The sequence below is a fragment of the Pelmatolapia mariae genome, linkage group LG3_W (assembly GCF_036321145.2).
Source record: "Pelmatolapia mariae isolate MD_Pm_ZW linkage group LG3_W, Pm_UMD_F_2, whole genome shotgun sequence".
In the NCBI taxonomy this organism is placed as follows: domain Eukaryota; kingdom Metazoa; phylum Chordata; class Actinopteri; order Cichliformes; family Cichlidae; genus Pelmatolapia; species Pelmatolapia mariae.
This window is the reverse complement of record NC_086229.1, coordinates 52480621-52545346: the sequence shown is the minus strand read 5'-3', so window position 1 is coordinate 52545346 and position 64726 is coordinate 52480621. Positions and strand designations below refer to the sequence as shown.

General features: G+C 41.2%; 3 protein-coding genes across 4 annotated transcripts; 1 reads left to right on the top strand and 2 right to left on the bottom strand.

Moving 5' to 3' along the window:
* Positions 1 to 30441: 30441 nt before the first annotated feature.
* On the top strand, positions 30442 to 34034 carry LOC134623673 (reelin domain-containing protein 1-like). The gene is made up of 5 exons (XM_063468707.1): positions 30442 to 30649; positions 30819 to 30862; positions 30956 to 31134; positions 31217 to 31328; positions 33444 to 34034. The coding sequence occupies exons 1-5, from the start codon at positions 30442 to 30444 to the stop codon at positions 34032 to 34034; spliced, it is 1134 nt and encodes a 377-aa protein (XP_063324777.1).
* A 4020-nt stretch (positions 34035 to 38054) lies between these two features.
* slc10a7 (solute carrier family 10 member 7) lies at positions 38055 to 52163 on the bottom strand. 2 transcript variants are annotated; one of them, XM_063469648.1, is made up of 12 exons: positions 51912 to 52163; positions 49894 to 49976; positions 49663 to 49799; positions 48682 to 48757; positions 48562 to 48600; positions 48399 to 48434; positions 47570 to 47653; positions 47326 to 47491; positions 43505 to 43556; positions 42931 to 43004; positions 42393 to 42538; positions 38055 to 40950 (listed from the first exon to the last, which is right to left on the bottom strand). In XM_063469648.1, the coding sequence occupies exons 1-12, from the start codon at positions 52009 to 52011 to the stop codon at positions 40918 to 40920; spliced, it is 1026 nt and encodes a 341-aa protein (XP_063325718.1). In that variant the 5' UTR covers positions 52012 to 52163; the 3' UTR covers positions 38055 to 40917. The 2 variants fall into 2 exon arrangements, with proteins under 2 accessions (XP_063325718.1, XP_063325717.1); XM_063469647.1 differs by lacking the exon at positions 38055 to 40950 and having other exon boundaries at positions 42189 to 42538.
* Positions 52164 to 53657: 1494 nt separating this feature from the next.
* ttc29 (tetratricopeptide repeat domain 29) lies at positions 53658 to 61075 on the bottom strand. Its single transcript, XM_063468695.1, has 11 exons — positions 60993 to 61075; positions 60372 to 60431; positions 59121 to 59284; positions 58767 to 58943; positions 57183 to 57410; positions 55954 to 56063; positions 54795 to 54886; positions 54381 to 54504; positions 54022 to 54248; positions 53924 to 53990; positions 53658 to 53825 (listed from the first exon to the last, which is right to left on the bottom strand). The coding sequence occupies exons 1-11, from the start codon at positions 61073 to 61075 to the stop codon at positions 53658 to 53660; spliced, it is 1500 nt and encodes a 499-aa protein (XP_063324765.1).
* Positions 61076 to 64726: the final 3651 nt, after the last annotated feature.

The following is a 64726-nucleotide window of genomic DNA, read 5'->3' as shown; positions in this document are numbered from 1 at the left end:
TAGATCATATATTGTCTCTTACAGTGGTGGTTTTGTGCACATGATTTTGGATGTTTTGATTGACTTTATCTCCTTTTGACAGTGTTTTGCAGAATTCTGTTTTACCTACCTCTTCATGATTGTGTATGTCTTTGTTTGTTATCATTTCGATGAGTTTTTTGGTGTGATTTTATTCTTTATTTTACATTTTTTGCTCTTATGGGTTTCTTTCTATGACGGTTAGTGTACATTTAGGTGACCATTTGAAACAAAGTGGCACATATTTCAGCACAGCTCTCTGTCACTGCATTATTTTCAAGTATTCTGTGTCCAGCTCCAGGTTTTCAGATGCAGGACTGGATGGCTGTTGTCTACACCTGATCACTCCCACACCCAACACGCCTTTTTATGTTGTAAGATCTGAAGATTCATGTGCTGAGGTAGGTGGGGGGGAGTTCTTTTTTTTTTCTTCCCTTCTCCTCTCTCCGTTCATGTATTGTGTACTTCATTGTTTTTCTTATCGTCCTACCTCCTCTCACCTGTCTCGTGATGTTTGTGCAATGTATGTATGGTTGGAAGGGGTCCAATTTCGCTGCATGTAACAGGTACTTGTAACACTGCATTTGCAAATAAATGCTCATCATCATTCACTCTTTTGTTCTTTATTTGTTTCTATTTTAAGTCAAATTATTTGCCTTTTTAAACATACAAGTGACACCTGTACCTGTCTCTGAATGTAAAATTTAAAGATCACAGATTGTATTTCCTGTATTTTGTGGACTTTGTTACGGCCTCTGGCCTCAGGTGGCCCCGCCTTCCTCTATGGAAATCACAGTGTTCCAGGACTCACGGGGGATTGGCTGGCCCCGGACCTATGCCCGCCTCAACTACATGCAGATCAGAGTGTGCCAGACCACTCACACCATTGGCTGCTGCAGGAGCCTTGAACATGACGGACCAACTGACTGGCTGATTGTCTGCACCTGGGAGGATAAAAGGCTGATGATCCTTCACTCTATGGGGAACTGCTGCTCTGAAGTGAACATGCAGTGTCCTCCTTGTCTGCTTTGCATGTGAAGCTCGTGTGTTAAAAACCTGTTTGCTGTGTTGAACCTGGTATACAGCTGACCCTAGTTTTACTAGAGTCTTGTTTGATTTGAACTGTGTTTGTAACCTCTGATTGCTGGCTCACCTTAGTTAACCCTTAGCTTTTATTTTGTGTCCCGCCAGCCTACCTTAGTTAATCCTTAGTTTTATTCTTGCCTGTTCTTTTATTGTGTATTAATTGTTTGCCCAGCGGTCTGTTGAACAGCCCTGTCGGTTTTCTGTTTAAAGTTTGTTATTAAACCCCTTCTTTACTCAGTTTGTTGTTCGGGGCTTGTGTATGTTACTCCTCCCCTGACGCCTAGCAGAGGGGGTCGTAACATAAGTGGGGGCTCGTCCGGGATCCCCCCATAGGGGGTCCTTGTTCCTAGGAGGGGGAAGAAAAAAAAAAAGAAAGGGGGATGTTTGTTTTAGAGTAGCTTTATCACTTTAGGCGCTATGTCGGCTGCGTTTTGTTTACAGCACTTTATAGATGCCCCATCTATTGAGATTATTGATAGTTGTCGCAAGATTGATTTGCTGCAAATTGTGGATCACTTTCAGCTGCAGGTTTCAAAAACCCTTCGTAAGCGTGATTTGAAAGCTTTAGTGGTGGACAAGTTGGTGGAAGCTGGTGTGATTCAAGCGCCTGTTTTGCCTGTGGTCTCTGGTGTGCCAAGCCAAGCTGCCGTAGTTGAAGAGGGCCAAAATGGTTCTTGTGGGGATGGTGAGGGGGATGAGCGGGGAAAAACGCCGCGCACGCTTCCTCGCTATGATCCACTCTCTTCTGGGAGTTCAGAAGGCAGAGAAGGAGCTCGGCTGAAGGTGCGGCTGGCACGTCTCCAATTGGAGGCTGAGGAGAAGGCCCAGAACAGGCGGGCTCAGTTAGAGCTTGAAATAAGAAGGCTGGAGATAGAGGCAGACAAAGCCATTAAGCTGCGAAAGCTTGAGCTGGAGTCTCAGGCTCAAGCCTCACCTGTCTCTGCTGATAATTCCGGTCCCACCTCCTCGTCCACTTCTGCTTTTAAAATCGATAAGTGCATTTCTTTAGTGCCCACTTTTAGAGAAACTGAGGTTGATACATACTTTGCAGCATTTGAACGTATCGCTGGGGCGTTGCAGTGGCCTAGTGATATTTGGGCTCTTCTGTTACAGTGCAAACTGTCCGGCAAAGCCCAAGAGGTGGTGGCTGCGCTTTCTTTAAAGGACAGTTTAGATTACTCGTGTGTCAAAACAGCTGTTTTGCAAGCGTATGAGTTAGTCCCCGAAGCCTATAGGCAGAGGTTTCGCCAGCAAAAGAAATTGCCAGCCCAAACTTATGTGGAGTTTGCTAGAGAAAAGGGGATTCTCTTTGATAAGTGGTGTGTTGCTTCAAAAGCCAGTGACTATGACGCTTTGCGCGAATTAGTTTTGTTAGAGGATTTTAAGAAATGCATTCCTGAGCGTATTGTGCTATATTTAAATGAACAGAAAGTGACTTCTCTCGCATCTGCTGCTGTTCTTGCTGATGAGTTCGTGCTCACTCATAAAGCCTCGTTTACGGGCAGTGAGAAGCCACGGGTTAGCACTGTGCAACAGCCCCACACGGCTAAAGTGTCTGGTTCCAGGGAAAACCGTGAATGTTTTTACTGTCATAAAACTGGCCATGTGATTGCTGACTGTTTAGCCTTAAAACGCAAATCGTCAAATGCTCAGCAACCAAAAGGGGTGGGTTTTGTAAAAGCTGAGGCCCGTAATGAGGTCCATGGTTGTGGTGGTAAGGTGCCGGACCCCTGTTTCGAACCATTCATTTTTAATGGCTCAATATCGCTAACAGACAATCCATGTGAGTTAAAACCTGTGCGTATTTTAAGGGACACTGGAGGTTCTCAAACTGTCATCCTCTCAAGTGTTTTACCTTTTTCTGCTGACAGTGAATGTGGTTTTAATTCTGTTCTACGGGGGATAGAAATGGGTTACGCTCCCAGACCTGTTCACAGAGTTTTTATCAAATCAAAACTTGCTACAGGATTTTTTCCTGTTGCTGTTTGCCCGGCCTTGCCAATAGAGGGTGTGGCCATGTTGTTGGGCAATGATATTGCGGGAGGGTTAGTGCTCCCTCGTCTGGAGGTTTTAGATAACCCCCTGAATCAGAAAACCTCTGATGTTTCCATGCACCCTGGGCTGTATCCAGCCTGTGCGATTACTCGAGCACAAGCTCGTAAAGATACGGATGTTGACCTCTCTGATTCGGTGTTGATGTCTTCATTTTCTGAGGAGAATGATGTACCAACTAACAGAAACAATGTTTTGTCACCCCCGGACTCAGTGAAACCTGAGGAGCCTGATCCATTTCCAAAGGTCTCTTCGTTGCCCTTGACTAGAGACCAGCTGTCAGCAGCTCAATTAGCTGATGAAACACTGCAGAGTTGTTTCAAACATACGGTAAGTGCTGAGCAAGTCAATAAAGAGCAACAAGCCTATTTTGTAGAACATGGTGTTCTAATGCGTCAGTGGTCTCCAGAAGGTGCAGAATGGAGTAAAGTCAAGCAGATTGTCGTGCCCTCTGTGTACCGGCGGAAAATCCTGGCTCTTGCCCATGAAAGCCAGTGGTCAGGACACTTGGGCATCACAAAAACATACCAGCTACTATTAAAACATTTCTTTTGGCCTGGTATGAAGCGTGATGTTTCTAAATTTTGCCGCAGTTGCCATGTATGCCAGATTGCAGGTAAACCTAACCAGGTCATACCCCCAGCTCCGTTGTGTCCCATTCCTGTAGTGGATCAGCCATTTGACCATGTCATAGTAGACTGTGTGGGTCCACTACCTAGAACAAAATCAGGAAAGCAATACCTTCTCACGATCATGTGTGCAGCTACCCGTTTCCCCGAGGCTGTCCCGTTACATAAGGTTACAGCAAAATCAGTTGTTAAGGCGCTGACAACATTCTTTTCAGTGTTTGGCCTGCCAAAGGTCATACAGACTGACCAGGGCTCAAACTTTCAGTCTAGGTTATTCAAACAAGTGGCTAGCACTCTAGGTGTCAAGCATGTCGTGTCCTCTGCTTATCATCCTGAATCGCAAGGTGCGTTAGAGCGGTGGCATCAGACCTTAAAGGCGATGCTACGCAAATACTGCCTGAAGTCTGAAAAGAGCTGGGATGAGGGTGTTCCATTTGTGTTATTTGCTGCCCGTGACGCTGTTCAGGAGTCACTTGGTTTTAGTCCTTCCGAGCTGGTATTTGGCCATAGGCCACGCGGACCCCTCAAAGCTCTGAAGGAGGCGTTTTTGAGCCCACATGGGGTTTCCAAAGTAAATGTAAGCAGGTATGTAAAACACTTCCGTGAGCGTTTGAACCAAGCCAACGCTCTGGCTAAACAGCACCTTGCCGTTTCACACGGAAAGATGAAACGCCATTATGATAAGGCTTCTGTTAAAAGAACCTTTCAGGTGGGTGACCAGGTTCTTGTGCTCTTGCCTGTTCCAGGCTCAGCCTTGTCTGCTAGGTATAGCGGCCCCTTTAAAGTCTGTGAAAAAAGAGGGGAGACTGACTATGTAATTTGCACTCCCGACCGCAGACGCAAAACACGCGTCTGCCACATAAACATGTTGAAATTATACCATCCTCGGTCAACACCAGAGCCTGTTGGGCTCTGTGCTCCTGTTGTAGCCTCAAGCCACCTTGAGGAAGGTGGAGTGGATGAGGTTGATGGGTTAAAGCTAAGTTATCCCACCTGTTCTAGACCCCGTCTGTCTAACTCAGAAATGCTGAAAGCGTTGCCAAGTCTGCTCGAGCATCTGTCTTTAGAGCAGCAAGAAGACATAACAGTCTTGATTAATGAATACACCTGTTTGTTCGGGGATGTGCCAACTCGCACTACAGTGCTAGAGCATGATATTGATGTCCAGGGAGCTAAACCTATTAAGCAGCATCCTTATCGAGCCAGCCCCCATAAGCGCTTGCTCATGCAACAGGAGGCTGACTATCTGCTGCAACATGGCTTAGCGAAGCCCAGTCAAAGCCCCTGGAGCTCGCCCTGTATAGTGGAATCTAAGCCAGATGGCTCACCCCGTTTTATTACAGACTTCCGGAAGGTGAACTCTGTGACTGTGGCTGACTCACATCCTCTCCCAAGAGTTGAGGATTGTGTGGACAGTATTGGGACTGCTCAGTATGTCACTAAATTAGATCTTCTTAAAGGTTACTGGCAGGTCCCTTTAACTGAACGTGCCTCTAACATCTCTGCCTTTGTTACGCCTGATGATTTTCTACAATACACCGTCATGGCATTCGGCATGTGTAACGCTCCTGCCACCTTCCAGAGGCTGGTAAATAAAGTCCTCCGTGGCCTGTCCAACTGCAGTGCCTACCTAGATGATCTAGTGATTTACACTGAAACGTGGCAAGATCATTTGGAGACTTTATGCCAGGTATTTCACCGTTTGGCTCAAGCTACGTTAACTCTCAACTTAGCTAAGTGTGAGTTTGCCAAAGCTACAGTGACGTACTTAGGCAGGGAGGTGGGACGTGGACAGGTCCGGCCCATTGATGCCAAAGTGGCAGTGATTACCGAGTTTCCCACACCTACCACCAGGCGTGAGTTGCGTAGGTTTTTAGGGATGGTGGGCTACTACAGAAGCTTTTGTAAAAATTTCTCCTCTGTAGTCAAGCCATTGACTGACCTACTCAGCCCAAAGGTTGAGTTTATATGGTCATGTGAGTGTCAAGATGCTTTTGAGAGTGCCAAAGCCCTCCTCTGCCACACTCCTGTGTTAGCTGCACCTGATTTGACGCGACCGTTCAAACTTGAGGTTGATGCCAGTGCTGTCGGGGCTGGGGCAGTGCTGTTGCAAGAAGACTTGCAGGGTTTGGACCACCCCGTTTGTTACTTTTCCCGCAAGTTCAATAAAAATCAGTTAAACTACTCCACCATTGAAAAGGAGACCCTGGCTTTGTTGTTGGCTCTTCAGCACTTTCACGTATACCTGGGGTCCAGCATGTTACCTCTTGTTGTGTACACTGACCACAACCCACTCGTGTTCCTTGCTCGCATGTTCAATCATAACCAGCGCCTTATGCGCTGGGCTCTGTTGTTGCAGGAATACAACTTAAGCATTCACCACAAAAAGGGGTCTGAAAATGTTTTAGCTGATGGTCTGTCCCGGTTGTAAACATGTATTGCTGTGTTTGTTCTTTGTTTTTGTTCACACTCTGTAATGTCTGCTTCTGCCCAACATAGTTGGTATTTTAAGGGGAGGGGTGTTACGGCCTCTGGCCTCAGGTGGCCCCGCCTTCCTCTATGGAAATCACAGTGTTCCAGGACTCACGGGGGATTGGCTGGCCCCGGACCTATGCCCGCCTCAACTACATGCAGATCAGAGTGTGCCAGACCACTCACACCATTGGCTGCTGCAGGAGCCTTGAACATGACGGACCAACTGACTGGCTGATTGTCTGCACCTGGGAGGATAAAAGGCTGATGATCCTTCACTCTATGGGGAACTGCTGCTCTGAAGTGAACATGCAGTGTCCTCCTTGTCTGCTTTGCATGTGAAGCTCGTGTGTTAAAAACCTGTTTGCTGTGTTGAACCTGGTATACAGCTGACCCTAGTTTTACTAGAGTCTTGTTTGATTTGAACTGTGTTTGTAACCTCTGATTGCTGGCTCACCTTAGTTAACCCTTAGCTTTTATTTTGTGTCCCGCCAGCCTACCTTAGTTAATCCTTAGTTTTATTCTTGCCTGTTCTTTTATTGTGTATTAATTGTTTGCCCAGCGGTCTGTTGAACAGCCCTGTCGGTTTTCTGTTTAAAGTTTGTTATTAAACCCCTTCTTTACTCAGTTTGTTGTTCGGGGCTTGTGTATGTTACTCCTCCCCTGACGCCTAGCAGAGGGGGTCGTAACAACTTTAATGGCACTGGGGTTGAGTGGAAGGTCAATTTAAAGGTACTTCAGGTAATTACACAAAAAGTAGAGCCCTACCCTGCTTCAACTCCTGTTGGTGCCTCTTCACAGTATATTAATAGTTAATTTAACACATTTGAAAAGGTTTTAAACAGAGAATTTTAATGTAAATACTTTTAGAAACCTGAATACTTGCCTACCTGGCTTTCATGGAGCATATGTAGAACTTGAGCTCGTCACATGGGGCGCTGTGCAGTTTTCCACCTGAACCTGGAGCAACACAAAAAACTTTTTGATTTTTTCACTTTAACTTTCTCAAAAAATCCAAAAAATGAATTTGAACCTAAATGGATGGTTGAGTAACATAAATAAATAAGTTCTATAGGTGAATCAATCACTGATGCTTACTGCATATGAAAAAACAGGGAAAAAACCTATAAAAGATGCATCTCTAATAGCACAATTGTTACGAACTTGTATTTTCATGTGTTTGTTCTGGGCAGGTAATATCTGTTTATGTTAATTCAGCTGTGCCAGGGCTCGGCTCCGATTGGTGCGTGGATACACCGGCCCGACGCGACTGGTTCCAGCTGGAGGACCCGCCCATTAAAAGGAGGCTGGAGCGCTACGGCTTGAGAGGGCCTCGCGTCTCTCCTCATTACCCAGCAGCGTAACTGTGGCAGCCGTTGGCTGCAGTGTGGCTTGAAAGTGTTGGAAGTGGAGTGGGTAGGGGTGAGCTGCCGTTTCTTTTGATCACCCGTTTTTTCTCCTGTTTTGAATTAGTTAAGGAGGTTAGACTCTGTCTTTATTTTTGACTTTGTTTTGGTAAGGTCAGGGGTGCGGGATTTGTGTAGATTTGTTCTGTTTATTATTTTGGCCTTGGCTCACCCTGAAGTGTTGACACTCCCGTTTTGTTGTTCCTCTTTTATTTATCACTTTGTAAATAAATCACTATAACGAACGGATTTGTTTCCTGTGGCTGCTTGGGTCTTGGGGGGGAAGCGAGTGCCTCGCTCATGTTATGGCCTGGCCCTAGACGGGTCGTAACACAATAATCAGGGGCTACAGACTGGGGCTGAAAATGACGATTTTCATGTAACTTTCTTTTATTTAAAGAAAGTTACATTTCTTAACAGAAATGTAACTTTCTTAACAGTGTTACTCAAATATTGCATGAAAATACTCCACAGTTTAGTCTTTAGTCCAGATTAAACTGGTCAGTGTTAGGTTAGATGAATTTGAATTTAAGATGATGATGGTTAGATTCACTTAATTCCACCTTTAGGCCAACTCAACAACTCTAGTATAAAGACAATATACAGTATGTTGTCAGTGTAGAGGATGGACATCACCCAAGATAGCTCGTAAATTTCCCCTTGTGGGACTAATAAAGGTATATCAAATCAAATCTAAACACCTTCTCACATTTCTTGAATTCAGTGCAAATCGCAAGCGCAGTGAACATCAAAGCAGCAGTAGCTCAGATCAGCTGATCACAGCACACATGCTAAGAAAATCTACTGGAGTCCACTAGTATCGGTACTTGTCTGTGCTTTTACCACCTCTGCTGTGGGGTGACTTAACATACCAGTCAGTTAAAGAGTTAGTTAAATTGGTTAGGCTGCAGCACAGTGAGGAAGGTTACTGCACTGTGGTGCACAGTGCAAGGGCGGATCTAGAAAAATTTTCTTAGGGTGGCATGAGGGTGGCAAAGAAATCAAATGGGGTGGCAAAATCAAAGCATTTTTTTCCCACCAAACACATACGCAGGTGGTTATATATGGTTAAAATGATTCAAATGCAGTAAGTATACATGTTTTTCAAATAAATGTAGTCTATAACTTAATTATTGTCTGTAGTACACTTTAGTTACATAAAACGTGAGTTTTGATGTTGTGTACTGTATAACCTGAATAATAAATAAATATGTAGCCCAATAAGTATAAAATCCAGAAAGCTACACAACATGGGGTGGTTCATTTACAAACACAAGTCTAACTTAAGTTTCACTGTTTTTTGTTAGAAAACAATCACATTGTTACATGTTTAAATTACACAAAATGTCAGAAATCTGCACTGTCATGAACAAAAAATTTAAACCTAATTTTTCATGATTTGTTGGATTCACCCACTGAGGTCTGAAATACAACCGGCCATTTTTGACTCCTTTTGAGTTTATGTTTGTATTTCCCCCTCAAATTATTTCATTTTATTTTTCCCCTTGCCTTGTTTGGTATCATTCTTTTCAGCTCAACTGAATTTAGTTGTTTTTTCACTGACATACTGCATTAGTATTACTGATCTGAAATCACACAAAGAACTTAAAATCCTAGTAGCATTTTTTACTGTAAAAAAAACCAAAACACAGACATGCTGAGTAAATATTTATAACTTAAAATGCAAATATAAATTGTACATTTTGTAAACATATACAACTATTTATCTAAAAATGCAGCCAATACACCCGCCGTTTTTTTTTCATTTTCTACAACCATTTAAAAATATTACTAAAACTAAAATGAGAGAACAATCAGGTTTCGCAATAAGATGCCCCACAATTGATGTGTGCCAGTAAAAAAAAGTTTGTCCACTAAAAGACAGAGGAGAGCAGCACAGGGATAAACCTGCAGGCCTGACAACAGGAAGTGTATCACTCCGCTGGTTTTCTACTTAGTGACATGTTTACACTGCAATGTGCCTTTGTGACATTCATTAGTGCCCTCACTGACACACAAAACAAAACGACTACACAACAGAACAACTACACAAGAGAACACAACACACTAAGTACACACTCCACACTAAACGTCACAAATCTCCCACATCTAAAAACTCTCTCTCTCTCTCACTCGCTCGCTCTGTCTCGCTGTCACTCCCAAAACTTTAACCTCTTCCTAAACACCCAAATCCCACGTGTTGACTTTTTTTTTAAATTGGTCGACATGGTACATTTTTCCGCCGATAGGAAAGAGGTGGCTTTTTTTCCCCGTTCTTTACTGTTTTCGTGCTGTCCTTAGAAAACGCTTAAAACACACACACACAAAAACGTGACGACAGTATTTAGAAAAAAGCGTGGCTTATATATATTATCATAACTCTGGATTTACTGGCCTGTAATTAAAATTTAAAAACTTTGAAGTCCGAACTTTCAGTGTGGGCTGAAATAGAGACTCAGCGTGACTGCAGCTTGTTGCTATGTCAGCTTAAATTAGTCATGTGATTTGGGGTGCAGCGTGTCCGTGGACCACAGAGGGTTAATTGACTATGTGCACGTTAGCATATGCTACTTCCGGTGCGGAAACTCCTGTGGGGAGCTTTGTTTCCGGTGTCCTATTTGCGCCTTGTTTACGGTCCAAAACTAGTTAAGCAAATGAATAAATCAAGCGGCGATTTACATTTCTATAGATGTCTTGGGCATTTGCCCACTATATCTGTAAATGATGTTCATCGACTTGTCGATATTTTTCCCCCGCGCCTCAGAGCAAAAGAGAAAAGGGATTCAAATGTTTATATTTCTCAGCTGTCCCTCGTTTATCGTGGGTGTTATGTTCTAAAAATAACCAGCGATAGGTGAAATCAAGTAGCCAGTTTTATTTTTTGACGCATGGACATCGTGGACATACAGTACTGCACTTCAGAGTCACACTGCTAGCGATCGATGCAGCGATTGTGTACTGTACAGGAGAAACGTCATGGAGGAGATCGTCTGCAGCGATCAGGACGCAGGACACAATGTGATGTAAAAAAAAAAGCATGCAAACTTGCACTAAAAAATCTGCGAAACAGCGAGGTGAAAGGTGAACTGCGTTATAGCGAGGGACCACTGTAATTCTGAAGGTAAGTCACAACATACCCTTCGTAAATACTAATGTATAGAAACCCTCACCAGCAATCATTCATTTTTTGTGTGGCTTTTTTTCAAGGTTTGTTAACATGCTGTGTAGGTGTGTACTTGACTAGCTGATATCGACATAACGGGGAAACATCTGGTTTGACTATTCTTCACCTGTAGTTTGAATGCTGAACATTTGCCTGTTTAAATCATAAGACCAGTCACTATACAGAGATGTGCTTCTGAATGTGGACGATGTGTCTTCTGATTCTGTAATGCAGTTCTGCTTGTGTTGAGTGATGTAAACAACTGATCGATCTAAACTCTTTAAACGTCAAAGTTGATCATTAGATTTTTTATGACACAACAGTGATGAGTGTTCCCACCTTCTGCTCTTTGTAACTTAACGCGATCTTTCCGTTTTCAAGTTTTGGACATGATTTTGGAGTATATCTTCGCAGTAGCGATTGACCGCAAAGTAAAGCTACCGGAAATGTACAACCCCACATCCGGTCTCAAACCACAAACGCAGGGTCAATAACACTCACCTTCCTTCCATTTCCAGAGTGTAACAACCGACCACCTGTGTAAAATCTGTAATTCCCATGGTGTTGTTCAAAATGTGCTCTGGCACAATCATAAACATGCTTGCTACTGAAAACAAGAAAAAAGCCGGTCCTGCTATGGGCTGAACCATTTGTTAATGGTGGAGGGGGGGGGAACACTATGCAATATATTCAGTTTTAGCATTTATATTCACTGTTGATTGTAACTGCGCTAAAACTGTTAATGCTATCTTATTTTAATAAACAACACTGTCATATGCAAAACTGGGGTGGCACTTGGGGTGGCAAGGGATCATTTTAGGGTGGCGCTTGCCACCCCATGCCACCCTTCTAGATCCGCCCCTGGCACAGTGGCCATGGTGCTCATGGTCAGTGTAATAGGATAATAGCCATTAATTTCAATTTAGGCTTAACAGACTGAATTCCCCCTCCGTGCAGGTTTGGAAATCAGCCATGTTATCTCGTGTAACATCGGCTTATTTGTTGTCTAAATGCACAAAGATTAGCAGCACAGGAACAAACAAAGAAACAGAAATCTTCTGGAGCTCACAACAGAACAGTTTGATCAGTTTGCTCTCTTCCTTCCTTCCTTCTGGTAAAAAAAAGGAAGCGTTTGTCGTTTTTATCCCCCCCTGCCTGCAACACACAACAACAGTTCATCTCTGTACTAAATCTGTGCTGTGTTTAACTACCATTAGGTGTCATTTCCATACAAGCCCCAGCTGCTCCTGCTGTTTTTGCCCCACTGATCCAGCTGCTGATCCTGAAGGGCGTGTCATCAGTCCAGAACCAGGAGTCGTTCTTTAAAAAGAAAACAGAGAGGCAAATGGAGGAGATGTTCACAATAAATGACCCAAACAGCACACAGGAAAAATGACCATCCCTAACCTGTTGCTTCTGGTAACCGCCCAGCCACACAGCAGTGCTTGTGTTTGCTACCTGGGCAACAAACTGCAGATCCTCTGGCGTGTGGATGGATACAAGGTCACCTCCAGACTGAGAGCACAGAAACTGAAAGACACACACATACGTTACAATTTGTTTAGAATTTAAATTTTAAACAAATTTCTTTAAAAAAGGTAAATAAACATATGCAGAAGTCATGTCTGATGAATGATGTTGTTCTTTAAATTTACTTATTTACATTGGCATCACTCCAGGAGCTCCACACCGGGAAGAACAACAAACATCTCCGCCCGAACAGGAACCACCGAGGATGGCACGGAAGCAAAGAACCTGTCCCTGCTGACATTTTAGGGAAATATAGACCTATTAAAACACACGTGTGCGATATTCCTGCATTTTAATGTGAGTGCAAGTCATTTTTTTCACCTGAGGAGGACACTGAGGTGGGCAATGTAATCAGGAGGACAATTGGGAGCAGACGAAGCAGCACGCACACCATCATGGACCTGTATCACAAATACACACAAATTTAGCACAATTTTTATGTTGACTCTGTTAGCAAAGAAAACAAGGGGGGACAGGAAAGATGAATACAGACAGACAAAGATAAAAGAGACAAATGTTTAGTTTTAATCAGAATTAAAATCAGAATGCTATGTGTTACTGTGTGGTTACAGTCACTCCAAGACAATAAGGAAAGTAACGGACAGAACTAAATTAATAATATAATATATTATAAAGTTACACACACACACACACACACACACATATATATATATATATATATATAAGAAATGCCTCTAATTTTACTCTAAATTTTAAAACTGTCATTTTCACTGTAGAGGATGTTCGAATACTGTATGCACGCACTTTAACCAAAAGTGGACACCAGAGGTGAGTGAAGGAAACCATCAGTCTGAAGAAGAGTCCTTTCAGTCTTGGTAAGCCTGTGGGAATTCTGAGGCAGCCGACAGTTACCAAAAGACCAAGCGAAATGCATCTCGGGCAGTGGCTGAAGCAAAGAACTCGGGTGTGGGAGGAGCTCTGAGATGTGTTAGAAAAAGACTTTCAGACACAAGCAGACTTCTTCCAAAGGATGGCTGGCTTCGCTCTTAGAGATAAAGCGAGGAGTTCAGCCGTTCAGCCATCTGGAAGGGGGCTCAGAGAAGAGCTTCTACTCCTCCACATAGAAAGGAGCCAGTAAAGGTGGTTCAGGCATGTGGCAGGAATGCGTCGCTGGCACCTCCTGGGTGAGGTGTGAGGCCCTGGGGCAGACCAGGACATGCTGGACAGATTAAGGCTACGTCCACACTAGCCCGGATAGATTTGAAAACAGCGTTTTGTGTCCACACCAGCGTTTTCAGTTGTTTTCACAGAGTTGTGCGTCCACATTGAAACGGCCGAGAACGCTTACATTCCAGTCCTGCGCATGCGTGAAACGCAAGACGATTCGACCTGCCTCATTGCTGTCTGCCGTTTATTTACTTTCCGGCTCTTTGAAACGTCGCGGCAAAATGTTGAGGAAAAGCACCGAGTTTTTCAAATGGACTAACGATGAGGTGGAGTTGTTGCTGCGAGTAACACGAAAGTAAAAAGTTGTAAAAGCGAGTGAGAATTAAAGAATTTGAAGAAAAGCTATCTGAAGCCTTTAATAGGGCTGTCAAAATTGAGAGCAAACAAAACAACTGCTGTATAATGCCCTCCGATATCTTAGTTTAATTGGTCATATGACTGCATCACATGACTAAAATGTGTCATAATTTTAGAAAGTCTCTGTTTTCGCTGTCCACACGACGCGAAAGCGCCGTCGTCAAATGTATGCGTTTTCGAGAGTGTTTTGAAAATGCTGCGTTTTCCTTCGGGGAAAATGCCGTCTCAGTGTGGACTGAAGGCCAAAACAGAGAGAAAACGATGCGTTTTCAAATGAAAACGCATTAGTGTGGACGTAGCCTGTATATCTTGACTGGTTTGGGAACTCATTGGTGTTCCCCCAGACAAGCTGGAGGAGGGAGGCTTTTTTTTTTACTGCAATGCATTTTTATTTTTATGTTTTGCCAGACTAACTAATACTAAAATTGATGATATTACCTTCATGGTTTTATTTTATTTTTCCAAATTCACTTCATTTAGTTTGAATTTTTTGGCGTTTTTATTTTTTGTTTTAGTTAACTAATTGCATCGTGGGGAGGAGATGATCATTAAAAAAGTGGTGAATCAGCCCACAGCCACACTGGTGGAGCTTTTTAATGATCTGAAGGCAGTTTGGACCACAGTCACTAACAACACCATTGGTAACACACTACACTGTAATGTATTAAAACACTGCTGCTAAAGAAGGCACATGTTCAGGCCCGCCTCGAGTTTGTCAGCGAACGTCTAAATGATTCAGAGAAGGCTTGGGAGAAAGTGCCGAGGTCAGACCAAACTAAAATCAAGCTCTGTGGCTTCAACTCAACTCTCCATTTTTGATTATGATTCAAATAACACCATCCTCACAGTAAAGCATGGAGGTGGAAACATGCTTGCATAAATCATCTATTTGGTGTTTTTCAGTTTTTTATGCTTGAAAGATTCACAGAAAGTGTTGAGTGTCTTAACAAACAAATAAAACAAATGCTGTGAAAATGGTCCTTTAGATGGAAGGAAGCAAAGCTAAACACAAAGCACACAATGGAGGGCGAGTGATAAACAGAGCGGAGGCAGACTTGACAGGATTGGGAACTAAATCGAGAAAGTAACTCAGAACTACAAACATAAATACATAAAACAGGAAGCAATGAGAAATAATAATAAACTGAACAATGTAGAACCAATCCAACCCACACTCCGTGACACATGATGAGTGTACCTAACTACACTTTTTAAGCAAGCCAGAAAAACTGGAACTCCCTGACAACATCTGTGCCGCCACCGAGAAGGTGTAAATTCACAGAAGGGCTCTTGCCACATCTGAAGGGAATTACTAAACCACCATAAAGGTAAAAAAGAAAACAGTAAATGCTGAAGTACAATGTAATCACAAAAAGGTGAGTCAGGGTGTACGTGTCTGTACTGTAGGTTAATGAGAAAAAAAAAGGTAAGCAAGTTTATGAAAGTGCTCAAAAAGAGGAGTCTTAAAAGACAGGATAAGTATCACAGGGTGAGACGACTTAAACCTCCAAATCAAACAACTCGACTAACAAACTGTCTCTGGACTAATTGAGCTTTGAGTACATTTTAAGGTGTGGCTTGGCAGGCTAAATACAGAACCAGGTGACGCCAACTGGCAGCAGCCTAACCTTTGAAGCTGTCGTGTCGTTTTCCTACATCATAGTGCATGAAGTACTTTATACTCCTCTTTGTCGTCTGCATTTAAAATGTACAATTAAGTTTTAAATTCCAACACATGTTGTCCAAACAGTGTTGAGTTTCAGCTTCAGGTCACAGAAATAATTGATGCTGTTTCAATAATGTTTCATGTAATGAAATTAAAAACACGAGTTCAGCCACTACTGTAGGTCACTTATCTAAAATAAGAAATATTATATAAAGTATTTAAAACTATACATTTTCAGAAGTTCACTGAAGGAGTTCCAGCAGTAAATAGGAACGCATAAGATCAACTCGAGGTTCAGAATCTTCCCCAAGAATATTTTAGCATGCAGACTGGAGCAGCCAGGGATCGAGTGCTTGTCCTGCTACTGATTAACCACTGATTAAATGTAGAGTGATGTATAAACACACAGGCTATCTGACATGACCAGTTGGGGATGACCGGATTTTACGTGTGAATATAATGTATTCACTTATAAAATGTATAAATGTGAAAGTTGCATAATTAACACACGTTAATAGAAGAGGTATTACAGTTGTAGTCAGACATTTGCATACATTTGTCATGGAAATGAATGTCATGGTAATTTGGTGTTTTCTTTGAACTTTATTTTTCAGGGTCATATGCTTGTACAGCCAGTGTTGGGGAGTAACGGAATACATGTACCGCCGTTACGTATTTCGAATACAAAATATGAGTAACTGTATTCCGTTACAGTTACCGTTTAAAAAGGTGGTATTCAGAATACAGTTACTTTGGTGAAATAAATGGATTACACGGCGGTACTTTCCTGTTTCATATTCTCGCGGGTCAGGACTGTTTGGGTTTGTTTGACAGCTACGCTCTGTTGTTCCACGCGGCAGCGTTACGGTTGCCATGGTTACAGGGTGACGCGCTCCCTCGCTGCATGTTTCCTGGGTGAGAGAGCGCTTTTTTGTTGTTGTTGTGCTAAGCTAAAAGGCAGAATGCTACAGGCATAGCCCTAAAGAATGTTGCCTCATGGGCAGTGTAGTCCGTGCTGCAGCGAGAATGGACTACCATACACGTTATGTGTCTGTGAGCGAGGGAGGGAGAGAAAGGAAAAGTCCGAGCTGTCACGGAGCAAAAACGGGAGCTGGAAGCATGTAAATATAATAATAACCACTGCAGCCAAGAAGAGTACCTGACGAGCCCATTTGTAAGTAAGCTATTAAGACTCGACTGTACACTGTGTTCGTGTTTTCCTCCGGAAAAAATAAGTTCCGTTGGAGCAGCCTTTCAACGCCTCTCTCTGTCTCTGGCAAGCAAAGTTGACCCAGACAACAAAGTAAAGCTATTTTTCGGCTACCAGCCCGACACGAACCCACCGTATTAGCCAGAGGTCCCTTTACTACGTTTCGGACCTTCAGTAACAGTAATAAATCACAGCAATAGTACATTCACGTAGTTGTAAACAGCATGATAATATATTAAGTAATCCAAAGTATTCAGAATACGTTACTCTCATTGAGTAACGTAACGGAATACGTTACAGAATACATTTTGGGGCATGTATTCAGTATTCTGTAGTGGAATACATTTTAAAAGTAACCTTCCCAACACTGTGTACAGCATACATCTTTAATGACTTTTAAACCAAAAGAAATTCATTTTCAGAGTTCTCTTTCCGGTCCCTGATGAATGATGACCAACAATATCACCATATGTAAACATAGATGGGTTTTTGATGATCTGGACCAGTTTCTTTCTTTGTAACCTGAGAGCAAAACTCTTAAATCTCTCACCCACTTAGACTACATTGTCCCTCTGTTCAGCACTTTGGTTGACACTTGATATCTTTTAAACGTGCTGTACAAATAAAGCTGACTTGACTTGATTGTTGTGTCTTTAGCCAATGTGGGCAGCATGTTTATCAGCAAATGAGAAAAACCACAGACTCAAAACCTTTCTGTTCAACAACTGTGGACAAGTTTAAACAAAGTATTTAAAACTATTTAAGCATTAAAAACTTAACCTTAAGAAGATCCAACAATAAAATACTTTGTATGTAAGCTACAAACCGCAGATATATCAGTCTCAGAGGAGGACATATCTGAGCTGCATGATATAACTTTGCAGGGGTGTAAAGTGGGGTCATGCTAACAGTGTGTTAAAATTTGACTTACATCCACCAAGGTCCTTAAGGCTAACTTAATAATTTATTGGCAAAAAGTTGACATAAAGCCTTAGAATTTAGAAACTATGACTCTTCCAGGTGTGGTGTCCAAAGAGGTAGCAAACGTACAGACACTCTTCATTTAAGTATGAATACAGATATTGTGTTTAAAAAAACAACCTAGTGAAGGCTGATGAATTGGAGCAACTTATTTACTTGAGCAAAAGTAAAAATGTACAGACTGTGAAATCGACTCAAAGTATGAAAGTGAAAAGTAGCTCAATGAAGGAAAATCTACCATTGATTTTTATGCAAAGGTAACTGGGCCTTTTTATTAGGATATGTTTAAGAAGAACAAAGTAAATAAAATTAACATATAGAATATACAATAGTATTCTTTTAAAAATAATGCCCAATTTTAAACTGCATCTTTAGACGAGCTATTAGTTGAAAACTCAGCATGTCAAACTATATCAGTAACAGATGAACAGTATCTGAAAATTATGTCCCTACGAGATGAGAAAAAAAATATAGCGAAGAGCTGACAAAGATGCATATGGAGCTTCAGTTGATTGCTTATGACAGTGAATCTACTGTTCACCAAAGCCTCATCAGAAGGGTTGGCTGGGTTGGGCTGAGGTATGCCAAATTACACCAGTACCGGACTGAGAATCAGTGAGGGTCGTTCTGATGGAGTGATTAAGCCAAATTTGCAGATTTTGGTTTAAATCAGGAGAGAACAGTGAGTGTCTACAACCGTCTGTAAAGAGTGGCTGGAGTCTCTCTAATGGTTTGGGTTTTTATTTCAGCCTTGGGGATTATAAATTAACTCGGCAGACCCGAGAACATGAATGTGCTCTGCAGCATACTTTATTCGTTATCAGTTTTCACATGCACGGTTACTGTTCAAACACACAGCTGCAGCTCTCCCGCTGCCAGCTCAACATACCAACAACAACCTCTTGGGACCCAGTACAATACTTAAGCCGGCGGGGCATGATTGCGGATGTCATCCAGGTGCATCTGCCTAACCGGCACGGCACCGCAGACCACGCCCCGCCACAGGGATCTGCTCAATATTTATGAACTATGAACAAAGAAGAGTACCATCAAACACACTGCCAGTGCATTCAAAGCATGCCTGGATAGAAAAACCCACATGAAACAATAAACCATCAGTCATGGATTGGCCTCCCCAGAGCCGGGACATCAACGTTATTGAAGCATTGTGGTATCATCTTAACAGAGAACAGAACGAAAGGGCAGAAACATCCAAAGAAGAGCTCTGAATGTCCTTCAAGTCTGGAGAAATATTCCTGAAGACGTCTCAAAGAAACTACAAGAAAGCTGCCTAACTGATTTCTTTCTCGTGTTATGGTGTAAAGACTCATGTGCTTTTTGTGCTGAGGAGTTTTTGTCTTCTGTTCTCATACTGATCCCCTGTCAGGAGCTCAGTCTGAGTAGAGTTCTCTTTTTTCTCCTCCACTGCACTATTGTGTTGAACATTTCACTGGTTTTCTTTAATGCTACCTGTTCTGACCTGTCTCCCCAATTTGTTTAATTGGAAGTTGGAAGTTGGAAGGGGTCCAGTTTCGCTGCAGGCAACTGCAAGTGACAAATAAAGCATCTTTATCATTATCATCATGTTTGCACGTGAGCCAATAACTATTCAATGTGAGGTACTTTTAACAGCTCCCTTATTTTCCTAGTGGCCGCCACCACAGATGGCTGATCGATTGCACAGTTTTCACACCGGAGGTCCTTCCTGACACAGTCCTTCCTTTTCCAGGTTTGGGACCTGCATCAGGAGTAAAAGTTTGTGATTCCCTGAACTGTAAACATACATATATATGCAAAAATAAAAACCTGGCAGTGAACCATCGCCAGGTGAATGAGTTAACCACTACACCACTACTGAAAAACGTTTAATATAGTTAGAAACACAACAGAATAATAATTATAATGCGGACATTTTCTTTAAGGTGCAACTGTACTATACTGTAGTCAAATTGATATAAATAGATGTTCACTCTTTGTGGACATGAATGTCATGGTAACTTGGTGCTTTAAATGAAGTCTGTGAACTTTTCTTTTTCCAGGGTGAAATGATGCACAACAGACTTTAAATCTGAAAGAAATTATTTTGAACTCTGTTCAGTTCATTTGTATTTATATTGCACCAAATCACAATAACAGTCCATCCAGACCCAACCATGATAGCAATCCTAACTGAGCTTGCTTTGTAAAGTTTTTAAAGGTGTATGCTGTCCAGCTGCTCCACACTGGAATAAAGAACATTTCAAAGAAATCATTAAAAGACTGAGTACGGAAGGTGATAGCAAAACAAATAACCATTTATAGATGGGTCGCTGGTGACCTGGTCAGTGTAAAAATCTTAAAACTTTTTTTTTTATAGCCCGAAAACAAAACTTTTGATTTCTCTCATTGTCGTGTCTTTAACTGACTAAGGCTGTGTGTGATTTTCCAGTGAGCCAGAAAAACTGCAGCTCCATGATTAAATCTAATGTATACATTCACAGAGAACAAACAAATGCTATACAAATGGGCTCTCGCCTGTTTTAGGGCTTTTATTGATTTTGATCCTCTTTTATGGGACAAGCTGCCTGATGACCTGAGCTCACAACTGTGGACGTATTCAAAGCAGACTAAAAACCTTTCTGTTCACCCAGGTTTACGCTTAGGTGCTGTTGATGTGTTTTGTTTTTGCTGTTATCACTGTTTTCACTTAAGGCATTTTAAGCCAGCAGGATTACATAGGACACATTGTCCTTATGTCTGTGTCAGGGGTTGCAGTGCGGATGAGGGAAGGAGGACCCAAACGCTGGACTCACAGGTAGGTGAAGGTTGGTGTTTATTGTAGACGGAGTGAACAAACAGAACAGAAGTAGGAAATGGCTGGCTGGCTGGACGACTGACTGAATGAATGAAAGACTGACTGACAACTGACCGACTGACCTGATGGAACTGAACATAGGACAACCTAACAGCGACGAGAACAACATCACATGAACATCAATGACACGACAACGAACGGATGGAACTGAGGACTTAAATACGTGCTTGGTGATGAATGATTAGAAACCGGTGAGTACACAGCTGAACTTAGTCTGACTAATGATACATGGAAATAACTGGAACACAATACGCAGGCGGTATGCTGGCACAGAAAACAGGAAGTTAGAAAACTGAATGTGGGAAATAAACAGAACATGACAAAACTGAAAACGCTGGGTCAACGACCCAGGAAACCTGACAGTCTGATTTTGTAAAGCAGAATTTACATGCTATACAAATAAACTCACTATTCTTTTGAAGACATTCTGTTGAAGTGCTTTCTGAACAATGGTAAACAACAACCTGAGTAAGCGTGTACCTGCCTGCTGCATTTGCACACTGTACTGTAAAGTTTTGAGAAAAAAGAGAAAAAAATCAAATCCAGCTAGTTTGAGAACCAGATGATAGATACTGACAGGAACGCCGCTGTGAGCGCTAAACTGGTTACGTTTGTAAAGTTTGTAACATACATAGTAAACTCATCTTGGTAGTCTGAGTTAAAAATTTATAATAAACTTTTAATAAAGTAAATCCAACCCATTTTGTCCGTTCAGTGTTGAGTTTCAGCTTCAGATCACAGAAATAATTTGAACAGTTTCATTTAAAAATTGAAATGTGAACATTCCTGTAATTAAATGAAATAGATAAGGGTTCAGTGACGACTGTGAACAAGTTTATATTAAAATGATTTAAGCCACAAACGTTGGATATATCACTCACAGAGGGTGTTTCCATTTGTCGAAGCAGGAAAATATTCTTTCTATATTGCGTTTTTATAGTTAAATAAATGTGCTTATTATCCTCGACCAACAGCAATAACTGCTGAAATAGTCTAAGGAGCTTGGAAAGAAAAGCGTCTGGACTTCTTAAAGTTGCTTGAAGACGTTTCACCTCTCATCCGAGAAGCTTCTTCAGTTCTAAGGTCAAATGGCCGAGAGTCCCAGATTTAAACCCAGTGGGAGTATCCCCCCAAAGAGGGACAAAGGACCCCCTGGTGATCCTCTAATCACATGAGCCAAGGTGTGAAAGCGGGTGTGGGACCTAATCAGCCAGGGTTTCGGGTGAGCTCATTGTTAAACCTGGCCCCACCCTATCATGTGAATTCCTGAGGTCAGATGGCCCAGAATGTGAGTGGGCGTTAAGGCGTCTGGGAAGGGATCTCAAAACTGGATTATAGATGGCAGACAATTGGTGTCGTAAACCACCGCCTCTGTTCAAAGATGGTCGCTCACAGTGGACATAGATGGCCTCTTTCACTCCTCTTTCAAACCATCTGTCCTCTCTGTCCAAAATGTGAACATTGGCATCCTCGAAAGAGTGACCTTTATCCTTAAGATGCAGATGGACTGCTGAGTCTTGTCCTGTGGAGGTGGCTCTTCTATGTTGTGCCATGCGCTTGTGAAGTGGCTGTTTGGTCTCTCCAATGTAGAGGTCTGGGCATTCCTCGCTGCACTGTACAGCATACACCACGTTGATTAGGTCCCACACCCGCTTTCACACCTTGGCTCATGTGATTAGAGGATCACCAGGGGGTCCTTTGTCCCTCTTTGGGGGGATACTCCCACTGGGTTTAAATCTGGGACTCTCGGCCATTTGACCTTAGAACTGAAGAAGCTTCTCGGATGAGAGGTGAAACGTCTTCAAGCAACTTTAAGAAGTCCAGACGCTTTTCTTTCCAAGCTCCTTAGACTACGATGACCTGGATGACTGAGAACCTTCACAGACAAACTGCTGAAATATGCTTTCTGTCAATAACAGCCTGATGGTGTGACATAAATTGGTATAAAATACAAAGCTTTAAGTTTATACATAAATAAGACCTTATTGCTCACCTACCTGAGCACAGATACGTTTTCCAATAACAAAGCACCACGCTCTCTTACAGGTGTCACCTTACTGACAGCACAACTTCCTGATTCTTCCAGCTTTGAGCCCTCAATCCTAAAACGTTAATCTTGTTGGACAGTGAATCTGCAGCTGCCATTTTTACATTTGAGCAATTATGGGTGTGGTTACTTCCTGACAACTGAGATCACACAGCTCACTGAGATATCATCAGCTCAACATATATTTGGTTAATGACACCACTTTCTTACACCACCACAATACATTTTAAATCAAACAATCAACATGTTGAGTTGAAGACTTTCACCTTTATGGATCATTAACTGTTCAGGAATTACAGACATATTTGTACAAAGTCCCCCAATTTCAGAGGCATAAAATTATCTGGTCGGTCATCTGACGAGCAGTTTCATGCAAATTATATACGTGGTTCCATTTGTTGGAGCGACCTCTTACAGAAAAAGGAGCAACTGAAAGGAGCTTTCTTTCTATTTTTACTGTACTCTGTGAGACTCACACTTCTCTTTTTATAGTCATTATAAAGTCTCCTTCACATCTATCCTTTAAACTTTTCATCAAAATCAAGGCAAAGTTCGATTCAGTTCAGGTCAGATTTTTATATTGCACCAAATCACAACAATTAATCGACCCAAGGCACTTTATAAAGAACCATCAATCATAACAATCCTAACTGAGCTTGCTTTGTAAAGTTTTTAAAGGTGCATGCTGTCCAGCTGCTCCACCCTGGAATAAAGAACATTTCAAAGAAATCATTTAAAGACTGAGTACGGATGGATGATAGAAAAAACCCCCAACCATATATAGATGGGTCTTTATACTTTATATTTCTCTCATTGTCGTGTCTTTAACTGACTAAGGCTGTGTGTTTTTCCAACGAGCCAGAAAAACTGCAGCTCCATGATTAAATCTAATGTATACATTCACAGAGAACAAACAAACGCTATACAAATGGGCTGTCGCCTGTTTTAGCACTTTTATTGACTTTGATTCTCTTTTATGGGACAAGCTGCCTGATGACCTGAGCTCACAACTGTGGACGTATTCAAAGCAGACTAAAAACTTTTCTGTTCACCCAGGTTTACGCTTAGGTGCTGTTGATGTGTTTTTGCTGTTTTTACTGCCTTAAAGCACTGTCTGCTTTGTTAAACACATTGAGTTTACAAGCAATGAAATAAGCAATTTAAATAAAATTTATTTTTCTCTTGAAGTGCTAATTACATGAACCATGCTCATTTCTACAATCGTAAACGACAACCTGAGTAAGTTTTGAGAAAAAAAGGAAGAGATAAAAAAGGTGATACATACTCACAGTAATGCCGCTGTGACCACTAAACTGGTATCTGTTTTTCCACTAGATCATAATACATAGTGTACTTTACATGGTGTACTTCTTTTGGCAGTCTGTGTTAAATTTATAATTAACTTTGTAAATCCAACACACTTTGTCCAATTAGGGTTGAGTTTCAGCTTTAGATCACTGAAATAATTTAAGTTGTTTCATTTTTAAACAAAATCTCAACATTCTTGTAATTAAATTAAATATACAAGAGTTCAACAATTAGTATGAAAAACTATTTAACTATTTAAAATGTCGCCTTAAGGAGCACCAACAGTAAAATACTCATATGTCAGGGAAGGCCAGTGGCATATGTATCGATCACAGAGGATTCTTCTCTTTCGTAAACAGGAAAATATTCTTTTTGGATGATTTTTACAGGACAACCGCAATAGCTGCTGATATATGGGTGAAATACATTTATATCTATACATAAAGAAGACCTCATTACTTACCTACCTGAGCTCAGATAGATTTTCCTATTGCAAACCCGCACGCTCTCCTTTACATACCACCTTACTGACAACGCCCTGATCCTTTTAAGCCCTTTTGTAAAAAAATACAAAAAGCGAACATTTGAGTGACACTCACGACACAGAGAATGTTGTAGCTGTTGAAATATTCCTGTTGTTGAATGTGGATCTGCTGTTGGAAGTTTTACCAGCGAGTAACTAGAGCTCTCTTTCTAGTCCCTGTCAGTACTCTTGCTGCAGCATTTTGAATTAACTGAAGGCTTTTCAGCGAGTTTTTAGGACATCCTGATAATAATGAATTACAGTAGTCCAGCCTGGAAGTAATAAATGCATGAACTAGTTTTTCAGCGTCACTCTGAGACAGGATATTTCTAATTTTAGAGATGTTGTACAAATGGAAGAAAGCAGTCTTACATATTTGTTTAATATGTGCATTGAAGGACATGTCCTGGTCAAAAATGACTCCAAGGTTCCTCACAGCATTACTGGAGGCCAAGGTAATGCCATCCAGAGTAAGAATCTGGTTAGATACCATATTTCTAAGATTTTCAGGGTCGAGTTCTGAATTAAGAAGCAGAAAGTTAGCGACCACTCAGGTCTTTATGTCTTTAAGATATTCCTGCAGTTTAACTAATTGGTGTGTGTTATCTGTCAGATGGGGTTAGATGAGTAATTTGTTTGATAATTTTATTAAATTCATGAAGTTTTATTCAGTTAACTAATTTATAAAGCAACAAACTATTTCTCCAGGCTAAATGATGACATACTAAATTTCTGATATGCCATGTTCTCTCCAGCTTATGAGTTATCTGCTGTAATGTAATTTTCTGTTCATAAAGTCTGCAGCACGGTGTGGTCAAGCTTTTTAATTACTGCAGGCAGAAATTGAAACAGACATCAAACTTCACAGTTATAAAGTGAGGAGAGCACTCCCCTTGGGATGTCTCAGCTCCTCTTTTATACCCTCAAGCACAGCTCACTGTATCCTCTCAGTTACAATATGTGCTTTCCCAGCAACAGCCCGCGGCCTCCCTGGGAATTTTCATACAGTCAGCAGATAACATAGTTAAGCAGGCTACACCAGTTCATACTGACCCATACATCCTTCACCTAAGAAATAAAAAGGCTATGCAAAATTCTAACCACCTAAATCTTAGTGTGAAAAAAAAAATAGAATTTCGCCATCACACTGCTTTAGGCTACGTGTTTGAGAATTATACCACGGAGTCAGGTACTTCTGGTTTGAGGCCTTAGTTTTCACAGGAGCTACAGTATCCAGAGTCGTATGTAGTGAGGAGGTAAAATTATTAACAAGATGATCGACCTCTGTTGGAGTAGCGTTCAGGTAGCTGCTCTGCTCTATGTTGGTACAGGGCATTGAAGATGATAACAGTGGGTGGATTATATTCTTAAACTTAGTAACAGCGCTTTCAGAAAGACATCTACTGTGATAAAGTCTACTCTCCACTGCTGTGTAATCAATTATTGTAAATGTAAATGTTATCAGGAAATGATCAGACAGCAGAGGGTTTTCAGGAAACACTGTTAAATGTTCAGTTTCTATGCCATATGTTAAAACAAGATCTAGAGTGTAATTAAAGTGGTGATGTGGCTCTGCTGCAGGGGATGGGAAGAGCAGCGGGTTCAGGTTGTGGTGCCAGGGAAGGCTGGTTTTCACAGCATCATCTAATCATGCCTTCCCATTTCAGTATCAGCCAGGCTGGAGAGGAGAGAGAGAGCTGCTGGAGCAGAGAGCCATGTGCAGAGCGTGGAACATTATGCTCTGCAAAGTGCTGAAGTGCAGAGTTAACCATGAAAAGCAAAACAGAACACTGTGAATAAAACAAAAGGAAAAAGCGAGAATCTGAGTCGTGTTGGGTCCTTTGGGTCTACAGGTGATTAGAAAGAAGAGGTAGAAGGTATGTTTTGTGACTATTTGACTGCAGGCCTTATTTGCAGACTGCACGAGACACGGAGGTGGGAAGAATCAGCCTCAGGTGAAACAAAACAACAAAACAAAATGTGCAATCACAATGTGAATTTTTGAAAAAGGCTCCCTTCAAAGTAAAATATGAAATTTTAAAAACCAAAATAACAGAGACCCAGTCAAGACAATGACACATTTCAGAAGCATCCAGAAACTTTTCTCCTCACCGTGGAGCGAGTTTTCAAAATAAAAGACCTCATGCAGGCTGAATGTGTCACGGCCCAGTGGATCAGCAGGGGCAGGACTCAATGCGGGTTCAAGCCCTCGGCCCACGCACCTGTGAAGAGTAAACACCTAAGCCTCATTTGCACTGTCAGCATTTAACCTGAGGGATGGCAGGTGTTCATTGCAGGATCGTTGTGTGACTCGCGTCAGTGTAGCTTGGCTCTCAAAGTATTTAGCACTTGTTCCTTCTGTGCCTTTGTTAGCGTGTATGTTCTGCATATAGATTCCCTGAACCCGTCCCTGTGTTCCCTGAGAGGATTCCTTGTTGTGAGTGATTGGAGAGTGGCTGGCAGCGAGCAGTGAGTGATCGAAGAAGAGCGAGTGTTTTCCCCTTGTCTTCCTCACCTTGGATCCACTGGAGCCCATACTCCTGTCACCATTGTATATAGCAGTATTTCCTGCACTGTCTGTACATACACCTGGTGAAACATGTAAAAAATTCCACTGTTATCATCACAAGCTGTGATCACAAGCATCACAAGCATGTGAGTCCTCATTGAACCGTGACAGAATGCTTATGAAACACTCCTGGTGTGATCTGAAGCTGTGAAGAGATGGAAGAAAACAGAAGTCAAAGACACACCTGGTGTTTTTGCAAACTTACACTTAACTTAGAAGGCATTGGAATGAAAAATAAAACAACTAGAAAAAAGTAGAGACAATAATAGAGAAATAGCAAGATAACATTTTACTCTGTCCATGAAAATGAAAACTCAGTGAACTCCGGCATTGATGCCCAGTTTAGATATTTCTTCCCTTGCGAATCCTGTTGAACCAACTTTACTTCTGCTTTAATGTTGACGTAAACATTTTAACCTCTTTTTGGGTTGAAACATCTTTTATAAATAAATTTCTTCCTTCTTCTGATGTTAAATCTAACCTTAAAAATCTTATTTGAGTTTAATGACTCGTGAATTAATGCTGATGTTATTCTTATAATATATATGCTCTTGTGATAGTGGATAGTGACTACTGAATAATGTCTCGAAGTGAAGAGTAACATCACTGATGTTTAAGCAGAAGAAAGACAACAAAATAAGAACAATGAGAACAGAGGGATGAGGAGGAAGAGATCAGTGGAGAAGTCTGCGAGATCCTGGAGGGAGGCGGCCACAGCTGGTGTACATCCTGGTAGTGTGTGGTTGGGGTGATGGTCTTAATCCCATAGAAAACCTCACACTAGAAGAGAAATCTTAAAACAGAGCAATAAGAGTAATAATGATCAAATTCTATGACGTTAAAGTGCGGAGAGACTTTATTGTAAGTGTTCCCTTTTGATGTATCCATAAAGAGGTGACAGAGTGTTTCAAATCTACCATAAAGTTGTTGCCAAACATACGGCCCGCGGTCCAGAAAGGGTCCAATCCTGCCTGCGGGATGGCTGTGGAGTATTGCCGAGTAGGAGGGTTTAAATTTGGAATTTTTTTGTTATATTTTGACCTTAAGCATGGATGACATCATGAGAGCCTGAACTGTTCATTTCTGTCTGAATTACCGTCAGCCTTACAGCCTTCCTTCAACCAACAACATTCTCCCGTGACCTTGAACTCAAAGTAAGTACAAAATAAATCATTAAGTAATTTTAAATTAGCTGATTTTTCTTTTTTCAGAACGTGGAAAAACTGAGACATATTTTCATAAAGTATTTCAGACTGTTTGCTACTTTCATACATATCAACATTTTAATAATTGATGAAACGGTGTAGTAGTAAAATAGTAGTAATAGTAATAGTTGCGGTCTGGCATATGGGCTGAGTGGGAAATTATATATGTGGGCAGTTTGCATTCCTCCTGCACCATTTCATGGCGGATGGTGAAAATGAATTTAAATAAATGCTTTTTTAATGTTTTGAATAAATAAAAATTAAGATTACATGTTTTTGAGTATATAGTATTGTCATAAGTATTGTCACGTTAATACATTAATCCTTAAAACAGACGGTATTTGAACCTTTGCACACGGCACAGTGACATGAATCTGTTTAGAATCGTTCACACAAAAGACAATCTTGTTTTCTTATTTATATCTAGAAGGTTTATATACAGCACGCTGTACAGCTGCAGGGTCCACCTAATGCAGATAAATCAGCTTTAAATTAACCACAGACCCCTCTGAGGTAATCATCTAAAATATATTTATTTTTATGAGGGATACTTTTGTGTTTAATATTTGTTTACTTTTGAAAGTTACGATGCAGAAGTTAAAGTACTGTGCTGTACACAGCGTCACATATGCACTGTTTTTCCATTTGAACGTCACAGATTGTTAATCCAGCAGCTCTACATGCTCTGGATCTACATCCCTCCCCCCTCTTCCTCCATGTCCTGGAGCCCCGGATCACTCTTTCATCCTCAGAGTTTCCAGGAGCACTTTATTCCCCCAGCTGTGGGCTGAAGTAATTTAAATTGTTTTCCCACAACAGCTTAACTGACAGGACAAGAAGATCTGTGCAAACTGAAGAAGAAGCAGGAGCTTGCTGTTGTTTTAAAGGCTTCCTCAAAGTTAGTGCTCTGACAAGGTAAGGATAAAACTCACTACTGCTCCATTCATCCATTCACATGTGAACTCTTTCCTAGGAGGACAATCTCCTAGGAAATTGTCCTCCTAGGACAGGAGGATGTACAAACAGACAAAGCTGCTTAAAAATCGGAAAAAATGTATCAAAGGAGCAAAAAAGAAAAAAAAGCAAGAAATAAACCTTATGTGCTTCTGTAAGGATTTATTGAGCTTTATTGGTTTAAATAAAAAGTATAACTGATGTAATTTTCCCATAGCCTGATATATTCAGACTCTACATTCATATTTTTCTTTCAGAATTTTGTCATCCATCCATCCATCCTCTTCCGCTTATCCTTTTCAGGATCGTGGGGCAGCTGGAGCCTATCCCAGCTGTCTTAGGGTGAGAGGCAGGGTGCACCCTGGACAGGTTGACAGTCTGTTGCAGGGCTACAGCTAAAATTATATATTAGCTATATTTGTGCATATTCATTTTTTTTTTTCTATTTTGATGAACAGCCTTTTAAGATTTTTGCGTCACTTGTTTTGGGACTTTTCCTCTCATGTTGGTGTGTTTCATGCTTTATGTCTTTGCCATGTTTTTGCACATCATCATTGATTTTTTTTTTTTTTTTTTGCATTAATTTGAATAATTTTGGGACTCAAAGTAGTCAGCACCTCTTTACAGTCACGTTTCTTTTCTTAACAGAGCTGGTGTGTCTATTTCTGTTGACTTTGCTTGTCTTTGTCCTCTTTTTTGCATCTTATTTGTGTCATTTGATGTTTACATTTGTGGTGGTTGGTTTGTTTCTGTTTGGCTGTTTTGTTTTTTAGGTTTTTGTTGTTGTTGTTTCGTGCCTCACTGTATTTTTTCTTCTGTGTTTTTCATGTGAAGTCATGTCATGTTGTGTGTTTCTGAAGTGTTTCAATACCTTTGATGTCTGTAGTTTTTTCTTTCTTTGCCTCTTTTGCGTCTAATTTGGTTTATTTGCTTCTCATTTGCCATGTTCAGTAATTTTATAACTCATTATGCATGTTCATGTGTAATAATAGGTTGATTGGTTCATACGCATTATACTTGTCTTTCTACTTTATCTCTTTATTGTCTTTTGTGATATTTGCACTATATTTGATCTCTGTATGGTGGTTTTATGTTGCATTTTTCCAACTTTATTTTGCAGTATCCAGTCTCAGTTTCTGATAAGCAAAAATCTTGTTTGCATCATCTCTCAGTTCATGAAGTGAATTGGTTGAGCTATATAAACTTTGTATTTACCTTTAGCGATGCTGTCCACCCTACACTGTTTGGGTGTGTGTGCGGTCTTATTCTTACTGGCCCCGCCCACCGCATCGTTCTCCGGTGGTGCAAGCCACGCCTCTTGTCAGGAAATGATTCCCGGCCACATCCGTGCTCACTCTCAGGACCCGCAGCACAGACATGTCACCATACGCACGTCTGCCTCTTCCTACCTCCCTGGACAGTTTATAACAGGTACTATCAGCATAATGGGCGACGTTTAACAAACCAACTAAAAACTAACAAACCTGCTGTGATATTAATTCAAATGTAGTTATTTTAATGTGGTATGTGAACTGAAGGACATTAAAACACCTTCATGATCTGTTTATATTGGCTACCTTTTGTTTTTTTGACCGTTCAGTAATGGTGCGGAGCTCTCGGGACTTCATGGGTTTCCTGCTCCAGGCACGCAGTGCAGAGGGTACCTTCAGCAAATTTGGAGGAAGCTTTGGGGTCACGCCACGGCCCAAAACCGGAGCTGGAAGTGGTGTCAGGAAGTCCGGGAGACGGGGACCGGTGCTGGTGGGCGGCTCCTGGATCCTCACACCTCCTGGCACCCACACTCTGTGCTGCCTCTCGGAGGGTGACACTGTCACACACTCGGACAAACAGCTGAAGAGAAACCTCTCGTTTGTATGGAGGGCTCCTGATTCACCAGTGGGAGACATACGGTTCTAGTAAGCCTACAAATAATTAGTTTTCACAGAATTTCAAGTTTTGTATAAGAAAACACAAAACTGAGTGTCCTCTGTTTTCCAGCATCACGGTGGTACAGTCCTACTTTGTTTACTGGGCAGGTATTGAGTCTGGACTGGTGCGTGACGCGAGTCGTAGGCTCTGGAGTGGGAGTAACACTACCAGAGTGAATGGAGTGAGTGCAATTTTTGCACTACTGCAAGACAAAGTTACAGCCCTGCCAAGTAAGCTGATTTCCATAGTTATTATGTGATGGTAAATATGGGACAAAACGCAAGCTAGTTGCTTTGAAATAGAACAATGGTTGTCTCCCTAATCGTAACTTAGCATAAAAGACAAAAGACAATCTTTTCTCTCACCTTGTTGTCTTGCAGCTCTCAGAGCCTTTAACGCATCAAAGAAAGAAACAAATGCGACAAATAGACCAGATACTACTCTCCAACTTTTTACAAGAGCAAGAACTGGACCATACAACTACAAATCTATGAAAACACCAACAGAAACAACTCATCCAGCCTTGGACAGGAGCAGCTCTGTGACTCTGGCATCCTTTGAAGTCAGTAAAAAGAAGAATATGACCTTAGAATATCATCAAACTGGTTCCCAAACACCTTTAAGATCATTTTCAGGTGTGACTGAAGAGGCACAAATTGAACCTGTTCCTCAACCTAAGGACCCCAAGAGGTCAAGTCCTTTGACAGCATCTTTCTTTTCTGCTGAGGCTACAGGGATGAAAGCTACCACCATTTCTTCATTAAACAACACAGTGCAAGCCTCAAGTAGTCCTCTTCCCCTCCTTGATCCTGTCATCCCTCTGAAGGAAAAGGAACTTCCAAAATTACATTTGCCAGATCCAAAAGCGCCTAACAAACCTGAAATAGAAGATGTCACCACCAGAAATCACTCAACTAATCACAGTTTTCATAATATAAAGCTCCTGAGACCCACAACCCAGAATCCAAAAACAGCAATGCAGGAAGAAAAAGGTTCAGCAAAGTTCAAGACCCAGAGTGGTTCAGTCCAGCCTCACAGGACTAGTGTAACTGAGTCCCAAACCAATGCAGTCAAATCAGAAATAGGCATCTGGTCTCAAAGTCCTCACTCCCAAACTTCTTCACCCAAGCCTATTAGTCATTTTGAAACTTCCATACTTCCATCCATACGTCTTCTACGGTCCCAAACTAGCAGGAGTCATATTTATCCATTTCCCTCGGCATCTTCATCCAAATTCCTTTCTCATTTCCAAACCTCTTCTCCACACTCCATTCCACCATCCAAATCTCCCATCGTTAAGTCCTTTCTCACAATATCGTCCCTTACCCACGCTGAAAACAGCCCTTTAGAACCCAAAAGTAGCCCAAAGCAAACCAGTACACCTTTCTCTAAGCTTCAAACTACAGCTACTGTCCTGAGTAGCTCTCCTCACAGTGAGTATATCAGAACATTTCTCCAAGACATGCCAGAAACTACTATAACTAAAAGTCAGGGCAAAACTAGCATTCCTTGGACAGATTACTCCCAGTCTGATATATCACCTGAAGTTTCAAGCAACTCTCCTCAACCACATTCCCAACCCGGTTTCCAAATAGGACAGAAACAAACTCCATCCTCAGAGTCTCTCTTTAACCCACTGCTCTTTACACTGAGAACTGACCAAACTCCCATACTGGACAAGGGTCAAGTGGATCTTAGGTCTGAAGCAAAGATCAGAACTACCAGCCCAGTCTTTGCTCTGCCCTCAGCCACTCCTTCCCTTTCCGCTTCAGCGTTTTCCCACCTTGACTCTTCATCTTTCTCCTTCTCCAGTACTTCGCCCACTACTGCAACAGTTAATAGGTCTACCAATTCTCCTCATTCTTCTGGAGATTTACCCCTTGTAACTATGCGTCCATCAATTAGGTCTACATTTGTCATCCCTTCTTCTTCCTTCTCGAGAAACCAACCCACAACATCACCAGCTCGTTCTGCTCTCCCCTCCCCTTCTCCAATCTCCACACCCCCTTATTTGTCATCTTCCCAACCTACCCTCACTTCCCCACAGCCATCCTCCTTTGCCTCATCTACTATACCCTATTTATATACCTCTAACCATCCATCATCAGATCTCTTGTTTACGCCAGCTCCCTTGCCTACCTTTACCTCTTCCCAGTGCATCACAAATTCAAAACATTCTTCAATTTCTTTTGTTTCTTCTACCACTTCATCTAGCTCGACCTCAGCAACTTCTTCCTCCTATCAAGGTACCTCTTCTTTTTATATCCCATCTGTAACCTTCCCGCCTACTGCCCAGGCTACCTCCTTTCACTCAGGACCCTCTCCAGCTCCCCGTCGCTCTCTGTACAACTTCTTCATGCCCTCACCTTCCCAGAAACATACTGAAGATCACACTGCATCATCTGATCCTGATCCAAGTATACACCCACCAACACCAAGAACAGACATTTATCCAAACCCCAAACCCCACCCTAACATTGAGGAAAATCTTGGCCACGAGTTGAAACCAAAGCTTCCAAATAGTGATGCTAAACATCCCTCCAGTCCTCCTGCAACTCCAGACAAGGAAGGGAAATATCCAGACATACGCAGACACAGTGCCTGGGAGCTGGGCATGCTGCTGGGCAGCTCAGCTGGTTTGGGTATGGTACTGGTGGTTGGAATAAGGTACTTGTACCGCCAGGCTTGTGGAAAACGGACAGCGGTGACCCTGAACGACCGGGAGAGAGAGTATGGGAGAGGAGAGATAGGACTGATCCACGTCCAGGAGTGTGGAGATTTGGTTAGAGTCCGAAAAATCAGAGAGAACAGCTTAGTACTTCTGGCAGAGTATGATGTACTGTCACCACCTGGAGAGAGAAATGCAGGCTGCCAACAAAGATGCTAGATACCAAAACCTTTTAAGGACAAGAAAAAAATTCCTGATTAACTCCTCCATTGTCTTTTTTTCTGATTTTATCAGCAACAGCTCCCTACTTATAAAAAGCTTCAAAAACTTGACCCTGTAATGCATTTACGGCCCTGATTAATGTCAATCAATTGCTTTCTTCACACCATTGGTGGCTGCTTCATTTGATTATGTAAATTCAGTCATTCAAATGATTACTTTGATTGTTGTCAATACAAGCTGCTTAACTTATGCCTAATCACACAAGCATAGATACAGACTGGGGGAAAAGGTGCACTCCTAAAACAGGTTATTTATGCACCCTTGTTGCACAAATATGGTGCAGCAAGGGTGCTGGACTAAAAAAACCTCCTTGTGATTGCTTTGGTTACTAGGAGATTAAATTACAGGCAACAATGGTAAACCAAATCAACCAGAAACTTTATACTGAACATGAGCACTAAGAGAATTTTCTTACCACAAGGCTCACCTAATCATGCACCCATTCAAAGTGCTTTAATTCTATGCCCAGGCACTTTTGACCTTATGCTCACAATGGCTGCAGCAAGGGCTTGTCAGTAAGGATTCAGTGGCCGCGGTTGGAGAAACCAGCTATTAAACCACGGACCTTCTATACATTTTAGATTAGTTACAGTGGCTTGCAAAAGTATTCGGCCCCCTTGAACTTTCCCACATTTTGTCACATTACAGCCACAAACATGAATCAGTTTTATTGGAATTCCACGTGAAAGACCAATACAAAGTGGTGTACACGTGAGAAGTGGAACGAAAATCATACATGATTCCAAACATTTTTTACAAATAAATAACTGCAAAGTGGGGTGTGCGTAATTATTCAGCCTCCTGAGTCAATACTTTGTAGAACCACCTTTTGCTGCAATGTTAGCTGCCAGTCTTTTAGGGTATGTCTCTACCAGCTTTGCACATCTAGAGACTGAAATCCTTGCCCATTCTTCTTTGCAAAACAGCTCCAGCTCAGTCAGATTAGATGGACAGCGTTTGTGAACAGCAGTTTTCAGATCTTGCCACAGATTCTCGATTGGATTTAGATCTGGACTTTGACTGGGCCATTCTAACACATGGATATGTTTTGTTTTGTTTTAAACCATTCCATTGTTGCCCTGGCTTTATGTTTAGGGTCGTTGTCCTGCTGGAAGGTGAACCTCCACCCCAGTCTCAAGTCTTTTGCAGACTCCAAGAGGTTTTCTTCCAAGACTGCCCTGTATTTGGCTCCATCCATCTTCCCATCAACTCTGACCAGCTTCCCTGTCCCTGCTGAAGAGAAGCACCCCCAGAGCATGATGCTGCCACCACCATATTTGACAGTGGGGATGGTGTGTTCAGAGTGATGTGCAGTGTTAGTTTTCCGCCACACATAGCGTTTTGCATTTTGGCCAAAAAGTTCCATTTTGGTCTCATCTGACCAGAGCACCTTCTTCCACATGTTTGCTGTGTCCCCCACATGGCTTGTGGCAAACTGCAAACGGGACTTCTTATGGTTTTCTGTTAACAATGGCTTTCTTCTTGCCACTCTTCCATAAAGGCCAACTTTGTGCAGTGCACGACTAATAGTTGTCCTATGGACAGATTCCCCCACCTGAGCTGTAGATCTCTGCAGCTCGTCCAGAGTCACCATGGGCCTCTTGGCTGCATTTCTGATCAGCGCTCTCCTTGTTTGGCCTGTGAGTTTAGGTGGACGGCCTTGTCTTGGTAGGTTTACAGTTGTGCCATACTCCTTCCATTTCTGAATGATGGCTTGAGCAGTGCTCCGTGGGATGTTCAAGGCTTGGGAAATCTTTTTGTAGCCTAAGCCTGCTTTAAATTTCTCAATAACTTTATCCCTGACCTGTCTGGTGTGTTCTTTGGACTTCATGGTGTTGTTGCTCCCAATATTCTCTTAGACAACCTCTGAGGCCGTCACAGAGTAGCTGTATTTGTACTGACATTAGATTACACACAGGTGCACTCTATTTAGTCATTAGCACTCATCAGGCAATGTCTATGGGCAACTGACTGCACTCAGACCAAAGAGGGCTGAATAATTACGCACACCCCACTTTGCAGTTATTTATTTGTAAAAAATGTTTGGAATCATGTATGATTTTCGTTCCACTTCTCACGGGTACACCACTTTGTATTGGTCTTTCTCGTGGAATTCCAATAAAATTGATTCATGTAGCTGTAAACCTCAGTAACTGTGACAGGTCTGTTTAGTGACAAAATACATTTGTAAACGCAGTTTATAGACTAGCACAAGGATAAAACCACCCTGAAATACAATATCAGAAACTGTATTTGGACTTAGCTTTCTCAAAATGCTAATATATTCGCTGCTTTTTAGCTGATACTAGCTAATGTATTAGCATTATTTTTTAGCTCTGATAACATACATATAGATGAGATGAGATACCCTTTATTTTTCAGTTGCAGTTGCCCACAACCAAGATGACAGACCTTGCCGACCGTACATACAACACACAAACATCACATTGGGGAGACAGGTCAGGCAGTAAAAGGAAAAACAGTGAAATGTATAACACAAAAGGGTAATTCAGGAGAAAAAGAATGCACAGATATCATCACACCATGACACAATAAACAACAGATAAGCAACATGGGAGAATAATCCAGTGTGTACAGCTGGATCTGGGACCGCTGCAATCTTCGATCGCGCCTCCAGCTGATCCGCTGTCCACATCTCATCCGATGTGGAGCCAGTCAGTTCTGAAATTTTCTTCCTCCTTCCAGAGTTTCAGTAACTATTGTTTTAAATTCATTAGCTCCAAAACCAACAGAACTTTCACTTGTGACAGCACAGCAATGCAGATGAATGCAAACATTGTCATCTACTGCAGTGTAGGCTCCACAGGGATGACTATGAAATGGGCTTCAAGGATAAAACTGTGGTCAGTCAGTCTGTTGCTGAAAGAGATATTCTGACAGCTTTTGCCCAGATCGCTTCTTCATTAGTTTTAAACAAGCAGGGTCTCCAGAGGACCTTTCAGGTCCCGTTGAGCCGTGGTCCCAGAGAAAAAGGAGCTTGGCAGGCTGTCACGAAATTCGCTGTAAATGTTCACGATCATCCACAGATTATTTAAGCCAGCAGAGCACATTAATAGACTCCATAGACAAAAGCACACACTGGTACACTTTCTAAGAAGAATCAGCAAGAGCACACACTCTTATTTTCTTCAGAAGAAAATATTCCTGGCTAAATCTTTCTGTCTCCAACATAAGTAGAAGAATAAAGCTACAATCTGAGTAGCAAGTTAACAGAGAAGAATAGGGAGACATACACCTTTTGGTGGATGATGTTTAGTATGTTTTTAGGATGCATGTGTAAATATACCACAGTATATAGACAATGACAGTAGGGCTGTAAGTCCAGCTCTGTAACTGCGTGTGTAGATTAGGTTTTACAGGCTGATTTTAACAAGCAGTTTTTTGAATCTGTGGAGGAAGAGACTACACTGCTGATCACTAACATGCATATTAAATTGTTAAGTCATGTGAATGCACTCAAAAATAAAAAGTATATTTTCAGTATCATACACTTTTCATTTCTTTATTCAGCTCCTGTAGTTTGAGCCTAAATGCTGGTTTTTAAATTAGGTTTGATTGAGGGTTAAAAACAGCACAAAGCGTCTGCGGTCTGCTGGCAGTGCTTTTATTGGTTTATTTTACGACTACTCCTTCCAAATGATGTGACAGAAGAGCCATCTGTCCAGAAAAAGATGGGTCAGTGAAATTAATGAGCTGCCAATACGGCCCATTTGGTCAGAGAACAAATACAAGGATTTATTCTAAAGTGCTTCTGGCCTCAGAGGACGAAGCACTCGTTAGGGCTGTTAAGACTTCGTTAAAGAAGTAAGAGAAACACATTCCAGGTACTTCTAACAGCTAGTAGGCTATCGGTGTGTAGAAAATAGTCTCTGCTCAAAATGTGGTACTGTGTTACAAAGAGAAAGCCTTTTTGTGTTTAATTTCCAAAACTTCTTTAATAAAACAAACACAAAATCAGACACATACATATCCCACTCATTGTTTTCTCCCCACAATAAATTACAATGACAAAACAACCACACTGCAAATAGACTGAACAGAGATTCACTGTAAGCTGGACAACATAAGAAATGACATTTGTGCTGTAAAGGCTTCAGAATTAAAGTGAATGTGGTAACATTCTCGGTCACAGACGCCAAAATGTACAGTATTTTCAACACTATGTTAACATCTTTTTGAAAGGGCAACAATCATGTGAAAGGAGACTGGAGGCTTTACAGAGTCTTAGGTGGATACAAAAGCTAATTTCTGCTACTGGAAAAAGAAAAAAAATGCCATCCACAGTTCAAAGTTTTGACTTTCTAACTTCAACTTTCAAACATCTGAGCTAATACTTTGAAATTGCAACTTTGCAATCTATCTGGCTTTTTTTTTTTTTGGATTCGTGCAATTAAGGTTACATAGCTGGAGAAGACCAAAACAAGAGATAAAAGAACCTGGCGTCACATGGTGGACATGAGCTCCACTCCAACTGAATATTGGTGTTGTCCGCTGTTAAATCAAGCAACACTTTGCTTAGAAATTTTAATGACACCAACTTGGATTGTGTCACTTTTGTGAAAACAACTTTAGAAGTGGCTTAAAAATAGGTATTGCAGGTTTTTGGTCCATCACTTCAATTCACTTTAATAATATAAGACAGAAACACCATGCTATAATTCGTTGTAGGATATTTCCCATTAATGTTGTTATTGCGACTCCACAGGCTATGTTTGTATCCCTGGTGATAATGTAAGCCAGAAGTAACAGGGGTCTCCTGGATATAGATCCCCAACAGATCTATATTCAGGAGTGTTTGAAATAAGTTCAAAGGATGGACAATATGTGGTTTCTTCTTTTTCCAGTGTAAGGTTAGGTACACATGACGACTACAGACTAAAAAAAATACTGTAATGTGGGACTGAAACTGAATACAGTCTGCTCACTACTGGATTTGACTGGTCGAGCAGCATGGTGGTGAAAACCAACGGGCATCTGTAGTGACGTACCAACAAAGCAGAGTAGGATTAAAACCTCATGATGCTGCTATCTGTAATTCAGTGCTAGAAAGGATAGTGATGGTAATTTTAACATGGTAGCACTACTTTAAGCTACAACAAATACAGAGTTAGCTGTGCACAGAGCTACTGTAAGGCGCTCCAGTGTGTCCTCTGAGGCTTGATGGAGTTGTGCTATTATGTAGCGTGAAAGCCCTTAAAGAAAAATGGAAGTCAAAGTTGTCACAATTTACCAGAAGGATGTAAGGCTAAGTCGTTAGAGCAAAGAACAAAATAGAAAAATACTACCAAAGTTCCCCTGAGCAAATTCCCACCCTTTTTCCTCACTGGTGTGCATTTCGGTTTGGTCCACAGAACGAGATGGACTAGAACAACGTTTTAGTGAATATCATGTGCTGCTGTTCTAACTGAGATAACTCATTCGCTGTCATACCTCTGAATAAGGTAAAGCAGCTCCAGACCTCATGTCACAAAATTTTGTTATGCAAATCTAGATTCTAGAGGTCTGAAATCTATTATTGTATTTTAAAGTTGTAGCTCTGGAGCCCAGCACCCTAGAATGTGGAGGAACTCAAGCCCTGGACTCTAAGACTCTAGAGTTCTAGATTTTTCCTCCCAAAAAAACATTTACTGTAGACTTTGGTTGGTGTAATATGTAGATATAATCAACTATATTGTTTCCTTAGATAATACCATATTCTACAGCTATGTTCAGAGGTTTATTTAGATCTTTATTCTAGAGCTTGAGTGATGCGGGATTTCTGAGACTGATACTGATATTTGGTGGTTTAAAACTCTGATATTCCGCTTTTGCTTTCTTTAACATTTCTTATATCTAGTGATTTATTTTACTTGTTCACGGTCTGCCTGCTCCGATTGTTTGTGGAATTCTGAGCGCGTGTCAACAGGAACGTTGCAGAGTGCCCCGTAGGAAAAAATCTGCAATGTCAAGACATTGTTAGAAAATTGTTCCCCCATCTCTTTACTTTTTTAATTTTGCAATATTAAATGCCAATAACAACAGACTGGCAGGTATCTCATACCAAACAATAATATCAGCTTTACCCATTCCTGCTTTTTTTGTGCTTTGTTACTATTTAACAGGATCCTTACTGAGAGCCCAAAGCTCTCCTTATTGGTCCGAGACATAAATGCCCTTATGGGTGACAGATTTGGTTAGAATCTGAGGGAAGCAGGCCAGGAATTAAACTGAGACAGCCATATAAAAACAAGTGAACCAAGTCATTAAATATTTTAAAAAAAATAATAATAATTTGACCGGTAAACTTGGACTCACTACTCCAGTATTAATGTACTAACATCTTCCACTCAACTAAACGCCACCAATAAACTACTTGTAAGACAAACGGCATTTTAGAAAGTGTCGAAAATCCAATTGGCTGTTACGATACTGTATATTAAGTATCAGATAATCCAGATAGTCCATGTAACAAACACTGACGCAGGCAGCGACCGCTAGTGGGAAGGTAGAAAAATGTTGAAAACAACAGAAAAGAGAAAAGACTGGTCCAAATAACTTCATCCTTCTGGCTCCAAAATCCATATAAAAATAGAACTCGCACTTAGTTTAATATAAAACAATATATATGCTGGAAAGAGGAGTCTTTCCTCATGATAGAAAGAAAATAACTGAGGCACGCGGTTCCTCTCGTTCTTTCCGCTAGGCTGAGGTCTTCGTTGATTGGTAGCAATAAGGCACGTGTGACTACTGCAATCCTCCACCATAGTTCCCTTTTGTATGAGACACCAGTAACTTCACAAAAGCCTACATTTTATCCTCGTCAGATGGGCTGCAGCGCTGACAGCTTCACCGCCTGAACAGAGACAAGAGCCATGAGAAAGAAAAGATTGAGAAGAAAAAACATCAGACAAAAGACGAGTCATTTAACAGGACAAAGAAAACTCTGGAGTTATTTAATGACCAACAACATGAAGCCAATTACTCATTTTCCCCATCCTAGCAGCACAGTTATAACAGGCAGCTGAAGCTTGTACAAACACAACGTTGAACCGCTCGTCATTAACTTTAACCCGCCTTTATAAACAGAGTGAAGTAAGCGAAGCAAAAAGGTCCATGTCCCACCAACAACACAACATCAGTTTGACACCAGAGGGCGCTGTTGCACCCAGAGCGCAGAATTAAACAATGTGCAAAAAAAATTATTCATCTGATAGTGGCACACCAAAGTGTTCAATATTAAATAACTAAATATGTGGATAAAACGGACAACATGACATGGGATAATGTGAATATAATGGAGTTTAATAGAGCTCATTCTTATGGGAGTAGCATGATGACAAACAAAATGTAAGCTATGCATATAAAATTTTGTAAAAAAAAAACAAAACAAAACAATTATTTAATTATTAAATAAATGCCAAAAGTGAACAATTTGAAATAACAGTCAAAATATTAATTCACAAATTTAATATTCTGAGAACAGAATTCAAAACTGTAGAAACAATGAAAACAATAACTAAAAATAAACAAAAAAGCCCACATTTTTAGATCTAATGACACTTAATGCTTTATTTTCTTTTTGTTTCTAATGAATTGAATAAAACATGTTTAAAAACATAATTTGTATTTGAATTTGATTTTTAATGACACAGGTCAAGATCGATCTTTTTTTTTCTCTTGTTTATTCTGTAGTGACTCATATTTGACAGAGACTACATAATTATTTAGATGCAGTATATTGTTAAATTTAATGGGACTTACACAGCTGACTTTTTTAAATGCCCAAAAGAACAATAAACAAAGTAAAAAGACAAAATTTCAAGCTGAAAAAGTTAAAATGGTACAAAATGTATGAAAGGAAAATTGTTTGTCAGTGTGTCAGTAAAGGGCTTTCATAAATCAGAGTATTACTAAGAAAACAAATGTAAACCATATTCATGGTTCAGTCACACTTGAATATTATTATTATTGTTATAATTCATTTTTCTTTAATGTATTTAATATTGAACACTTTGGGCTTCCATATCTTAAAAAAGAAAACCCAGGGAAGCCACAGTAGAGATTTTTTTTTAAATTATATACAGAAAATAATTGAATTTGCTCTTCCGTCCGTTCTTACTCACTCGGGTCAGACAGAAGTGTTGGCACGCAGCCTTATCGCAACAACAGACTAGACTGTAGGGGGACAAGGTGTAGAGGTTAGTGTTGGCATGGAGCCGCCACGTCGAGGAGCAGGAGAGTTTGATTTAACATCGTCCTCAAAGTGCACGTGTGTGTGTGTGTGTGTGTGTGTACCTTCTGCCGGCTGGTCATCCAGCTGCGGATGGTCGGTACGAGGACGGAGCCGAGCAGGATCTGAGCCGGATGGTAGATCAGGAGAGGGACTGAGATCAGAGACAGGTGCTCATAGCCTTCAAACACGATCTTCAACATGGGGATACCTGTGATTAAATAAATAAGGAAGACCTCATGGACTTAAAGCTAACCCAGCATTTAAAATTAGACTTCAGAATGAGATGCAGTGTAGACGAGATGACTTTGTTCACTTCATGCCAGCTCCGACCTGCAGCAGAGCTCACGACCGAGCTCAGAGCTTCAGAGGCCTCAGAAGCTCTTTCTAACTCCTCCAGATTTATCTTCTCTTTACTTTCAAACTTAAAACTCCACAGAGCTCTCAGGAGACACCCAACACTTTATACAAGTTTTTGCGTGCATGCAGGAGCTCTCTTCAAACACAACTTTGATGTGAAGTTTCTCTCTAACACAAAATCTGAGCGTCTAATCTGGATGTCAGACGCAGCGTGTTAGCGTATATTTAAGTACATGCACCCACCCAGGGTTAGAGACTTGTGTGTGGAGCAGAACATGATGGCAACGGTGTCCGCGGGGCTGAACCTGGAGCCTGGCCTGCAGAGACAAAGAGGAAGTTAAAACATGTCATCTGTCACCCTCCAGACGGTTTGCACTTCATGCCTGCAGGTGGTGACCTTTAAACCCAGAGCAAAATGTTGGAGCAGTTCTTATTGTTTTAAGGAGCCACGACATGGAATGATAAGAATATGATGAATAAATAAAATGTATAAAAATAAAATGTGTAAATACCAAACTGTGAAAAAAAAGAAATGAAATCTTAAAATTTAAGATATGATTAAAGTTGTTGTTTTTCTGTTTTTTCTTAATTTTCACGTTAAGGATTTAATACAGCTGATTCTTCTGGAAGTAACTTGATGACAAAACCTACAAGAAATAAATGCTGAAAGCCACTTAATGCTACTAAAAAAATTAAATTAAAAAAATATATTTAGAAAAACATTTCATTACATTTCTGGGCAGAGCTATGTAAAAATAATCAATATAATGAATATTAAAAAAAAAGAGAAGGACAGGTTGAGAAGGAGGAAGCTTACCTGGTGGAAAAGGCAAATGTGAGCAGCATGAAGCTGATCTGGATGGAGAAAACTGCAGAGCAAGAAAAAAGAGGCAAATTTAACTTCTCATTTCATATTAAGCTAAAATCAACATTTAGATGGACTTTTAGCAGCTTTTCTTTTTAAATTACTATTTTAAATCTTAAAAAAATAACAATAAAAAACAGTCCATTCATTACTCCAACAGTCTGTGGAGTGACCTCTATGGTGGAAATCTTCAGTAACTCCTTCATTAACGGCTGATTTTATTAGTTTAGTATTGAGTTCTTCGATTAGCCCTTTTTTGGATTGATTCACCAATATCTGTTCTTCTACACTGCAGCTGCTTTGCAGCTGTTGTAGTCTGTGCTAAGCATCTGTAAAAGACGTTGTGTGAGTTTGTTCATTTGTGATTTATCATGGATTTTTATTCTAAATTAATAAAAATATATGGGTACTGAGATGTATTAGTTCTATACATTGTCTGTGAAAGTTTTCATTTTTAGACCAGCTAGCCCGAGGGGTAAAATAAAACACCACACTGTTTGTGAGGGAATAGTTGTACACGTTAATAGTCTATAAATACTGTTTCTATGCTTGTGTTCAGTCAAAACACTGTTTATTTTATCTCAGTGTATTTGTGTTCCTATATTCAGCGGTTACTGTTTTCTTTCCTTTTAAGTTAGCTTGGCTACTTACCAAGGTAAAACTTGGTACAAGACAAGAGCTGTAGAGATTTTATGGTCATTTGGCGCCCTCTAGTGGCTGATACACTAACCTCAATAAACAACCTGCTGTGAGTATAAAAACACTGGACGTGACTTCCAGGTCTGAAAGGTGGGCTTCCTTAAATCTGCATTAGTTTTAATGACTAGCAGAGGGAAACACTGGCAAACCTGGCAAACTGCTAACTTAACCAACACAATCATTAGGAGTTTTTTGTTTTCTTTTTTGCCACTGATTTTACTGAGAGCCAGAGACTTCAAGAAACCAATTACAACCAATCAGGAAGTGCACGTTTCCCTAGCAACCAGAGGTTAAATCATGTCCAACATGGCAAACAACTCTTGAACAATCTTTTGAGATCAGTTGGGTCAGCTTAACTTATGTTTATGGGAAAACAGTCTTAGCAGACAGTTTCCTTTATGGGAAACATAAAAGAACAACTTTAAGGCTCATGGCTACGGGCCATAAAGAAAAGGAAGATTAGTCAGGACTTCAGTCATAAGTCCTGTGGTCGGCTGTTTAAGGATCTGATCAGGATCTCTTCTGGATGCCTCACTTCAGAAAGTGGATGTCAGGGTATACACCCTGAACTCTCTGTAGGGATTACACATCTCATGTGGCTTAATTACACCATGGGATGGCTAATGGCTAATGGAAGTGAAGGATTTCATTGGGTGGTGGCCGGTATGCTGGAGCATTTGAAAAGATGTCATCTGAACAGATAGAGGTAGTTTTTGGGTGTGAAAAGTGAAGCCAGTGTAGAAGTGTCTTCAACCTGCATTATTTTTAATGACCAGCAGGGGAAGATCGCTGATTCAGCAAAAACTGGCAAACCTGGCAAACTGCTAGCTTAACCAACACAATCATTGGGTTTTTTGGTGCAGCACCTTCTCTGACACTGATTTTAACGAGAGCCAGAAACTTCCAGAAACCAGTGCCAACCAATCAGGAAGTGTACGCTTCCCTAGCAACCAGAGGTTAAATCGTGTTCAACATAGCAAACAACTCCTGAACAATCTATTGAGATCAGTTGGGTCAGCTCAATGCACATTTATGGGAAAACAGCCATTATCTGCCTTGATCTATGTGCTTAGCAGTTTCCTTGACAACTTTATGAGCTCATGGCTATGGGCCATAAAGAAAAGGAAGATTCAGGACTTGGCTCTGAACACCACATCCAGAACACCCTGGATTTTGTTGAGAAGGTAAGAGATGTCATTATGGAGGCAGATGAAACCATGGTCTCCTACGACGTTACATCTCTCTTCACTTGCATCCCGGTCACGGAAGCGTTGGAGGTAGTCCGTGTGTCTTCATTCCACCTACTTCACATACAAGGGTCAGTTCTACAGGCAGAAACATGGGTGTGCCATGGGCTCCCCAGTTTCACCCATCGTGGCCAATTTGTACATGGAAGAAGTGGAAAAGAGGGCTTTGCTATCCTACCCTGGAACACCACCAAGCCATTGGTTCAGATATGTGGATGACACCTGGGTGAAAATCAAATCTCAGGACGTACTACATTTCACGGATCACATTAACTCGGTGGACCGACACATCAAATTCACCAGGGAGGATATGAAAAGTGGCAGGTTAGCCTTCTTAGACTGTGAGATTTCCATCAGTAATGGGGGACATCTAAAAGCTGACGTGTACCGTAAACCTACACATACGGATCAGTATCTAAGGTTTGACTCTCATCATCCACTGGAGCACAAACTGGGTGTCATCAGGACGCTACAACACAGAGCAAACACCATCCCCACAGACACAGCGGCTAGGGAGGCAGAAGAACATCACATCAAGAAGGCCCTGAGTAAATGTGGTTATCCCAGCTGGACTTTTGTCAAAGCGGGAAAGGCACCTAAAGAAAGCTCCAGCCGATCCAGGAGAGAAGGACAACCGCTGCCCAAGCGAAAACCTGTAGTGATCCCATATGTGTCAGGAGTATCGGAGCAGTTGAGACGCATTTTTTCTAAACACCGGGTCTCTGTGGCTTTTAAACCCCAAAACACGCTGCGCCAAAAATTGGTCCACCCCAAGGATCGGGTCCCCCGACACAAACAGAGTAACATAGTGTACGCTGTTAAGTGCCAGGAGGATTGCCAGGATTTATACATCGGGGAAACCAAACAACCTCTAGCGAAGCGGATGGCACAACACAGAAGAGCAACCTCGTCAGGCCAGGACTCTGCAGTCTATTTACACCTACAGGCCAGTGGACACTCTTTCAATGATGAGGATGTACACATCCTGGACAGGGAAGAACGCTGGTTTGAGCGCGGAGTCAAGGAGGCCATTTATGTGAAAAGGGAAAGACCATCTCTAAATCGAGGAGGGGGCCTAAGGGTACATCTTTCACCATCTTACAATGCTGTGATTGCAGCCATTCCCCAACTCTCTGTGAATGGTACTCATGGCCATTGATCAGTGTTCTTTGATCAGTGGGTTTTGGTCAGTGGTTGTTGATCAATGGTCATGAGAATTTGCATAATTATGATTAAGGAACTGACCTCACAGCCCATTGTTCCTTCAGCTGGCTGGTTTCAGTCATTATGCAAATGTACTGTTTATAAGATTGGGGAAACCTGCAGTCAGCTGAGACTGAAGAAGTCACTTGGATGAGTGACGAAACGTTTGTCCCACAAAACGCTACGTCCAGATGAACAGAATAAACTTTTGGAGATTTACTTTCCTGGATGATTGAGAATGCATCAAGACATTCAGGACTTCAGTCATAAATTCGGTAGTCGGCAGTTTAAGGACAGGACGATACCTGTGGTTGCAAACAGGCTTCCAGTGTTATAGAAGTCTGTGGGATAACAGCTCTCTGACCTCGGTAACACTTTCCAGATGAGCTCATATTCTCAGTCACTGGTTTCAGTTTACAGTGAATATAACATGAAGTCCACTTGAACTTTTGGTAGTTCTCAGAGTAACCGAGGAGAAATGTATTCAGGGATGCTTAAAAAGTTGAACTTTTCAGCGCTAGCACCATTATTTTTAACACTTCCTCTGATAGTTTAGTTCAAATTTACAATTTACATTTGATTTCCATTAATCTGCCATTGATGACACGCAGAAGGTGTACTGACTGATAAGGCCGACCAGCAGCAGGCTGGTGGGGTCCAGCTCGATGCTGGGGTTACTGAAGGTTTCGCAGAAGGTGGTGTAGATGATCATGAGGAGGACGGCGCTGCTGATGGCGCCGAACGGGGGCTTTTGCCTTTCCAGAAATTCCCTGAGGAAACCGCGACACACCTGCGCACAACCGAGCAAAACAGCTGATTTAGAGTTCAGACTTTAGACCAAGCCTTCAGGACGTGCGCCGCTTCATACCTGACCCAGGATCAGAGGCACCACCACCGTCATGAAGAGCTGAGAGAAGATGGAGGAGAAGGGAACGGAGGACGAGGAGCCGAGCTGGAGGAGGAACAGGAAAAAATAAATAAATACAAATATTATCACAAGAAATACACAAATTATTGATCATATAAAAAAATTTATTAAAAAAAACAAAAAAAAAAAATGGCCTGACTACTCCCCAATAATCATTAAAAAAAATTATGCTTAATTTTAGTTCTTTTATGACTACTTTTCATTTTTTTATGACCCTTGGTTGTGTAGTGTCTTTTTTTCTTTTAAAAGTAAGGTAAATAAAAAATCTCATCAGTTATTGTGTGTGTTATTTAATTATTCGTACATCTTTTAAAGCTTTTTTGGTTCTAATTTTATTCTGATTTTCATTTTTATTGTTTTGTGACTGTTCGGTTGTGTTTAATGTCCTTGTGGTCATTTCAAATCTCTTTATGGTTGCTTTGTGTGATTATTTTAGCTCATTTGTGGTTTTTCGAGCTCTTTTTGTGTTTAGAGATATTTACTTTGCATACATACTTATTTATATTCTTATCTGGACATCAAACAGCAATCGAAAACAAAGTTTAAATTTATCCATTTTTCACTTTCTTCATATTTGGAGCAGCACTGGTTGCGGTTTGGTATCTTGCTTGTAGCGTGTCTGTAATTTAAAAGTGATCATTTTGCTTGTTTTATGTCTCAGTTTGGTTGTTGTGGATCTGTTTATGGTTGTTTTATGTTCATAACCCGACCAGGACGTCCTTACAAACGTCTAAGCCTCGTAAGGCGTCATGTGGCAGGCGAGACTTACAAAGAGCAGCAGCAGCAGAGGAGTGACGACGATTCCCTGCAGGGAGAAAAAAGGAAAAGAGAAATCAGGATTACAGCTTTGACTCTTCGTTCATTACTGCAGGATCCCTTCATTACAGTCACAATCCTCCAAGGAACGTGAAACAGAAAAAAAACTGTCTTACCAAGAAGCTTCCAAAGGCAGAGTTGAAGATGGCGGCGGCCTGCACAAACACGCACTCAGTTTATCACTTTGGTGACACTGCAGGTTTAATCTGACCTGCTAATCTTTGTGTTTGTGTTACCTCGTTGCCTCCGACAGCCTTGGTGAGAATAACGGCAGAAGAGACCGGAGGGGGCATGCAGCTCACTGTCTGTAACCTAGGCAACCACAACAACCACAGGGTGAAGAAGAAAGAGGAGGGTGAGGATGAAACAGATCTGAGTCACTGCCTGCCTCCTCAGAGGAAATTGTGAGGATGGAGGAATGTTTTTCACAAATGAGGAAAAAAAACAAAACAATGCAATACGATGTCACGCAAACAGGTCTGCAGGTGGGAGGGGCTTGTGTGAGACTGAGATGACCATATTAGGAATATGTCCCCTCTGTGATGTCATAAAGAGCAGAAAAAACTGCCTGAAACATAAAGAGTTCAGAGCCGTCTGAAGTCTGGAATTGCTTCCACATAGAAAAAATGTTTACAGATCTTATAAATCTATATTTTATTTACAACTGATGATACAAAATGCACCACATCATCTCTCTCTCCAAGGGCACCTCCTCCATCTCATGCGGGAGGTAGTCCTGATCCCGCAGACAAATGGGAACCTTGAAGAGGCCGCTAGGAAAACTGCAACCACCAAGTACCTGCAGAGGGTCAGGCAAGTCCTGAGCTGGGTGTTTTTATATATATATATATATATATATATATATATATATATACATACATACACACATATATATATATATATACATACACACATATATATATACACATACATATATATATATATATATATATATTTTTTTTTTAATTTGATGACTTCACTTGGACGGACCTCAAAACAAAACTGTGAAAGAAAATAAAATATCCTGTTCCTGGTGTTTCATTGGGTAGCTGGAAAGAGGGAAGTCTCACATTATACACAAACACATAGAACCGGGTCTGTAGTAATCTGTGAATGTGTGTCTTTATGCCAGCCCTCCAGGTACTGTGAGAATAAAGAACAACATTCTCTCTCTCTCTCTCTCTCACACACACACAGACACACACACAGGGTCCTACCCTCTGAGCAGCCATTGGTCGATGGCGGTCAGTGCGAGCACCTTGAGCAGCAGCCAAATGGCGAGTGGGAAGAAGATGAGGGTGAAGGACTGAACAAAGAGGTGGAGCCGCACGTGAAGCAGCGCACTGGTCAGCTCCTGCACACAGAGACGGAGACTTTTCCAAACTGCACCTGAATGCAACACTGCATGTTCCATACCTGAGGACAGAAGCAGGATGGGAGCAGCTCACCTCCGTTTTTAGCGACAGGCCGCTGTTGAAGAAGATGAGCGAGACGGCGATGTACGCTACAGTGACCTCCGGCTTTAAAGGACCTGACAGAGAGAAACAGATCAAATTTTCAAATGTGACATAGTCTGTGTAATACAGCAGGGAGAGGAAGCAGTCATCTGCTCTCTGTAGCTCTGCGTGGAGACCTGTTTTTACTGCAGTATGGAATAAAAGGGTTTTCACAGAGCAACGTGCATTGAGTAGGATAAATATTAATAATAATATATATTCTATTTATAGTATGTTATTATTATCATTATTATTATGTTTGAACAAAGTTTTTGCAACATCTCCTAATGTAAGAATAGAGGTAATGATCTTCTAATGTTATCCAATGCAGTTTCACCTCAGTGCTGCCTTTGTGACGTTGACATAATAGTTTCCTTAATAGGATCTAGCTTTAGGTCGGTGTCTTTGGTTCAGCTCTTGACTTGTTTTCCTCTTATTTATCTGTAAGGACCTTCTCTGTTAGGGTGTGCAAATTTTCCTCTTACGTTGCTTGTATGACCTGTGAGGTTCCACAAGGTTCACTCCCGGGTTAATTGTTATTTTCTTTTTACCAGCTTCTTTTAGCTAGCATCATTCAATCTTTTTATGGCATTTCATATCATTTCTGGATAACCAGCTGGAGGATAGTTAACTGATCATCCCAGATTATGCACTGACTCTTCAATAACTACCTTGTTTTAAACTTCATATATAACTGAACAAAGACTGATCGCACCACAACTTCTGTCTCCAAGTCAGCTGTGTCATCCATGCTCGCAGTTTACAAAAGATGAGAGGTGCATTTCTTTTAGCCGAAACAAGACTAAGGCGCAACTGTTTTCAACACAACAGCAGCAAGTAAAACAAACAATCAAAGAAACAAAAACACACCACACCTGTGCTGATGTCATACTTCCAAAATCCCAACATGCAAATTGGCTGAAAAAACACTGTAGTAATCTGTGAATGTGTTATGAAGTTGAGACTTCAAAATGCGTGACGTCACAATGGATTTGACCATCTTTTATATACAGTCAATGGTAACACGTTAAAATAAGAGTCCAGCAAATATGAGCAAGAAAACCCACTGATATTTGAAGCCGGCGTTTACGAGCAGCGCTTAAAGGCACCACTCCGATAGTGGCGTCTTATCTAATCTACAGGAAAAATGAGCGGAGGGGTTATCAGCTCCGGTGGCGGCTGATTTGTAGTTATCATTGCTTATGCTTTCTCCTCACTTAGTTTACTGGGAGTAATTAAAGATGCCGATAACGTGCTCGTGGACGCGCACACATGAGCGCGGAGCGGAGCACGGAGGCAGGGTTGACATTACCTACCGAATGCAACGTGTCACTACAGCGGCACTTCAGGTACGGAGGGACACACACACACACACACACACACACACACACACACACACACACACACACACACACACACAAGGAACCACTGTGACGTAGAGCCTGGCTGTCCCAGGGCCAGTATGCAGGGGAACCGCGACATTCCACTGAAAAAAAATCCTGAAATGTACATTTTGTTAAAGTCTGACAAAACCTCCATTCAATACATCACTATGTTATAAATAAATAAAACCAACAGTATTTGCACTTTGTTTCGGCTTAGGTCATATTCACAGAATAATGCAATGTTAAGTTGATAGTCAACACTTTTCTTCAAATTTCGGGGAAACAGCGCTAAATAAAGTTGTTCATTTATAGAAGATCAAATGTTGCCAGGTAAATCAGCCTTGTGGCGATTTATTTTGTGAATCCTAACGATTGATTTAAGGTGTTAAGTCTTTACCTGAAAGAACACCTTTGGCCCTGAGAGAAAAGTAAAAGGATGGCAAACTCTTTCACAGCCTGGCAGTAAAATACCCCAAACTGACCACTTAATAAACTGAATATTTGTTAATTTCGCGTCATTCAAAGACTGAACACATTTTAAAGCAACACCATTGAACTTCAGTGATGAACTTCCGACCCTCTCACCTCCTTTCACTCCGATGCTGGGCTGCAGCTTGGCCGATAAGATGACCAGCACGATCCCGACGATGAACCACTCCTTTCGTATCCTCGCCACGAGGCCCATGTTTCAGCTCGCCGGTGGCCCACCGGCTCTCCCCGCCTGCCCCCCACGGTCACAGCAGCCGGGACAGAAGTTCCCACAACTCCGGCGCTTCTTCTACGAAGCTTTTACTGTCACAAAACACAGGCAGAGGAAGCCGAGGCTGCTTCCGGACACATGGGCCCAAACAAGCCGTAAAGACCAGATTAGAGACGCACCGACTAAATCATTACCGTAACACTACTAAAAGCGTGTAACGATCAGAATCTGAAAAAATGTCAATATAAGATTACATGTTAGGATACAGTTCCATTATTTATAGGTTAAAAAATACAAGTAAAAGTATGCATAATACTGTTATAAATAAAGCTTTGTAAGAAACAGGTAAAGAAACAATGGATGTAAGGGTCAGTATAACATTAACACATTTTAGTAAATATTTTAAAAGTTATTTATTAAAAATATGTGCCATTTATTTAACTATAAACAAATAATCATAGCAAACATTTTTAAAAAATGTAAAAAAAATATTTAGAAAATTGTTATAATGAGGGATTGTTTTAGGTGAACAAGTCATAAAAATATTTTTAAAAATTGAAGTTTGTACAAAACAAAATAGACAAATTTTAATTGACTTGGAGAACAACAGTATATAACATGTAAATAAGGCTGAAATCCCAAACCTCATGCTTTGATGTCCATTTCTCTTCTTACCACAGTTTTGTATTCAGTATTTAACGTCTTTTAAAACACTCAAGGTCACTTTTAATAGAAGACTTATGAACAATAACCAATGACAAACAAACTATATATCAAGTCAATAAAGCTAAATTTTAACACTGAGTATAAAAACTGACATTAAAACATTACAAGTGCTTGAGTACAGATGAATTGTGTGGTTGTAGTACATTGTTAACTATGCAGAAAAGGGATCTCGTGACATGCTGTGATTAGACCTGTGTGATAAGGAGCGTCCTTGTAATGACATCATTATGACTGTTGTACATTTCTTTGTGGATGATGGCCTTCAGCTGATACAATTCAAAAGTAAACCATGGTGCAGTGCGAGAGAAGGAAAGGTTTCTAAAGGAGCCATCTTTAGTTTAGCGTTTATCATTTTCACTCTTATTTTTAATTGATACTATACGGAGGCGAGATTTGGGTAAACGATCGTAGATGTTCTAGGCTATCCCAGCTATCATATAGCATCCTATAGTCTTTGCTAGCATGCTGCATTACTGTGATCTGTGTTTCCTTCCTGTCAAATGTTTGAATGACAGTAAAAATGAGTCTTAGGCGAGACGCGGGACACGTTGCTAAACTGTCGCAGGGCTAACACAGACAGACAACCATTCATACCTATAGCAAGTTTACAGGGTCAGCCCTGTAAATACTGACTCTTTGTATAAATTTGATTTGTTTATGAATAAAAGTCTTTGCATGTTATGAAATGCTCATGATTGTTCTTCACTCCATCACATCTGTATGATATCTCGATGCCACATGAAAAAAAAAACATCTGAAGAAAAATTTAAATAGTAAATTTGTGCTGCTGCCAAAACGTTTGGCCTCGACAAAGCACACAGCAGGTGTTTCAGGGTTTCATCTTTATTCACGGTAACAGGTAACTCTTCTCCTTTCTCTCCCTCATATTGTCAAACGACGGCCTGTTAAAACCAGGCAGGAGAGTAGTAGTCCTCGGAATCCACACTGAGGTCCTCGCGTCCTCGTTTCACCTTCCAGGCGAGCAGCGCCTCCAGAGCGGCGGGCGAGGTTGAGGTAAGGTTGGCGCTGTATTTTCCAATCGTGGCGTGGGCGTGAGCGGAGGCCACCAACACCTGATGGAGGAAAAGCAGCAGGGTCACAGCCTTACAGTCGACATCTGGATCCACATAAACTGTGAGGAAATGTCCTCAGACTCTTCAGTCAATTTAACTTCATGACTACTTCCTGAGTCACAGGTCTCAAAGTTCACAGGCTGAAGGACAGGCAGCAGAAGGACTCTAATGAAGGATGCACAAGTGTATCCTTTACTCTATTTTTATCTTAAGTGTATAAAAGAGGTAACATGTCATCCTTGTTCCCGAGGTATTGCATTCACAAACTGTGTGACAAGGATACCTCATCAGCCTTTTACGGCCGAGGGCTAAAGACTTAAAGAAAAGACCGACCTGCGCTCTCTGCAGCCGAGCCACATCTTCTGTGGTGCAGGCCACCTTGTAGCCCTGCAGGTAGTACTCAGCAGCTTTCACATACTGACTCTACAGAGACACACAGAGATGGGGAAGCAAGCCCAGGTGTTTACGAGGCAAAGCTAACATTTTTCAGCTGCTATAAATCAGTGTGATTGGTTATTGATTCCTGCACTGAATACTGTGGGGTGTGATTGGTACCCTGCTGAAGTAGATGTTTCCCAGACACAGATGGACGTCGATCAGTCTGTGATGCAGTCCGCTGCTACGAGACATGGCGGCTAACTTCTCCAGACACGCGACCGCCTCCTCGATGTATCCCTCGCTGTGCCACACACACACACACACACACACACGAAGATGGAAAATGAACACTTGACTACAAGAAGGTTACTTGACTCACATTTGCACAGAGACCTGTCAATGTTGTGCTGATAAACTTTACTTAAACTAGAAATTTCCTTTGTGTTTTTTTTTAAATTAGTTTAGATTTGTAAGCAGTTTTTTTTAACCTAAAGTCTATTTTTTCTTTACTGTAACTAAATTAAATGTTTTTAATTCAGTTTTAGTCACTATAATACATTTGTGTGTGTGTGTGTGTGTGTGTGTGTGTACCTCTTTAGAGACTTTGCCAAAGCTTTGTAGGCCTTCACCACTCTGTCTGTGTCGTCTAGGGTGTGAAAAATCTCCATGCTGGTGTTAAAGAACTGGACACACACACACACACACACACACACACACACACACACACACACACACACACACACACACACACACACACACACACAAAACTTGAATAATTTTTGGGGGGATGTGCGTATGAAATGGGGCTCCACTGAAATCTGTTAAAAACACAGTAAGTGGCTCTTTTGTGTGACTTGCTACCTAACACCACACACATGTGGATTCATCCGCAGCCTAAAATAGTCCCACCTAAACTGCCTTTTTGCCCTCGGGTTCTGTGTTTTTGAGTTTGATTTTCTGTTCTTGGGTTTTACTATTAACACCTCTTAATCTGTCTCCCTGGTTTCAGTCTTATTCCATTTAATTCAAAGCTGTGTGTGAGACATCAGGAGTAACATCCCTCCTGAGTTATTGTATTCCAGCAGGAAAGCTGGAAAAGCGTGAAAAACAGGATTTGCTTTTCTTGTTAGTAAACACAGCTACTCATGCGTCATTAGTAATACAGCATAATATTTGTGTTTTTGCACTTAAAAACGCAGCTGCAGCTTGTTCGTGGATGGAGAATGCTCGGTGTTTGCCTATGAAAATTCTGACTGGGAACTTAGAAGTTCCGACTTCCTGGAAACCACCCTTAATCTCATTAACCTCCTGTGTTCCCTTTTCTCTGTTACTGTTTAGTCCCTCTTCTTTTCTGTTTAATGTTTGCGTTTGCTTTCTTCCTATTTTACTTTGAAAGTCCGTTTTCTTCACTGTCCTGTGTGAGTTTTACTTCCTGTCTGTCTTCCTGATTCCCAGCGTGTTTGTTCTGCTCTCTCCTCTTCCTCATCATGGTATAAATGATCCTGTCCTCCTTTTTATCGAGTCGTGTCTTTCCCTCTCTCCCCGAGCCCTTGATTTTCTTTACCTGCTTGAAGCTCACCTTTTGCTCCAACTTTTATGACACTTTGTTCACGTCTTTGAGTAACAGCTGTTAAAACTTTACTGACCAGCTGTTCAAAGAGTAATATCTTCAGCAGAGTGGTCTGAACACAGAGGTGATGAAGTTTGGGTTTCTTCGTGCCGTTCAGAAATCAAACACAATCTTTGGTACCTTTTTGGCTGTGCTGTGGTCTCCTGCTCTTTGATAGGCCAGGCCTACTTGGAAAGCCGCCTCCCCCTTCATGTGTTTGTCTTCAGCTGAAACAGACGTAAAAGTAAAAACTACGTTATAAACACTAATCTTCTGATCTAACTGATCTAACTAATCATATGACAGCCTCACTTTAAAGGATCTTTTAAGCAGAGTCCATTTGATGTCTGTTTGGCAGGCCCGACTTCTATTGAGGAATTTATCCATATATAGGTTTTAGTTTTCGAATTCGAAGATCTTCCTGTGATTTTCAAAGTAAAATCATCAGGATTTTTGTAAAAAAATACTTTAAAAATAATAATAATAATAGATGTTTGTTTATCAAATGCCCAGCGATAACCCCAACCTTGTAGTAGATACACCCATGGTATCAACTGAAAATCCTTGTCTCGCATTCACACGCATTTTCAGACCTTTCTGACCTTTGACCTTCAGGTCACTGAGTGTGGTGTTATTAATGTTTACATCGAACCACAAAGCTTTCAACATAAATTATATATTTGTTAATTTCTTTGGTGTAGCACGAGATGGGAGACGTCGATATCAATATCAATAAATAATAAATTATCAATAAATAAACAATAAACATAAAGCTGTAAAACTTATGAAAGCGCAGTTAAAAATCCAAACTTCAAGCCTTCCTTTGTGTTTTCTAAAACTGTCCAGTGGGGCTAAAGTGGAGTCTTTGTGGGCCAGTTTTGGCCCCCGGGCCTTATGTTTGCACCCCTGATTTAGATGGATAAGAGCACTACAGGCTGGTTTAGAGGTGAATAACAAACTGTGCTAAATGAACGTAACGTAAATGAACTCTTTATAGTTTGTCTCTGCTCGATTCTTCTGATGCATCAGAAATGAAATTCTTTTTGGCGACTGAGTTGAGGCTTTCGCTTTGATTATGGTTAAAAAAACCTGTAATTTATTTTAATAAACAGAATAAATAAACAGACAAATCGCCTCCTTCTTCAGAAGAATAAACATTTCAAACTCTGTAGCTATCAGGACCAGTTCTTAACCCCCTCTGAAAACGTGGTACTCGTTGTTTTGCTGAATATTTCTCTGCTTCTGCCTTCACTGTGATCCTCTCAGCACAAACACCTCCTCCTCTGTCTATTTTTAATCTAAATGTTACACGTGTGTGTGTTTCCATGCATAGATTACTCCGATGCGCTGCCTCTCACTGTGTTTTCAGCCCTGGTTCCACCTACACTCCACGGCCCTGCTGTTGCCTTCGTGCAGCAGCGTCAGGGCCTTCTTGTGGTCCTCGGCGGCCAGCGGCACCTCCGCCAGCTCTCTGTAGATCTTCCACAGATCCCGGCAGGCCCGGAGCTTCAGGGGCCGACCGTCTGAGTCCAGCCAGCCGCCGTCCTCCGCCTGTTCGCGGCATAGCTCTCCCTGCTGCCTCGCCTCCTCCAGCTCACCTGAGAGAGGTGGCATTTTTATAAGAGTGAGTGCAACATGAGTTCAACCGTCACAGGAAAATAAAGAGAAAAAACAACAACAAAAAAACTAAATCAAATAAAAATACCAAACATCTAGCTGGTTTTGAGGGAATAAGCTTGAGTTTTAGATCGTCTAAGTGAAGAATGTTTCATTTTTTGAGTGCTGATTTAGCTCACAGGGTCAATCAGGTGACCCATACACCATAAGACTAACACAGAGGGCTGCATTCAGGTCGGTGTGTCTTCCATCTTTCTTGTCTTCTCTGCACCGCCCTGGCACAATAAATTATTAATTTGAGTTAGTTATTTTTAATCTCAGGCTTTCTTCCACAGTGTGTTCTTTGTCTTGTCTTCTTCTCGTCACCCCCAACCGGTAGCAGGAGATGGCTGAAGCTTCCTCTGCCGGATGTTTTTTCATGTTAAAAGGGAGTTTTTTCTTCCCACCGTCTCCAAATGCTTGCTCATAGAGGGTTGTCCGATGGTTGGGGTGTTGTATGTTGTAATTTATCACGAGGACCAATAACAGCACAAGCAAGAGGAGATCTCATGTGGTTGTTCCACATCTTTTCAACACTGCCCCCTGGTGAGTCTACACAGCTACAACACTCACAAAGGACCAACACACAACTGCCCTCTTTAGGTAAGAGACTAATGCATCAGTGTCAGCGAAGGACAAGTATGCCTGTGTGTACATCTGCGGCTCTCCACTTACACACAGAGCAGAGCACTAGACACTCCCACAGTGTGGGCAGCAGTGGTACTAAAACATACTACAGATGGACTGCAAGGTTGGCTGGTATTTTACAATAATTAAAATGTTTAAGTTTCTAATTATGATCAATATTTACAATGAACTTTTCAGGATCAAACTGAAAGGAGAAGCCACACCTTTCACTGCAAATGGAAGTTAAATAAGGTCTTATTGTAGGTGACAAAAGGAAAAGTTTTAACTTATACTCAGTCTCACATAAAAATAAAACACACAGAAGAAAACAAAACTTCATGTTCAGCTTTGATTTTCTTTTAATCTGAATGTGATTCAAGGTTTTACTGGCCGCAGTTTTTAGTGCTGCTCATCTAAATCACCTCGACCTTGGCACTGCGCTCACCAGAAATAAAACAGCCAAGTTTGCGGCTGAATGGATGCTTGGATGTTAAGACAGGCTAAGAGCAGACAGACAGAGAGTTTCATTATTCACTGTCATCGTTAGTAATTCAGATTAGTCAGTTACTGTTTCTACTGTCTTGGAGCAACTGTGACCACATAATTTCCTCAGGGATTAATAAAGTGCTGTGATTCTGATCATTCACTGTCACTATACTCGGTGTGTGCACCTCGATCCAGGTAGAGCTCAGTCAGGCAGGCCTGGGCCTCGGTGGCTGCTCTGGAGAACCTCCCTTTCTCTCTGTCAGTACAGCTGTGGTAGAAGTAGAAGCGGAGCCAGAGGTCCTCGGGGTCTGAGAAGAACCGACCCAAAAGGAGACGCTCCTCGCAGACGGTGGACCAGATACCTGCAACAGAAGTCACCTGGTCCTGAACCATGGACGCAGTCTTGTTCTGTGTTCAACAACAACAACTTTACACTCATTATGTCACTGACACACAAACCCACTGATCTAATCAATAAATGAAGCCTTACTGGAATCAGAAGGATTGAATCGAGGCTCTGTGTGCGTGTGTGTGTGTACCGGTCCTTTCAGCCTCCTCAGCCAAGCTCAGGTGCTGGCTAATGGTCTCCATTTTGTGTCTTTGTTCCACCAGAGGAGGAGCACGAAGCCTGAGTGATCCCGGTTCAGCCGTCGCCCTCCAGTCCTGATCAGAGTGCAGCAGAGAGACGAGCTCAGAGAACGACCTGAATGACAGAAAGACATTTTTTGGGGATCTTTTTAACTTTGTGTAATTTTGAAATCTAAGGAGATAAATAAAAACCCGGCTGACCACCTGGGAAAAGCAGGCTACTACCAAAGCACGTCAGAGCACCAGTCCAATGTTTGTCAGAAATGTGCTGCACTGAAGCGAAACATCAACTGTGACAGAGCCTCCATCTTCCATGAATTCTTTTTTATTTATAATGCAGTTGTTTGTTGTACAGTCTATTTCTAATGATCCTTTCAAAGGGAAACTGGAGTTTGCTGCATCCAGGATTAATTACTCCAAGTCGGATTTTCTTTAATAGCAATAACTTCAAATGCTCAACGCGCCTGCATCAGCCATAAACCGTCAAACAGAGATTCAATATAACACAGGAGGAATCACAGCAGTGGGATGAGTCTGGTATCAACATGTGGGGGAGAAACAAAACATAAAATGCATTTTGAAGGTTTCTCCAGCGAATGATCAGAAAACAGATCAAACCTCCAGAGTACCGGCTCTTTTCCCCCTGTGTCATAGACATTAAATGAATGCAGTGTTGCTGTTGAAACTGAGACGTACCCCATGAGAAGGTTTTATCTTTGGTTGCAGATTTTAACAAAGCCCGAAAATCTCACACACCTGTCTCCAGCACTAAGAAACTTATGAGGGCTCAAAGCTGCTGTCAAAATAAGATGACTTAAAAAGTGCCACTCTGTGCAGTTTGGGGGTGAAAGTGTTGATTGCATGAAGGAAAAGCTCAGCTAGATATTTAACATCATTGTACAGTGGAAAACAGCTGGCTCTGAGGCGTTTGGGTGCTGTAGGAAAATAGGAAACAAGCACAGTGTTGGCTGGGTCCTGTGTAAAATAATGAAATGTGTTGCATGTCTAATGGACAATCAGTTCTTCATTATAAAAAAACATGTTTATCATGTCCGTGAGTGTTTGATCACACTGACGGTAATTTTGTTTTTGTACATCAGCTCTTGTAGGCGGAAAACTGTGCAACAGTCAGCCTACGACTGCAGAATCTTGTTTTTGAGTCAGACATTAAACATTTATCTTGCTGACGGAGAAACAGATACCTGTGGAAGCCTTCCTGCAGCAGCCGCACACAGATGCTCTGCTTCGGACTGCTTCTGAACCTGATGTGAGAGATGGAGGAGGAGGAGTAAAGATTACAGATGTGAGAGAGGAGGAAGAAGATGTTAGGCAGCTCACCGTGAGCGTGTCACAGGAGAAAAATCAGTCTGCAGCCCCTCTCTTTGCAGCAGAGGGTGCTCACACCACTCAGATTTCATGGTCACGATTGCTAAGCAGTACATCTCTAACTCCTTAAACTAACTGCTGACTGGCACCTGTACACCTGAGAGCTGTGCTGTGGTTTTCTTTGTGTTAGTTGTATTATTGTAGGGTCTTTACCTTACAATAAGCGCCTTGAGGCAACTGTTGTTGTGATTTGCCGTTATATACTTACTCCACAAAATATCAAACCACAGTCAGAGATCACAGGGACTACGATGGTGGTTATAAACTTTCACTACTAAGCTGGGCTCTCAGCTGCAGGCTCTGAGCGCGCTCGCATAAAATGATCCCTATGAGTGCCCACTACTACAACCAGAGACATTGTCAAATATGATAAAATGGTGATTAAAGTGGTGGTGCCTGTGTTAAAATCCACCCAGTGACACTGAGGAGGAACTCACAGAGCGATTTCTTTCCTGGTCAGACTCTCTGCTGGTCGAGCCGGGCCCAGTCTGGCTCTGAGGGACTCCTTCGTCTGCTTCATCCTGCTAAAATACACACACACACACACACACACACACACACACACACACACACACACACACACACACACACACACACACACACACACACGGGAAGTTGAGTTCCCATCATTACTTCAGAGACTGATACCCTGCTGCTATGTCACTGCACTCTCCAGCACATTGAGTGCTGCTCTAAACAAAGAAGCCTTAAGTGGAAATTACTTCCAAAGACCTGCAGTTAGCACCAGTGCTGCTTTCTAAGCACACTCTGTGTAGGTGGAGCGCATTGGTTATGCTGAGGAAACACTGTTTGAATACTTCAGGACTGCGTCAGTCATCACTGAAGGAAATCAAATATTCTTTAATAGTGCCACAGTTCATCAGTTAATAGTAAGTGGAAATGAATGACACTGAAACATAATAGATGCACATGGAGTAAGTGATGACTGCAATACATCTGATAGCGGGGTAAGTTGCCACATATTCTGATTACAACTTCCTGTTTCTGTCCATAAAAAGGCAAGGGCATATTTCACTTCCACCCTCTCTTTAAGAGACCAACCAGCAGCTGTAAGAGCTGCACCGAACACTGAAAGTGAGGTTAAAGTTTACTCTGAGGGTTACTTCTGTCCTCACTCTAATGCCATGCTGTCAAAGATGTAAAGCATATCAGCAGGTTATGGCATGACACAGAAAACACATCAGTAATACAACAACCTGTCAGTTATGTGGTGCTTGTTTTCATTAACTGAGCACTATGAAATATCTTTGATAAAGAAAGCAGTGGAATACTTTCCCCTAGTATTAAGTGAATACACTGATAAGCACTGCACAAGTGATGTTTGCTTTGATGTTGATGAAGAAGTAAAGACAAGGTCATGAGAATGTCTGTGTGGGTGTTCCAGGAAAGAAAAAGGAGGAAAAGAGGAAGATTCGTGGATGTAATAACAGAGGACATGCAGAGAGCTGATGTGACAGAGGACGTGCTAGGGATAGGGTGAGATATCCTCCTTGCTCTCTGCCCTTTCCTGCCCTGCAGCTGGTCCTTACCTGTAGTAAGTGCTGCTCCTCTGTTTGCTTTTGTTTGTATTAATTTCAGGGAGAAACCCAACTGCTGTGTTCATCTTCACCTGCAGGTCAACCTAGTGGAGAGAGAGAGGACCCCACCCCACAGAAAACTTTATGTATAAACTTCAATCAGTTTAACACTGATGCCTCTTCTAAAATCACAGGGTTTGTTTTTCCCACTATTATATTTTTATCTTGATTTGAACAGTTTTGCTGCATCTAACAGGGTCACCAAAGAGCGCAGGTCTTTTAAATACAATTACAATAATTTAAGTGAGAATAAGTTAGGTAGAATATTCTGGAGTTTAATTGTGATATTTACAGCTGCACTTTTTAAAAACACACGCAGAGCTCCTGAATTACCGAAAGAAAGACAACCAGCTGCTCGTGACGGTGAAGCGGGTGAGGTGCACCCGAAAAGCTAGAACGTGGAGCTAATTTCATTAAACCGTTTTATTAAACCGGAATAACAAAAAAATAAATAAAATAACAGTAACCCTGCTAAGATTTTAAATGTAACACACGGAGAAAGAAGCGCAGAAACACGAACTCACCGCCACTTTTATTAGAGAAAAACTTTCCACGCTGCCAGCAAACTCAACGTCGTCACTATGACAACACCGAACCAAGCGTGAGTCGACCAGAGCAACGAGCTGACACTGCTTCCGGTCAGGTGGTCCCATTAAAAACAATCATTTTTTGTGTGTGTATATTAATTTTATTTATTCCATGGGTTTGTTATTATTACATTCGTGGTGACTTCATGTGTATCTTGTAAAAAGTGTTTAACAAAAACTTTATAAAGTCCTTTTTTTTTTCTTTTATTTCTCTTCTAACAGATAATTTTCTTTTCTTTTTTTGCATTAATCCCAGAATGAAGAGGGATAAAGTCTGACAGTATTTTCCCTGTAAATTTACAGCTTTATCTCAGAGAGTGCTTAATTTTTAAGAAGCTTCACTGACTTTAAAAAAAAAAAATCTTTGTAATATGAAAAAAATCTGGAAGCTTCTTTCCACCACAAAAAAATGAAAAATAAAATTTTTTATTCATGTGTCAAAATTTCATACTATCCCACAATTTTGACGTAATAGATTTCAGGTAATCTTGTCAAATGTTTGAATTAGAAAGTTAAAAATTTGACATATCAAAACTTATTGTTGTTTTTATATGAGAAAAACACTCATGTGAAAAAGCATGAAAGTAGTGGTGAAAGATTTCAATTTGATATGTTGACGTGCCCTCAGCTGTAATAAAAGAGCAAATAGGTCGATACTTCATTTACTTATTTATTATTTATTTATTTAGGTAGGGTGTTTTCCAGACTCAGAGTCAGCCTGTGGGAGGTGGTTTTTGATCAAAATCTGATCAAAATCTTCCCAAATATGTAATATATTATAAAAAGCCAATTTTATTTATAAAGCACTTTTATAAAACGATAGCGGATCCAGCAGATCCCAGGAACGACATCCAAGATCTCTGTCCAGAAGAGCGCAGTCCTAGGGTGGTGGAGAATGGCCGAGCTAAGATCCTGTGTGACTTCCAGATGGAAAAAATGGTGGTGGCTAACCAACCGGACATAGTGGTGGTAGACAAACAGAAGAAAGCGGCCGTAGTGAGAGATGTAGCGGTTCAGAATGAAAGCAACATCAGAAAGAAGCATCAGAAGAAGCTTGAGAAGTACCAAGGGCTCAGAGAAGAAGATGTGGAGAGTGAAGGTGAAGGTGGTCCCAGTGGTAATCGGAGCACTACACTCAGAAAAATAAAGGTGCCAACTGGAACCAAAAGTGGTTCTTTAGACTGATGCCATAGAAGAACCTTTTTTGGTGCTACAAAGAACCTTTCAATGCGCATCCCAACGACCCCCCCCCCCCCCCCCCCCACCCCCCGTACGACGTGTTCTGACGTCACTCTCTCTCTCTTCCTGTCATGTATTTGGCTCGACACACATATTAATAAATTGCTCAGTGATAAACAAGTACTCAGATCATTTACCAAAGCAGTGTGCTTTGTCAAAACTAAACATTATACATACAAAATGTTACATTATTATAAGTATTGAATGAACATATTAAATAGTAATTATTGATGCATAAGTGTGTTTATTATATTGACATTCTGTTGAGCAATTGTTATTTGCTTATTTTATTTTATAACTTGACTTTACATACTGCTGGGTGGTTTGTAAAGTTCACAACAACTATTATTATCATTATGCTATATTTCTCAAAATTAATGCCTTGAAGCAGAAAACAGTAATACTTTATTAAAACTTAAAACTAAAGTACAGTATTTGAATGTGTGTATTGTGTCTACTGTTTGTTAACTCACCATATTCATAAACGGCTTAATAACAAATTCCATATTCTATTACCACATTATTTGTGATAAGTGGGGTTGCAGGGTTGGGGGTGTTGGGGGTAGGGTCTTTAGGCTTTGGCCCCCACCCCTGCCACCAGTATATTTTTAAGCAAGTATTTCTAACTTTTATTTGAATATTCAGTTTCCTACCATCTGCTCTTAAAAGGTAATTGTCAGGTAACCCGCCCTCCCCCTTTGCACACACAAGCACACAAACAAAACGCACAGTATAATTCACAGCCTC

What these genes read in the sequence shown, in the direction of transcription:
- LOC134623673 (XM_063468707.1), top strand. Translation starts at nt 30,442, where the DNA reads ATGCTGTCCACCCTACACTGTTTGGGTGTGTGTGCGGTCTTATTCTTA. An exon ending in CCCTGGACAGTTTATAACAG is followed by an intron (nt 30,650 to 30,818) that starts GTACTATCAGCA and finishes TTGACCGTTCAG; the next exon opens with TAATGGTGCGGAGCTCTCGG. An exon ending in GTGGGAGACATACGGTTCTA is followed by an intron (nt 31,135 to 31,216) that starts GTAAGCCTACAA and finishes TCTGTTTTCCAG; the next exon opens with CATCACGGTGGTACAGTCCT.
- slc10a7 (XM_063469647.1), bottom strand. Translation starts at nt 52,011, where the DNA reads ATGGGCCTCGTGGCGAGGATACGAAAGGAGTGGTTCATCGTCGGGATC. An exon ending in GCCTGTCGCTAAAAACGGAG is followed by an intron (nt 49,800 to 49,893) that starts GTGAGCTGCTCC and finishes CTCTGTGTGCAG; the next exon opens with GAGCTGACCAGTGCGCTGCT. An exon ending in CTGCCTTTGGAAGCTTCTTG is followed by an intron (nt 48,435 to 48,561) that starts GTAAGACAGTTT and finishes TTCTCCCTGCAG; the next exon opens with GGAATCGTCGTCACTCCTCT.
- ttc29 (XM_063468695.1), bottom strand. Translation starts at nt 61,075, where the DNA reads ATGAAGCAGACGAAGGAGTCCCTCAGAGCCAGACTGGGCCCGGCTCGA. An exon ending in CTGCAGGAAGGCTTCCACAG is followed by an intron (nt 59,285 to 60,371) that starts GTATCTGTTTCT and finishes TCTGTCATTCAG; the next exon opens with GTCGTTCTCTGAGCTCGTCT. An exon ending in GAAACATCTACTTCAGCAGG is followed by an intron (nt 54,249 to 54,380) that starts GTACCAATCACA and finishes GTGTCTCTGTAG; the next exon opens with AGTCAGTATGTGAAAGCTGC.